We start from the raw sequence: 72089 nt of genomic DNA on the forward strand, positions 1-72089 counted from the left end.
TATATATATTTTTTAATTTTAATTAATTAATTTATTTGAGAGCGACAGACACAGAGAGAAAGACAGATAGAGGGAGAGAGAGAGAATGGGCGCACCAGGGCTTCCAGCCTCTGCAAACGAACTCCAGACGCGTGCGCCCCCTTGTGCATCTGGCTAACGTGGGTCCTGGGGAACCGAGCCTCGAACCGGGGTCCTCAGGCTTCACAGGCAAGCGCTTAACCGCTAAGCCATCTCTCCAGCCCTCAAAATTTAAAGGGTTAGCATTTGTCACAACTTGGACCTTCATGGTATGTAAGTCAAATAACAAACAACATGGTAGAGGAAGGGTCGCAAACCCCACTCGTGCTGTTCACGTCAAATTTGTTTATCTTCCCAACTTTTCTATAACTTCAGCTCTATCTTCAAAAGTAATAAAAGCTAAAACAGATTCAGGTTTAGCATGCCTGTGTTTATTTAGGTCTGAGGTTTTGGTGTTTTTTTTTTTTTTAATATTTTTTGTCCATTTTTTTATTTTATTTATTTGAGAGCGACAGACACAGAGAGAAAGACAGATAGAGGGAGAGAGAGAGAATGGGCGCGCCAGAGCTTCCAGCCTCTGCAAACGAACTCCAGACGCGTGCGCCCCCTTGTGCATCTGGCTAACGTGGGACCTGGGGAACCGAGCCTCTAACCGGGGTCCTTAGGCTTCACAGGCAAGCGCTTAACCGCTAAGCCATCTCCCCAGCCCAGGTTTTGGTGTTTTAAATGTGGTTACCCATAGGATGTTGTAACTTAACTCTTTAAGTTTTAGGAATCTCTGGGATTTAAGACTTAAGATTTAGTAAGACATTTTGACCCCTTTTTTTTTTTGAGGTAGGGTCTTACTCTGGTCCAGGCTGACCTGGAATTAACTCTGTCATCTCAGGGTAGCCTTGAATTCATGGCAATCCTCCTACCTCTGCCTCCCGAGTGCTGGGATTAAAGGTGTGCACCACCACGCCTGGCTTATTTTGACCCATTTTTGTTTTAAGCCTTCGCCATTGAATCTTGAAAGATACCCAACACCCAGTAAATATTTGGAATTTGTCATTGGCTATTCTTCTGCTAATACGTCAAGCAGTTAGCAAGTATAGACAGAATGATTAAAAGTATTTGTAGGGCTGGAAGGATGGCTTAGCAGTTAAGGAGCTTGCCTGCAAAGCCAGAGGACCCAGGTTCGATTCCCCAGATAGCCAGATGCACAAGGGGGCGCACGAGTCTGGGGTTCCTTCGCAGTGGCTGGAAGTCCTGGTGTGCTAATTCTCTCTGTCTCTCTCTCTCTCTCTCTCCCTGACTGTAATAAATAAATAAAAATTAAGGGCTGGAGAGATGGCTTAGCGGTTAAGCGCTTGCCTGTGAAGCCTAAGGACCCCGGTTCGAGGCTCAGTTCCCCAGGTCCCACGTTAGCCAGTTGCACAAGGGGGCGCACGCGTCTGGAGTTCATTTGCAGAGGCTGGAAGCCCTGGCGCGCCCATTCTCTCTCTCTCCCTCTATCTGTCTTTCTCTCTCTGTCTGTCACTCTCAAATAAATAAAAAATAAAAATAAAAAAAATTTAAAAAAAAATTAAAAAAAATTTAAAAAAGTTTAGTAACAACAAAAGAATAATCCTTGGACACACCTCCAAGAAAGTAGGACCCCCCTCAAAAAAAGAGGATTCCTGAGCTATTTTAATATTCTCAAGATTTGCTGAGTCAGAGAGAACACACTGCTTACTGTCTTGCAGGCACACGCTGGCTATGGGGTCGCTTCTGATCCCACATATCTTCAGCACAGCCGGGCTGTGGCCTAGGATTTACAGCCCTTCTGTTGCTTCCCTGATAGCCACCATCTGGACATGACCAGAGAAGCCAGGTGCAGAGCATATGATCTCCACCAGGACAAAGAGCCTTTCAAGAAAATTTGTCTTTCAAGTGCCTAAGAGTGTGGTAGTCAGTCTGAGGTCAGAGTATCAGGAGCAGGATAGAAGTAGGGTGTGTGTGTGTGTGTGTGTGTGTGTGTGTGTGTGTGTGTGTGTGTGTGCGCGCATACATACGGTCATGATTTGAATCTTAAAAATGTCCCCTGTAGGCTCATGTGTTAAAGGTCTGCTTGCCAGCTGGTGGGCTTTTGAGAACTGAGTGGATCTTGAAGGCTTTATCTTCATCAGTGGATTAATTCATTGAACTCATAGCTGAACAGGTTATCAGGTGGGGCCTGATAGGAAATAGATCACTGGGGGAAAGCCCTTAAAGGGTGTGTTTTGTTTCCAGTCCCCTTTTCACTCTCTGATCACTGTCTGTCATGATGTTAAGACACTAAGACACTTCACCCCTCCACACGCTCCCACCGTGACGTTTTGCTTCACCGTGGGCCCAGGAGCCATGGAAACAAGAAACTATTACATGAAAAGTGAAGCAAGATCTCTGACCTGGCTCAATAGAGAGGTGTTGATACAGATTTCAGGCAAAATATCCTTTATTACTGCCAACCACCTGCAGCAGGAGATGCTGAGAGCTGATGTTCAATGGCAAGGCTCCTTTAGAGAAGGAAATTCCTTACTTTAAAAAAATTTATTTTTATTTATTTATTTGAGAGAGAGAGAGGCAGGTAGAGAGAGAGAGAGAATGGGTGTGCCAGGGCCTCCAGCCACTGCACACAAACTCCAGATGTGTGTGCCACCATGTGCATCTGGCTTATGTGGGACCTAGAGAATTGAACCTGGGTCTTTAGGCTTCACAGACATGTGCCTTAACCGCTAAGCCATCTCTCCAGTCCCCAAGCCCTATTTTACTGACGATAGCACTGAGAATCAAGGAGGTAACTTGCCCAAATTCTACTCCTAGCAGGGGAGCAATTTACCCATTGACCCAGACTTTTTCTGCAAGCAAGCAAGCACCTCAGCCTCAGAGCCATCTCTCCATCCCGCACCTGTCCGTTCTTATTTGAGCCACAGTCTCTTACTGATACCAATTTTTTAAATTTTTATTTATTTATTTTTTGCCAGCAGGTAATTCCCTGGTCTCTTTGCGGGTCTGGAGTTACAGGTGCATGTGGCCATGCCAAACCGTTTATGTGGCATCTGCAGATTCAAACTTCGGTGCTTTTAGGTCCCCTCAGATCCGCTGATAACACTGAGCCATCTCTCCAGCCCGCTATTTTTTTTTTTTTTTTTCCTTAACAGGAAAATAAGAACGATGGAGGGATGTGCACGCCTTTAATCCCAGCATCTGGGAGGCAGAGGTAGGATCACCATGAGTTCGAGGTCACCCTGAGATTACTCTGAATTCCAGGTCAGCCTGGGCTACAGTTGAGATCCTACCTTGAAAACCTAAAAAAATTTTAAAAAGTGACTCAAATTGAAGAATTCTCAGTTCAGGGACTCTATTTTTTTTTTTTTTTTTTTCTTCCTTCAAGTCTTACCCAGAAGGAAGTGAGTATGAGGTGAATTGCATTAACTTAACCACAGAGATGCTACTTGAATCAGGAAGCAGCATATTATCAATGTACTGAAGGGGAGCACATCTATGTCATGCGAACAGCCATGGCCAAAACAGCCTTCCTTAAGTTACTGGTGGCCATAGTGATCACATTCACTTTAGTTTTGCCAGCATATTTCCAGATACCAAAAGGTAAGCATGTGCTTTGTACTCTCACTTTCCTTTCTTACCTTTTTTTTTTTTTTTTTTCGAGGTAGGGTCTCACTGTAGCTCAGGCTGACCTGGAATTCACTATGGAGTCTCAGGGTGGCCTCGAACTCACAGCGATCCTCCTACCTCTGTCTCCCGAGTGCTGGGATCAAAGGCGTGCGCCGCCATGCCCGGTTCCTTTCTTACTTTTAAAAAAAATTGTCAGCTACGAGTGATAGAAAAAAGTTCTCTTTGGAATTATCCTGCATGAGCTAAAGTTCAGTATCTGAACAACTAAGAAAATAAAATGAGGCTGCTGAACAACTAAGAAAATAAAATGAGGCTGCTGCTGAGTTGACTGTTACACAGCAGAGCGATCTTATTCATAGTACTTAATTATTGTTACGTACATAAACATGAAAAGGAATATTTTAAATTTGTAATCTAGAGTTCAAGCATTGAGTTTACGACAATCTTGGCACATGATTTTGCTTTTTGAATCAGTTTTCTTTCTTCAAAACAGTTAACTACATGTATGCCTTTGCATTCTGGAAGTATAATAAAGGCAGTGATATTTATTGCTAAAAATCATAGAATTCCTTCTGTCATGACAATGTTAGGCAAATTTTCACTACAGGTTTTTTTTTTTTTTTTTGAAAAGAGCAATTTAGATATTTTAAAACTACAATGAAAATGAGTCCAAATGTAAGTTAGGTGACTAGCAAAACTTGGATAAACTCTTTGAGCATTTCAGAGAATTGCTACGTGATTGTTGAAACTTCAGGTAAGGAAATTAAAGACAAATATTTTTAAGTTACTCTTCTGTATTGTGAAAAGATTTGAACCTAGGCTACAGAGATGGCTTAGTGGTTAAAGTGCTTGCCTGTGAAGCCTAAGGACCCAGGTTTGATTCTCCAGTACCCACATAAGCCAGATGCACAAAGTGGCGCATGCATCTGGAGTTTGTTTGCAGTGGCTGGAGGTGTTGGCATGCCCTTTCTCTCTCTCCCCCTCTCTCAAGTAAATAAATAATTAAAAAAAAAAAAAAGATTTGAGCCGGGTGTGGTGGCACACACTATTAATCCCAGAATTTGAGAGGCAGAGATTGGAGGATTATCGTGAGCTGGAGGCCACTTTAGAACTACAAACTGAGTTCCAGTCAGCCTGGACTAGAATGAGACTCTACTTTGAAAAAATAAAGGTAAAAAAGATTTGAAATTATGTTAATGTGGATGTTTGGATAATAGCTGTGCTCTTTAGATTTAATAAGAAAAAAAAGTAAAAAGGAAATTCTGTGTTCTGTCATTCAATATATACCAAATGAATTTATTAAAATCTGAGAAAAAATTAGACTTGATAAATTGCTACAATGAATATTTATTGTTGCATATATGTAATGCTAAGTAGACAGATGAAAATATTTTTGCTGATTATATTTGATGACATATTGCAATGATTATTTAATGTTGCATATTAAAAGATGTGAAGTAGCCAGATAAAAATAGTTTTTGCTAAATCAACACTATAACTGAATTAAAAAAATTTTTTTAGCTTGCTTTTAATATGTGTCTCAGATTAAGCAATCACAGCATATATTTTTTATTTATTTATTTATCTATTTGAGAGATAGAGATACAGAAATAGGCAGATAGAGAGAGAGAGAGAGAGAGAGAGAGAGAGAGAGAGAGAGAGAGAGAATGAGCACACCAGGGCCTCCAGCTACTGCAAATGAATTCCAGATGTTTGTGCCCCCTTCACAGCATATATTTTTAATGCTTGTTTTTGCTGGGTGAAAAGGTGTTATAAAGAAAATAGAGGGCTGGAGAGATGGCTTAGCGGTTAAGCACTTGCCTGTGAAGCCTGAGGACCCCTGTTCGAGGCTCCATTTCCCAGGACCCACATTAGCCAGATGCACAAGGGGGGTCCATGCATCTGGATTTCATTTGCAGTGGCTGGAGGCCCTGGTGCGCCCAATCTTTCTCTGTATCTGCCTCTTTCTCTCTCTGTCTGCTACTGTCAAATAAATAAATAAAAATAAAAAAGATATATCTAAAAAATATTTTTAAAAAAGATAATAGATTAAGAAAAAAAAAAAAACCTAGTTATAAGATAATGTGGGCTGAGTAGTTCAGTGGTTATCTAAGGTAGGCCCATTTTCTGTATGTATGTATGCATGTGTATATGTATATGGAATGATATATATCTAAATATATGTATATTTTTAATGATATATATGTAACATACATGCAAAATATGTATCCAAAAAAGGTTAGATCTAATAAAAGCCAGATAATTGCCCACAAAAGTTTTCATGAACTATTTGCAAATTATTGCTCAGTGTTTTGCGAGAACTGGTAACTTGGAGAGCTGCAAAGTTTGTGGGGGAGGGAGACAAATACGCTGTTCCTTAAGCTCTGGCTTTTCGAGTGTAACACCTGGGCCATGGATAGCAAAGTCAGATTCATCTTAGAGGACAGGTGGGCATTCAAATGGTCCCTGTATTGGTAAACAGAAGAGTTTTATAAAATCCACCTTTGCCAACCTTCCATGGCCTAATAGTAAAGTGCCAATTTTTTTGCTTTTTTTTTTTTTTTTTGGTTTTTCAAGGTAGGGGTTCACTCTAGCCCAGGCTAACCTGGAATTAACTATTTATTAGGGTGGCCTTGAACTCACTGTGATTCTTTTTGTTTTTGTTTTTTTGAGGTAGGGTGTCACTCTGGTCCAGGCTGACCTGGAATTAACTCTGTCATCTCAGGGTGGCCTTGACCTCATGGTGATCCTCCTACCTCTGCCTCCCGAGTGCTGGGATTAAAGGCGTGTGCCACCACACCTGGCTTGATATATATTATTTACAGTGTTTCTTCTCTTGGTTTCATGATTGACTACATAAGCTGCCAACACTACCTTTGTTCCCTTCCCAACCTGAAAAGAACTGTTTCTGTTCTCCGAGTCCAAGAACAGCATAGATAATTCTTCAAACTCTTTGGGATGAGGGATTTATTTGGGAATTTTACTCCCCTGCTCTGGGCCAACAAACAAAAATGTTTGAAAACTGTTGTCTTTTCCTGATATCATTTAATGGTAGAAGAAATTATGCATATAGCTACCAAAACAAAAAGTAGATTATTAGGTAAAATGCTTCCCACATGGCAATAGGGTAATAATAATGTTGAATATTTTCAATAGTTTGTGAATCCTAAGGACCATGATGATATCAGTAAATTTAGTCCTATACTCATTGAACTAGGGAGATTTGAATATAATTATTTTGCCTTACAAAATTACTTAAAAATTTTAGGTTCACATATTTAATTTTATTTTTTATTCATTTATGAGAGAAAAAGAGATAAAGAGAGGGAGAGAAGTGGTGGTGGGGCAGAAAGAACAGCATGCCAGGGCCCGCAGCCACTGCCAACGAACTCCAGACGCATGTGCCACCATGTGCATCTGGCTCACGTGGGTTCTGGAGAATCAAACCTGGGTCCTTAGGCTTTACAGGCAAGCTCCTTAACTACTAAGTCATCCCTCTAGCCCAAAATTACTTTTTCATTTGAAATTAGTGTGTCTTATAAAGAATGTGTTAAAATATTCAGGTGTGGTGGCGCATGCCTTTCATTCCAGCACTCAGGAGGCAGAGGTAGGAGGATCACCGTGAGTTCGAGGCCACACTGAGACTACATAGTGAATTCCAGGTCAGCCTGAGCCAGAGTGAGACCCTACCTCAAAAAAAAAAAAAAAAAAAAAAAAAAAAAAAAAGAAGGAAAGAAAGAATGTGGTAAAAGTATTTAGATGATAAAGTCAGAGTGTATTTCAAGTGCAAATATTGACCTTGAGATTCTCATAGTAAGTCTTTATCCTGTCAGTTATTTGTATCTTTTTTTTTTTTTTTTTTTTGAGGTAGGGTCTCACTCTAGCTCAGGCTAGCCTGGAATTCACTATGTAGTCTCAGGGTGGCCTTGAACTCACGGTGATCCTCCTACCTCTGCCTCCTGAGTGCTGGGATTAAAGGCGTGCGCCACCACACCCAGCTGTATTTATTCTTTTTTTTATGCTTTTTAAATTTCTTTTCAAGGTAGGGTCTCACTCTAGCTCAGGCTGACCTGGAATTCACTATGTAGTCTCAGGGTGGCCTCAAACTCATAGCAATCCTCCTACCTCTGCCTCCCTAGTGCTGGGATTAAAGGGGTGTGCCACCTCACCCAGCTAGGATTTAAAATATATATATATTAGTGACAACTTCTATACTTACAGACAATACACCATGATATTTTCCTCCCCTCCCCCACTCTTTTTATTCTTTTTTTTAATTTGAGAGTGACAGAGAGAGAGGGAGAGAGAGATAGAATGGGCACGCCAGGGCTTCCAGCCACTGCAAATGAACTCCAGATGTGTGCACCCCTTTGTGCATCTGGCTAACGTGGGTCCTGGGGAATCGAGCCTTGAACCGGCGTCCCTAGGCTTCACAGGCAAGTGCTGAACCACTAAGCCCTCTTTTCATTCTGTATTTTACATTCTGCTATTCACTTCTAAGATAAATAATGTAAAATGACTTAACTTATAAACTATTCACTGTTACCTTGTATTTAACTGGTCAAATGAATTTAAAAGAAAGTTTCCTTAATGCGGAATAGTGTATCTATGAAATTTAAGAGATTTCACTTCAAAATAGTAAACTTGGGGCTGGAGAGATGGCTCAGCAGTTAAACACACTTGCTTGGAAAGCCTTATGGTCCAGGTTCGATTCTCCCATTCCCATGTAAAGCCAGACGCACAAAGCGGCACATGTATCTGGAGTTTGTTTACAGTGGCAGGAAGCTCTGGAATACCCATTCTCTCTCATAAATAAATATTTATTATTATTAAAGATATTAAATATTAAAGATAACAATAAACTTTCTGACATCTTCAATTAAATAGATAGCTCCGTGTTTGATTATATTTCATCAAGAATGTATCAGAGTCTCCAAATGATCAGTAGAAATATTTGACTATCACAATTCTACAGTCTAAGATTTTAGTCTAACCTTAAGAAGGGGAACTTCTTAAACATTGCTTATCTTTAGATAAGTTTGCACTAAGGGTGCACTGCAGATAACCTGTTTTACAGCAGTGCTTTTATGCTTCTAGTTTGTTTAAAATGTAAGAAAAAAAATTGAGGTAGAATTCACTCTAGACCAGGTTGACTTGGAATTCACTATGTAGTCTCAGGCTGGCCTTGAACTCACAGCAATCCTCCTACCTCTGCCTCCCGAGTGCTGGGATTTAAAGGTGTGCACCACCACACCTGGCTAAAATGTAAAACTTTGATATATTTACATTGCATATGCATAATGAAGATACAAATGGTTCCTTCCAGTTAAAACCTCACTAATTTCCTTCCCTTATCCTTTAGTTATTCTTCCACTTACCTATAGCATTTCCCTGACTAGGAGAGTGAGAGTGCAAAAAGGAAGACAAGCGTATATCCCCTCTGTGAGATCTCTCTTATAAAGACCAGTGTATCAAGAGTGTCACTTCAGTAAATGAAAATGTTACCTTGGGGCTGGAGAGATGGCTTAGTGGTTAAGCGCTTGCCTGTGAAGCCTAAGGACCCCGGTTCGAGGCTCGTTTCTCCAGGACCCACGTTAGCCAGATGCACAAGGGGGCGCATGCATCTGGAGTTCATTGCAGAGGCTGGAAGCCCTGGCGCATCCATTCTCTCTCTCTCTCTCTATCTGCCTCTTTCTCTCTCTGTCTGTTGCTCTCAAATAAATAAATAAAAATAAACAAACAAAAATTAAAAAAAAGAAAAAAGTTACCTTGCTTTCAAAATGGAAATTTTATTTTTTTCTTTTTTATATAATTGTATAAACATTTATTTAGTTATTGCCAGTAATGACTACATTTCTTTTTTCTTTTTTGCTGTGTTTTCTAGGTTGCTCTCAGACTTTTAGGCTCTAGTGATTCTCCCATCTCAGCATCCCAAGTCCTGGGACTATTGGCGCTCACTACTGCACCTGGCTCATACATTTTAAAACTTTTAATAAATACGTATATTTTCATGAATCAGACACCAGACCCAGTGCTCTTACCCATAACTCATTCTGCCGTGTTAAACATTTCATCGCCAGGACTGGGGCCACAGTTCAGTAGGATGGTACACGCTTTGCGTCTGTGAAGTGCTAGGTTCCATGCCCAGGCCAAAGAAAGAAAGGCAGTCTGCAGAGATGGCTTAGTGGTTAAGGCACTTGCCTGTGAAGCCTAAGGACCTAGGATTGATTCCCCACTACCCATGTCAGCCAGATGTACAAGGTGGTGCATGCGTCTGGAGTTCATTTGCAGCGGCTAGAGGCCCTGGTATGCCCATTCTCTTTCTCTATCTGCCTATCTATTTCTCTCAAATAGATAAATAAATAAATGATTTTTTTAATTGTGAAAAAAGGAAGTAAAAAAAAATCTCACTCATGGTGGTAAGGCAATAAATGTTTTTTAAGTATGCCTTTTTCAAAAAGCTGTATAGAAAATCCTGCTGTGGTGGCGCACACTTTTAATCCCAGCACTCGAGAGGCAGAGGTAGGAGGATCGCCGTGAGTTCGAGGCCACCCTGAGACTCCATAGTGAATTCCAGGTCAGCCTGGGCTAGAGTGAGGCCCTACCTCAAAAAAAAAAAACGAAACAAAACAACAGCAACAAAAAGTTTTATAGAAAAAAAGTTGATATTTTGGGCTGGAGACATGGCTTAGCAGTTAAGGTGTGTGTCTGTGAAGCCAAAGAAACCAGACTTGATTCCCCAGGACCCATGTAAGCCCGATGCACACGGTGGCGCATGAGTCTGGAGTTCATATGCAGGGGCTAGAGGCCTTGGCATGCCAGTTCTCTTTCTCGTCTCTCTCTCTTTTTGTTTTTTTATTTTTTTATTTTGAGAGAGCGAGAGAGAGAGAGAGAGAGAGAGAGAGAGAGAGAGAGAGAGAGGGAGAATGGGTGTGTCAGAACCTTCAGCCTGCTGTGAATGAACTCTAGATGCATGCACCACCTTGTGCGCTGGCATCCCTGTGTTTCTGGCTGTGGGGGACCTGGAGATTTGAACATGAGTTCTTAGGCTGTGCAGGCAAAAACATCTCTCCATCCCTCTATTTCATAAATAAATAAAAATAAAATATAAAAAGGGAAAAGGTGACTTTTCCTGTTCATTTTTTAAAAAAACGTATATACATATAAATCATTCTACTTTGCTTATATCCTTTTGCCACTTGTTTCTGTCCCTGTTTTGGCAAGTTAAACAAGCAATGCCATTTTTATATCTCAAAGATGCTTCACAAATATTATTGCAGGAAGTTAAAACTTACCCAAAACTTCTACCCTGTCCCCAACATCTAGTTATTGGAGAGTATATAAATCATTATTGTTGTCATTGTTGTTATTCTTTTTTAAAAATTCTTTTTAAATTTTTTTGTTTTATTTTTATTTATTTTTTTAAGAGCGACAGAGAAAGAGGCAGAGAGAAGGAGAGATTGAGAGAGAGAGAGAGAGATTGAGAGAGAGGGAGAGAATGAGCGCCAGGGCCTCCAGCCACTGCAAAAGGATTCCAGCTGTGTGCACCCCCTGGTGCATCTGGCTAACGTGGGTCCTGGGGAATCGAGCCTCGAACCGGGGTCCTTAGGCTTCACAGGCAAGCGCTTAACCGCTAAGCCATCTCTCCAGCCCGTTGTTGTTATTCTTCTTCTTCTTGTTGTTATCATTATCTGTAGTCACTCTCCAGTGCCATAGAACACAAACAAGACTCTTTTCTCCTAACTACAACTTCAGTATGTGTTGATTAGATTATTTTTGTTTTTTAAACAGGCAGAATTTGCACACAATAAAATGGAAAGATTTTAGGGTTCATATTGTGGGTTAAGCCCACAGTGTCCCCACAGGCTCCTGTTGGCTCATTCCCCAGCTGCCGCTGTTATTTTGGGAGGCTGTGGAGCCTTGGGGAGGTGGAGCCTGGCTGCAGAAATGGGTCACTGGGGGTGGGGGAGGCTGGGCCAGCCACGATCTGTCTTTGCTACTATGTGAACAGTCTCTGCCGCACTTTCCTGTGGTCACAGAATAAGCCACTCTGCCGCTCCTTGCCCCCGCTATGATGGACTGAGAGTCTCTGAAGCCAGGAGCCAAACGAATCTTTCCAGCCTTGTGTTGGCAGATATTTTGGTTACAGCAAAGCAAGTGTAACTACTGACATTCAAGCTTGTGAACTTTTTTTGTTTGTTTGTTTGTTTTTGCTTTTGTTTTTGTTTTTCGAAGTAGGGTCTCGCTCTAGCCCAGGCTGACCTGAAATTCACTGTCATCTCAGGGTGGCCTCGAACTCACAACGATCCTCCTACCTCTGCCTCCTGAGTGCTGGGATTAAAGGCGTGCGCCACCATGCCCGGCCAGGCTTGTGAATTTTAACATCTGTAGGCATCAATGTAAGCCCTTCCCCATAAAAGGCAGGTTGTCATCACCCCCAGGAAGATTCTTCCTGTCATTTCTTGTCATATCTCTTGCCACTTTACAAACAAATGTTTAGATCTTTGTCACCATCATTACTTTGTACCTTGTATTTCAAATACCAATTTTTAGTCTGACTTTTCTTTTCTTTTTTTTTTTTTTTTCCGGTTTTTCAAGGTAGGGTCTAGCTCAGGCTGACCTGGAATTCACTATGTAGTCTCAGGGTGGCCTTGAAAGAACTCACAGCGATCCTCCTTCCTCTGCCTCCCAAGTGCTGGGATTAAAGGCGTGCGCCACCACGCCTGGCTTAGTCTGATTTTTTAAGCTTAGCATGTTTTTCAGATTCCTCTTTGTTAATAAGAGTATCACTGGCTTTTACTTCCCTCCATTCTTCCTTCCTTTTTTCCTTTTGTGTGTTATTGGGGATTGAACCCAGAACCTTATACATGCTGGGCAAGTGTCTGACCTCTGTACACTCAATCATCATTTTTAATTTTTTTATCTTTATTTGTTATTATTATTTTTGTTGTTGTTCATTTTTATTTATTTATTTGACAGTGACAGGGAGAGAGAAAGAGGGAGAGAGAGAATGGGCGCCCCAGGGCCTCCAACCACTGCAAACGAACTCCAGACGCGTGCGCCCCCTTGTGCATCTGGCTAACGTGGGTCCTGGGGAATCGAGCCTCAAACCGGGGTCCTTAAGCTTCACAGGCAAGCGCTTAACTGCTAAGCCACCTCTCCAGCCCTATTATTAGTATTATTATTATTATTTTTGATGTATGGTTTCACTCTAGTCCAGGCTGATCTGAAATTCACTATGTACACTCAGAGTGGCCTCAAACTCCTACCTCTGCCTCCTGAGTGTTGGGATCAAAGGCATGCACCACCATACCTGGCCTTCATTTATTTTTAATTTAATTATTTGTGTGTGGGTGAATGTCTGGCTGCTGCGATCTGTCTGGCTTTACGTGAGAGGCTGAAGAAATGAACCGGGACCAGCAGACTTTGCACGCAAGCGCCTTCAATCACTGAGCCATCTTCCAAGCCACCAGTCGGCATTGCACTCTTCGTTTTCAGATAGGGTCCCACTAAGTTTCCAGGGTTGGTGTTGAACTTACTCTGCAACACAGTCAGGCCTTGAGCTAGTGAGCCCCCTGCCTCAGCTTCCTGAGTAGCCGGGATTCTCGACTTGTACTATTGGGCCAACCAGCTCCTTTGTTTTTATTGCTAAGTCGTCTGTTAAATGCATAGATCATATTTGTCATTTACCCATTTTAGTTGTCGGCTCTTACAAACATGCTCTGGTGAACATTATTATACAGGCGTTTATGTGAACCTGCTTCATTTATTTCTTTAATTATTTATTTATTTGAGAGAAAGTGGCAGATGGGTGGGTGGGGGGAGAATGGGCATGCCAGGGACTCGGGCCACTGAAAATAAACTCCAGACACGTGCGCCACCATGTGCATCTGACTTATGTGGGTTCTGTGTAGTTGAACCTGGGTCCTTAGGCTTTGCAGGCAAGCAGCTTAACTGCTTAGCCATCTCTCCAGCACCAATGTATGGTTTTTTTTATAAACATTTAAAAAAAATTTTTTTTAATTATTTATTTATTTGAGAGCGACAGACACAGAGAGAAAGACAGATAGAGGGAGAGAGAGAGAATGGGCACGCCAGGGCTTCCAGCCTCTGCAAACGAACTCCAGACACGTGTGCCCCTTGTGCATCTGGCTAACGTGGGACCTGGGGAACCGAGCCTCGAACCGGGGTCCTTAGGCTTCACAGGCAAGCGCTTAACCGCTAAGCCATCTCTCCAGCCCCCAATGTATGTTTTATTTCTACTGGGTAACTATTTAGTGATGGACTAGCTGGCTTTTTTGCGTGGGTTGCTATAAAAATTACCATAGGTTGAGTGAGCATGTCTGGAGTTCATTTGCCATGGCAGAAGGCCCTGGTGCACTCATTCTCTCTTTCTCTCAAATAAATAAATATTGGAAAAAGGGCTGGGCGTGGTAGTGCACCCCTTTAATCCCAGCACTCAGGAGGCAGAGGTAGGAGGATCACTGTGGGTTCCAGGCCACCCTGAGACTACATGGTGAATTCCAGTTCAGCCTGGGCCAGAGTGAAACCCTACCTTGAAAAACAAACAAACAAACAAAAGACTTAAATGTTGACAAAAATGTAGAGAAAGGGAATAATTTTACACAGTGGGCAAGCCTTTAATTCTAGCACGGGGGGGGGGGGTTGAGAAAGGAAAATCTTGAGTTCAGAGCCAGTCTGAACTACGTAAGGGGACTTTTTTCTCAAAAAAAAAAAAAAATCAACAAAAGAAAACAAATAAAAAACCCTTTGAGGGCTGAAGATATGGTTTAGCGGTTACGGTGCTTGCCTGCAAAGCCTAAGGACCCCCCCGTTTCAATTCCCCAGTACCCAGGAAAGCCAGATGCACAAGGTGGCTCATGTGTCTGGAGTTCAGTTACAGTGGGTGGAGGCCCTGGTGTGCCCATTCTCTCACTCTCTTTCTTAGATAAATAAATAAAATATTTTGTTTTGTTTTGGTTTTTCGAGGTAGGGTCTGACTCTGGTCTCTGGCTCAGGCTGACCTGGAATTCAGGAGGGTGGCCTTGAACTCATGGCGATCCTGATCCTCCTACCTCTGCCTCCCGATTAGGATTAAAGGAATGTGCCACCACTCCCGGCTTGAAGATTTTTTTTTTTTTTTTTTTTTTTTTTTTTTTTTAACTCTTTAAATTAGAAATGCAGAGCCATGCAGAAGGATAAGGAATTCAAGGTCATCTTCCGCTACATAGCAAATACTCGGTCTCAAAAACAAACAAGCCAGCAAACAAAAGCTATAAATGCATGATTAGACGGATTAGATGCAAATGAGTAATGAATTAATGAGCACGTAGATGTGAAGAAATTACCTACAGCATGGCACAGAGAAGCAATGAAGCAGAAGTTAAAAGGTGTGAAGATGGGCTGGAGAGACCGCTTAGCGGTTAAGCGCTTGCATGTGAAGCCTAAGGACCCCGGTTCGAGGCTCGGTTCCCCAGGTCCCACGTTAGCCAGATGCACAAGGGGGTGCACGCGTCTCTCTCCCTCTATTTGTCTTTCTCTCTGTGTCTGTCTCTCTCAAGAAAAAGGAAAACATGTCTTTAAAAAAAATATTTTATTTTTATTTATTTAACAGAAAAAGAGAGAGTGAGCGAGAGAGAGAGAATGTGTGTGTGTGTGTGTGAGAGAGAGAGAGAGAGAGAGAGAGAGAGAGAGAGAGAGAGTGAGAGAATGGGCACTTCAGGGCCTCCAGCCACTGCAAACAAACTCCAGATACATGAGCCCCCTTGTGCATCTGGATTACATGGGTCCTGGGGAATCGATCCAGGGTCCTTTGGCTTTGCAGGCAAACGCCTTAACCGCTAAGCCATCTCTCCAACCCAAGGAAAACATTTCTAATCAAAGCTGAAAGGAGACGAATATATCAAATATATATACATGTACATATATATGATCAAATATATCAAATCCGAAAGGCAAAAAAAAAAATACATTTACTACAATGAGATACTAGTTATTACTCACCAAACTGGGAAAACTTGCAAAGCAATGGACAGATGTGTCAACGAAAATTTTGTCCTGGGGGCTGGAGAGATGGCTCAGCAATTAAGGTACTTGCTTGCAAAGTGTAAGGACCCAGGTTCGATTCCCCAGTACCCATATAAAGCCAGATGTACAAGGTAGCTCATACATGTGGAGTCCATTGCATTGGCTGGAGGCACTGGTGTAATACCCATTCTCTCTATATCTGTCTTTATTTGCCTATCTCCCTCTCTCTCTCACACACTCATAAATACATAAATAAATGCAATTTTTAAAGGAGATCTGTCCTACCAGAAGTAGTGGCACACACCTTTAATCCCAGAATTCAGGAGGCAGACGTAGGAGGAGCGCTATGACTTTGAGGCCAGCCTGGAACTGCAGAGTGAATTCTAGGCCAGCCTGGGCTAGACTGAGACCCTACACCCCCTCAACAAAAAGAAAAAAAAAAAGAAAGAACTTTGTCCACCTGTAAGTAGTATATGTTGATATAAACACTTTGTAGAATGATTTGGCATTTTCTAGTAGTAATAAAATTGAAAATACACATACTAAATGCCCAGAAATTTTACCCTTAGTGTTCATGAATATTCACAGTACCAGTTTTAAAATTTTAAAATTGTTTATTTTTTTATTTATTGGGGGGGGGCAGATAGAGAGAGAATGTCACGCCAAACGAACTCCAGATGCATGTACCACCTTGTGCATCTGGCTTAGGTGGATCCTGGGGAATTGAACCTGGGGTCCTTAGGCTTGGCAGGCAAGTACCTTTACTGCTAAACCATCTCTCCAGCCCCCACAGTAGCATTTTTTTGTATGTGTGCACAGGCGTGTGTTGTAGCATATATGGTGCCCTCATATGTGTGTGGTTTGGTGGGTGTGTGGCAGATGCATTTGTGTGTACAGATTCCCATGTCCCTCCCATGGGCATGCGTGCAGAGACCAGAAAGAATGCTGGGCATCCTCTATCACGAGCCCCAGTAATTCTCTAGTCTCCACTCCCCTCCTGATGGGGGTTTCAGGCATGCATGGCAATGCCCAGCTATTTATGTGAGTGCTGGGGAATCGAACTTGGGTAAATCAGGACTCCTCAGGCCTTCATGTTTGCTCAACAGGCACTTTTACCCACAGAGCCATCTCCTAAGCTCCTATAGTACCATTAAAAATAAATAAATAAAAAGAAGGGTGCAACTGTAGCCCAGACTAGAATCCATTCTGTGGCCCCAGGCTGGCCTTGAACTCATGGCGATCTTCCTATCTCAGCCTCCTGAACCCTAAGACTAAAGGTGTGTGCCATCACATTTGGCCATAGAAACATTTTTATTTTTAGTCTTTTCTTTCTTTTTAAAAACATCATAATAGGAGGAAAAGATGACATCAAAATAAAAGAGAGACTGATTGAGGGGGGAGGGGATATGATGGAGAGTGGAGTTTCAAAGGGGAAAGTGGGGCGGGGCGGGGGGAGGGAATTACCATGGGATATTGTTTACAATCATGGAAGTTGTCAATAAAAAAAAAATAATAAAAATAAATAAAAAATATATTTATAAGGAGAGAGAGAGAGATTGAGAGAGAGAGAGAGAGAGAGAGAGAGAGAGAGAGAGAGAGAGAGGGAGAGGGAGAGGGAGAGGGAGAGGGAGAGGGAGAGGGAGAGAGAATGAATGAATGGGCATGCCAGGGCCTCCAGCAGCTGCAAATGAACTCCAGATGCATGTGTCACTTTTATGGGTTCTGGGAAATCGGACCTGGGTCCTTAGGTTATGCAGGCAAGCTCCTTAACTGCTGAGCCATCTTTCCAGCTCCACAGTAGCATTTTAAAATCTTTACTGAGAAATATTATTACTGTTGTTAAGCTTTTGAGACGGGGGTCACTGTATAGCCCAGGACAGCCTTGAACTCATGATCCTTCTGTATAGTTTTTTTTTTTTTTTTTAAGTTTTTATTAGCATTTTCCATGATTATAAAAAAATCCCTTGGTAATTCCCTCCCTTGCCCTCACACTTTCCCCTTTGAAATTCCATTCTCCATCATATTAGCTCCCCATCTCAATCATTGTACTTACATATATACAATATCAACCTATTAAGTACCCTCCTTTTGTGTGTGTGTGTGTGTGTGTGTGTGTGTGTGTGAGAGAGAGAGAGAGAGAGAGAGAGAGAGAGAGAGAGAATGAATGAATGAATGAATTAGTGTGCACCAGGGCCTCAGCCCGGACAATTGAACAACTCCAGACACTTGCGCCACCTAGTGGGCATGTGAGACTTGTGCTTGCGTCGCCTCGTGCGTCTGGTTTACTTGGACCTGGAAAGTCAAACGTTGGTTCTTAGCCTTCGAAAGCAAGCGCCTTAACCACTAAGCTACCTCTCCAGCCTTGTTGGCAGGTTTTTGGAGCCAGAGTCTCATGCAGCCCAGGATAGCCTCAGTGATCCTATTGCCTCAGCCTTCCAAGAACTGGGATTACGAGCTGTAAACCAGCATGCCGGACGTTACCTGTGGTAGACTTTACAGTGAAAGGCTTTCATTTTTAAACGTACAGCTTGACATATGTATACATTGGTGTAACTATTGCCCTAAGTGACAAAGCTTTCCATCACTTCTAAAATATTCTGTTACTCCATCCTATAAGAGCTGTTCTATCAATGCATTTTGTACATTTTTCAAAGTGTCATGTGGAGTTTTACATGGTCACTTGTATCTAGTTTATTTGACATGGTGTAATGCTGTGAAGAATCATCCACGTTGTACCTTATATCAGGAGGTTTTTTTCTTTAAAAATATTTTTTTTGTTTATTTTTACTTACTTATTTGAGAGTGACAAACAGAGAGAGAGAGAATGGACATGCCAGGGCCTCCAGCCACTGCAAATGATCTCCAGATGCATGTGCCACCTTGTGCATCTGGATTACATTGGTCCTGGGGAATCAAGCTTCAAACTGGGGTCCTTAGGCTTCACAGGCAAGCGCTTTAACAGCTAAGCCATCTCTCCAGACTTTTTTTTTTTTTTTTTTGAGGTAGGGTCTCGCTCTAGTCCAGGCTGACCTGGAATGCACTATGTAGTTTCAGGCTGTCCTCAGACTCACAGTGATCCTCCTCCCTCTGCCTCCCAAGTGCTGGGATTAAAGGTGTGGACCACCATGCCCCACAGGAGTTGTTTTGATATTCACTGTTAGAAATTTGTGTTGTTTCCAGTTCTTGGCTATGATAAATTTTAAAAACTTCCATAAAAATTTGTGTGCAAGTAAAATAGAAACATCTTATTGTGTGGATACATGTTTTTATTTCTCTTGTGTAAGTTTCTAGGAGTGAAATTTTGGGGCCATATGGTAAGTAATATATAGATAAGAAAATGAATATCTTTATTTATTTATTTATTTATTTATTTATTTATTTATTTATTTATTTATTTATTGTTTATTTATTTGAGAGTGGCAAACACAGAAAGATGGGGGAAAGAGAGAGAGAGAGAGGGAGAGAGAGAGAATGGGCACGCCAGGGCTTCCCGCCACTGCAAACAAACTCCAGACGTGTGCGCCCCCTTGTGCATCTGGCTAACGCTGGGAACCAGGGTCCTTAGGCTTCACAGGCAAGCGCTTAACTGCTAAGTCATCTCTCCAGCCCAGGAAATGAATATCTGTTCCCCAATGTGGTTACACTGTTTTACATTCCACCAGCAATGTATGAGAGTCACAGCTCACAGCAGCATGACTTAGAATGGCAAAAAATGGAAACAACTCAAATGTTCAGTCAGAAGAATAAATAAATTATGAGATATTCATTCATAAGAACACCACAGAATTACAGCTGAAGTCAATAGGGCTCAAACATATTAATAGCAGAAAAGTGAACCTCAAGAGGACACATACTGTAGATTTTACATATGTATATAGTTTGTTTATCTAGTTATTCATTCATGTATGTATTTTGAGGCAAGCGTAACAGATTGACCTTTTTAAAAAATATATATATATTTTTTATTAACAACTTCTATACTTACAGACAATAAACCATGGTATTGTATATATGTAAGTAGAAGAACAGATTACAGGGAAGGGAAAGGCCTCCCCTCCCCTCCCCCACTTTCTCCTTCATAACTCTGCTCCCTGTCATATCCCCTCCCTCTCTCCATTAGTCTTTCTTTAATTTGATGTCATCATCTCTTTCTCCTATTATGAGGGTCTTGTGTGGGTATTGATAGGCACTGCAAGGTCTTAGATATCAAGGCCAAATTCTGTCTGGACAGTTGTATGTAAGGAGTGGTACCCTGCCTTTGGCTCTTACATTCTTTCCACCACCTCTTCTGCAATGGACCCTGAGCCTTGGAGGGTGTGAGATGTTTCAGTGCTGGACACGCCTCCGTCCCTTCTTCTGAGCACTGTGTTGCCATTTGGGTCATCCCGGTGGTCATCACCATCTGAAAAGAGAAGCTTCTCCAACCAGAAGTGAGAGTAGCATTAATATATGAGTATGAACATTAAGTGTAGTGATTTCAGGGCAATTTGGTGAGAGTAATATATGCATTTATCCAGACAAGAGCAGGTTTTATACCCTTAAGACTCATGACCTCCCCTGCCATAGGCTTTTGATTAGGTTTTCAGTACCAGGCATGTATTCCCTCCCATAGAATGGGCCTCTGTCCAATTAGAGAGCAGTTGGTTTCCCCCAGAGCAGACATGCCACTATTGCACTCATTCAGTCATTTGGCCTGTCTGAGGCTTCCAGTGCCCACTGTTTTCACCACTGAAGACTTCCCTCTCCCATAAGACTGCGCACAGTGCAGCTTTTTCCAGATTTCAATTGGCTGGGCTACAGGGAGAAGTTTTTCTGCTCAGCCCCAACTTGATTTCTCAGTGACTTTGCTTCTCAGGCATGTGAAGTCTTCAGCAATAGGATCTTACCATCTCTTTCTCACTGGGAACTAAGGACCTTGGCAATAGCCTGTAATGTTTTGGAGGCAACAGGGACCTCCCTGGCCAATGACTCATTGGGAGGTATTCCATCCCAGGCACTGAAAATTTCCTGGTAACAATCTATGGCTTCTAGAGGTGCCATTGTTTAAGAAAGTCGATTTTCATATGTCTTATTCAGAATATCATGAATTTTGATTGACCCTCACCCCCTGCCCTTTTATATAATCTCTTCCCCTGACCAAGTTTAGGCCTTTCCCCTCCCTGTAATCTGTTCTTCTACTTACATATATACAATACCATCCCCTTAAGACTCTCTCTTTCCTCCCTTCCTTATAGCCTTTTTTTCTAGCTTATGGGCCTCTGCTACTGATTTTTGGTTCCAGATCACACACAAGTCTATACATTTGTAGCTAGGATCCACATATAAGAGAGAACATGTGACGTTTGGCTTTCTGGGCCTGGGTTACCTCACTTAGTATAATCCTTTCCAGATCCATCCATTTCCCTGCAAATTTCATATTTTCATTTTTCTTTACCACTGAATAGAAGTCCATTGTGTAGATGTACCACATCTTTATTATCCATTCGTCTGTGGATGGACATCTAGACTGGTTCTATTTCCTAGCTATTGTGAGTAGAGAAGCAATAAACATGGTTGGGCAAGTATCTACAAGGTAGTGAAAAGAGTCGTTATGATATATGCCTAGGAGTGCTATAGCTGGATCATATGGCAAATCTATTTTAAGCTGTCTCAAGAACCTCCACACTGATTTCCACAATGGCTGTACCAGATTACATTCCCACCAACAGTGCAGAAGGGTTCCCCTTTTACCACATCCTTGCCAATATTTATTGTCATTTGTTTTCTTGATGGTAGCCATTCTGACAGGAGAAAGAAGGATCTCAAGGTAGTTTTAATTTGCATTTCTCTGATGGCTAAGGATGTAGAGCACTTTTTTAGATGTTTATATGCCATCTGTATTTCTTCTGGTGAGAACTCTCTATTTAGTTCCATAGCCCATTTTTTGATTGAGTCGTTTGATTTCTTATTGTTCTGGTTTATGAGTTCTTTGTATATTCTGGCTGTTAATCCTCTGTCAGATATGTAGCTGGCAAAGATTTTCTCCCATTCTGTAGGTTGTCTCTTTGTTCTATTCACAGTGTTCTTTGCTGTACAAAAGCTTTGTAATTTCATAGGATCCCAGTGGTTGATGGGCAGTTTTATTTGCTGAGCAATTGGGGTTATATTCAGAAAGTCATTTCCTATGCCAGTATGTTGAAGGGTTTTGCCTACCTTTTCCTCTAGCAATTTCAGAGTTTCAGGTCTGATATTAAGGTCTCTGATCCACTTGGATTTGATTCTTTTTTTTTCTAAATTAAAAAATTTTTTTTATTAACAACTTCCAGGATTATAAAAAATACCCCATGGTAATACAGACTGACCTTTTTATGGGGGCGGGGGGAGAAAGATAACTTGTGTGCCAGGGCCTCCAGACATTGCAACCCCATTTCAGATGTGTGAATGTGCGACATTGCATGTTAGCATCACTGTGCATCTGCCTTACGTGGGACCTGGAGAGTTGAACATGAGTCCTTAGACTTTGCAGGCAAGTGCCTTAACCGCTAAGCCATCTCTCCAGCCCTGTATCTATTTCTAAACTATGCTACAGTTAGAGGGGTGATGATATAACACTTCAAAAAATCTTGTTTCTTGGGCTGGAGAGATGGTTTAGTCATTAAGGCACTTACCTGCAACACCAAAGGACCCAGATTCACCTCCCCAGGACCCACATAAGCCAGATGCACAAGGGGGCACATGCGTCTGGAGTTTGTTTGCAGAGGCTGGAGGCCCTGGCACACCCATATTCTCTCTCTCTCTCAAATAAATAAATAACAATGCAATAGTTTGTTTATTTATTTTAATTTTTTGTTTATTTATTTGAGAGCGACGCAGAGAGAGAAAGAGACTGATAGGGAGAGAGAATGGGTGAGCCAGGGCCTCCAACCACTGAAAATGAACTCCAGACACATGCGCCCCCTTGTGCATCTGGCTAACGTGGGTCTTGGGGAATCAAACCTCGAACCAGGGTCCTTAGGCTTCACAGGCAGGTGCTTAACCGCTAAGCCACCTCTCCAGATCTTCTTATTTATTTTTAATCTTGTTTCTTAACATGGAGTGTGTTGCACTTACCTTCTCATTGCTGGGACAAAGCACCTGACCAGAGTCAGTTTAAGGAAGGAAAGGCATTATTTCAGGCTTACGGTTTTTTGTTTGTTTGCTTAATTTTGTTTTTCAAGGTAGGGTCTCGCTCTAGCCCAGGCTGACCTGAAATTCACTATGTAGTCTCAGGGTGGCCTCGAACTCATGGTGATCCTCCTACCTCTGCCTCCGGAGTGCTGGGATTAAAGGCGTGTGCCACCACGCCCCGCCTATTGCAGGCTTACAGTTTTGAGAGGAAGTTTCATTATGGTGAGGAAGGCATGTATGAGTGGGAAGCTGGCTCACATCCTGCCATGTATCTGGGTGGAAGAAATGCTGACTCTGACAAGTGGAGCTTGGGTCGTAACAGCCTAAGGCCTGCCCCAAGTGCCATACGTCCTCCAGCAAGGTGCCACCTCCCAAAATGCCACCAGCTGGGGCTTGAATGTTGTGTGTGCTTAATCATAAACACATGAGTCTATGGGGGGCATTCCACTTTTAAACTACCACATGGTGCTAGATGGATTATTTATTTCAATTATTCTTCAGTTGGCGCACAATACATTTTGTGTGTACATATGCATGGCATAGCCTTATAATAAAAGTTAGGGAATAAAATGTAGTTTATGATTTTGTTTTTAGTGGTTTTTTTTTTTTTAAAAGAAAATAACCTACTTGGACATTTGTCCTTCACTGTCGTGTATTTTCCTGTCTTTTTAGTATTCTGTGTACTTCCTCTACAGGGTTATAGGCTTAGTGGTGAAGTAATTCTGGAATGCATTTCCATTTCTGAGAGAGAACACTTAGATGTCTGGCTGCCTGGAATATTAATAGAGGTAGTTAAATTCATAAATCCTTGTTTATGAAGCCAACCTGATGACAAAAATGATTGGGTAGAATTGTTTATTTCTGAAAATTGTATCGAAGAAGGCTATGTCCTCTATTTATTTCTTTTCCAGTTGAATTATTTAAAACTGAGGTTTGAAACCACCATAAAATGACCTGATGGCCAAATATAAAAGCTATGTCATCAATTCTAGAGAGCCCAGCTGGTCACGGAGTAGGATGAAGGCAATATTGACAGCAAAATTCTCTCTACCGCCCTTCTAGGCCCTCTCATAGCAATATAAATTCTATCATTGAAAATTTCATAAGAGGAAAGTGCCAGTGAAGAAAATGGAAAGATGGTACGAAGTAAATTCCTCATATGTTTCAGTAATATTTTAAAAGCTATAAATTATAGAGTTCCATCTGATGGTGCATTTCCATTTCCTTCCTTTGACATGATTACTGGAGGCAATATTTTTTACAGTTATAATTTGATTACAACTTTGATGACAAATGTATTAGACACAATGAAGTTGTATATTTGAGTACAATTTTATTTCCCCTGCAAACTTTTCTTGCAACTCAATTTTTATTTTTTAATTTTTTTTGGTTTTTCGAGGTAGGGTCTCACTCTAGCCCAGGCTGACCTGGAACCCACTATGGAGTCTCAGGGTGTCCTTGAACTCATGGTGATCCTCCTACCTCTGCCTCCCTAGTGCTGGGATTAAAGGCGTGTGCCACCACGCCCGGCACAACTCAATTTTTAAAGGTATGTATATTTGGGAATTATATGTGAATTCCCTAAATAATTTTCAAAGTTAGAAGGCCAGGAAATGTATATTTAAGTTATTAAATAATATAAAAAATTCACTAGTAATTAAACATTTAGGGAATAACTGTCGAGATACAAATGGCATCAATTAAAAGTGCTTTAATATCAGTCATTAGTTTGACTTTGTTTTAGTATGAATAAACATGTTTGATTAGAAGTAATGATCTTGACAAACGAAGCAATTCTTGCATTGTATTCCATGTTGTTTACACACCCCAAATTATATTTCACTGCCTGTGGTTATGAGGAAGACCTTGCTCCTGCCTCGCCTTTGTGCGTCTGGCTAACGTGGGGTCTGGAGAGTAGAACATGGGTCCTTAGGCTTTGCAGGCAAGTGCGCCTTAACTGCTAAGCCATCCCTCCAGCCTAGGACATGTGAGTTCTAACCCCTTAGTCAGTTAGCAAATTTCATCTTTAGAGTTTCTGATGGGCTAAATAATAGATGATAGGTGCTAATTCCAATGTTACCTAGAAAGAAAAGGGTGTGTATAGATGGGATTAAGTTAATGACTTTAAACGTGACTATCCTGAATTATTCTTAAATTCAAGCACAAATATTCTTCTGGGCAAGAGGCAGAGATTTGACAGAGCCAGAAAAGTCCAAAGCAGAGGAGAAGGCACTGTCACTGCAGGGACGGAGGTGACGGGCTCTAACCCTAGGAATGCCAGCACTTGTCAGAGCAAGGAATAGATTCTTCATGAGAACACTACCTTGACTTTGGACTGTTGACATGGATAGTGAACTTCTGGCCTTCAGAATGTGGGAGAATGACATTCTCTTGTTTTTATTTTTATTTTTATTTTGTTCATTTTTATTTATTTATTTGAGAGAGAGAGAGAGAGAGAGAGAGAGAGAGAGAGAGAGAGAGAGAGAATGCGCGTGCCAGGGCCTCAAGCCACTGCAAACGAACTCCAGACGCGTGCGCCCCCTTGTGCATCTGGCTAACGTGGGTCCTGTAGAATCGAGCTTCAAACTGGGGTCCTTAGGCTTCATAGGCAAGTGCTTAACCGCTAAGCCATCTCTCCAGCCCCAACATTCTCTTGTTTTAAACTGCCAATGTTGTGGTAATTTGTTGTAGTAGCTCTCAGGATATGAACACAGAAATACTGTCCAATTAAAAAATATATATATATTTATGCTGGGCATGGTGGCGCACATCTTTAATCCCAGCACTTGGGAAGCAGAGGTAGGAGGATCACCGTGAGTTTAAGGCCACCCTGAGAATACAAAAGTGAATTCCAGGTCAGCCTGGGCTAGAGAGAGACCCTACCTTGAAAAACAAAACAAAATAAAACAAAAAGTAAAAAATTATTATTTGCAAGGAGAGAGAGATAGAGAGAGAGGGAGAGAGAGAGTGAATGGGCATGCCAGGGCCTCTAGCTGCTGCAAATGAACTCCAGATGCATGCACCACTTTGTGCATCATGCTTTATGTGGGTAGTGGGGAATTGAACCTGGGTCATTAGACTTTGCAGGCAAAGTCTGAGCCATCTCTCCAGCCCAGATTTAAAAAATATATATTTTATTTATTTATTTATTTACAAGCAGAGAGAGAGAGAGAGGTATGGAGAAGGAGTGAGAGAATGAAAGAGAGGGAATGGGCACACCAGGGCATCTTGCCACTGCAAACAAACTCCAGATGCATGAACCACCTTGTGCATCTGGCTTACATAGGTAGTGGGGAATTGAACTCGGGCTGTCAGGCTTTGTAAGCAAGTGCCTTTAACTGTTGAGCCATTTCCCCATCCCTTGTCCACTTTTTAAAAAATTCGTTGTTCAAATTGTACAGTTGACTATTTTAGGGTGGATTGATTCAAAAGAACCTAGATTTATTTTAAAAAATTTCTAGATTAGAGACAGGCTAAAACGTTAGAGTTTCTAACCTCTTCCTTACATGAATATCTATTCTCTGAAAATTAATATTGAATGCTGACATGTTTAAAAAGGAAATGCTTAAATGGAATATATATATTCCATATATATATATACACATATAAATATATATATATGTATATATATATTTGTGTAAAAACAAAGTCTTGACAATGATAACTAAAATTTGCTCAAGAAATAAATGGAGAGCTTATTTTGTATTTAAGTAAATGCTAAAAACTCAAAGATTCACAGGGGAAGTGGTTTTTTTTTTTTCATATTTTGTAGGAAGAATATTGGAACTCTCCTGTCTGGAAGTATGTTTGCAGCCTGATTTCACCTCTTCACCCTCTTCCTTACATTTTCCTTTTGTGACTTTTCTGCAAACAGCAGCAAAAACCCGGACGACTATGGGAATCCTTCCAACTCACTCCAATTTCCAGAGCTTCACTGAGATTTGCCAAGGTACCGCAAGTGAATTGGAAACGTGCTCTGTGTGTTTGGCTTGCGAGTCCAAAGGAGACATGGATTTCATTTCTCAGAAGCAAATATCAAAGGGTAACCGACAATGGGGCAGAATAAAATTTCCCAAGTATGAATTAACTCGTTCTGTTCAAACAGGACATTCTGTTTTACAGTTCGGTGACCCTGGGACACTCAGTGGTGTGGCTGTTGATGGGCGGTGACACGGGGCTTTGTAATGTTACTGAGCTTTTGTTTGGTTTGTTAAAAACAAAATATTTGTTAATAAAATTCATTAAGATGCCAGCGTAATTCACATTCATTTGGTAACTAAAAGATTAGCTGGTATGATCTCTTCAAAGATAGCGAATGCTTAAAAAATAATCTTAGCTAACTCATAGTTGCTTATGATAAAACCAAACTTTGGTTCTCAAAGGAGTCATTGAACCCTAAATACTTTTGACTCTACATTTATCCACTGAGCAGGGATTGTCTTTTTATCTATTTGGCTCTTCAGTGAGCCTCTTGAGAGCAGAGTTTATTCGCTGCTGTATCTCTAGCTTTTTGCACAATGCCTGAAGTAATACATAATCAGCCTGCAATACATATTTAATGTTAGATCAATGAATGAATGAACAAACAGAAGAATAACCATATGCTCTCTGCAGTGACCAACTGAGCACTGAATTTATCAAACTCAATCGGTATTATTTAGCTAAATTGCAGTTAATCAAATTGAATCATTGAGACATCAAGTAATTTATTCACAGTCATAAAATGCATCGGTGGCCTCAAGCCATCACGACTGCCTCATGTATCACTAGACATTGGAATATTCTCCATTGTTTGAGAATAGGAGCAAGGCACTGACGTGTAGCAAGACTCAAGTGGTGTATAACCATTCTAGGATTCTACACTAAATCCACAGAAAGCAAATCAAGGGAATGCTTTTATAAAAGATGGTATATGACAAAGAAATATTTTTTTTTTCAAGGTAGGGTCTCACTCTAGCCCAGGCTGACCTGGAATTCACTCTGTAGTCTCAGGCTAGCCTCAAACGCACAGCAATTCTTCCACCTCAGCCTCCCAAGTGCTGGGATTAAAGGCGTCTATCACCATGCCTGGGGAAGGAGGAAAGGAGAGCGAGGAAGAGAGACGAAGAGAGAGAGAAAGAGAGGGAGAGAGAGAATGGGCACACCAGGGCCTTTAGCTGCTGCAAATGAACTCCAGACACACGTGCCACTTTGTGTACCTGGCTTTCCATGGATAGTGGGGAATGGAACTCTGGTCGTTAGGCTTTACAGGTAAACCTCTTAACAGCTGAGCCATCTCTCCAGCCCGACTAGGGGGGATTTTAAGGGCAGGGGGTTGACAGATGTTACTTCCCTGCCTTCTTGGAATGTGAGAACAGTACTTTGCTAAGTTGCCGCAGTTGCTGTGTGCTATGGCTGTGTAACAAATCACCCCTCACAGTGGCATCAAACAACAGTAATCACTTCTCTCTCTCTTTTTCAAAAAGATATTTTATTTTTATTTATTCAACAGAGAAATAGGGAGAGAGAGCGAGAATGGGCGCTCAGGGACTCCAGCCACTGCAAAAGAACTCCAGATGCGTGTGCCCCCTTGTGCATCTGGCTTACATGGGTCCTGGGGAATCAAACCTAGATCCTTTGGTGTTACAGGCAAATACCTTAACCACTAAGCCATCTCTCCAGGCCTGCACCATTTTAATCTTTTTAAAAATATTTTTATTTATTTGACAGAGAGAGAGAGGGAGAGAATGGGCACTCCAAGGCCTCCAACCACTGCAAACGAACTCCAGACGCGTGCGCCCCCTTGTGCATCTGGCTAATGTGGGTCCTGGGGAATTGAACCTGGGTCCTTTGGCTTTGCAGGCAAAGTGCCTTAACTGCTAAGCCAGCCTTCCAGCCCTCTCTCTCTTCAAGTCAGAAACTCAGGATGGGCATGGGTGAATTATTTCTGGTTGGGGTGTTTCATGCTACTGGAGTTAGTGACTGGATCTGAAAAAGGGGAATCAGAGCAGCTGGGGATACCTGGGCACCGCTCTCTTCACATAGCCTCAGCATTTTTTTTTTCCTGTATGATCTTTTGACTCTGGTGAGATCCTTCAATATGAGCTCTACCTTCATAAAAGTTTTAATGTTCAATACCACATTGTTCAATGCAAGTGCAATGTTGGACGGCAGAGCTCCCAGAACTTGCTTATTTTCGCAGCTGAAATTTAATAAACATTACACAGCAGCTCCTTGTTTCCTCAGGCAACCACAATTAATTTTGTGTCTAATAGTCTGATGATTTTAAGGTAGGATGACAGGTCAGTCTGATGTATTCCACTCTGCCCGATGTCCTCTAGGTGCGTCCATGTTGCGACAAGTGACAAGTTTTCCTTCTTTTCCAAGGCTGAAGAATGTTCTAGCATGTGCATGCGTCACTCTGTGTTGTGCATTCGTGTGTGTGTGTGTGTTGTGCAATCTTCTTTCTGGGGACATCTGCCCAACCTTGGCTATTGTGGATAATATTGCAATGAATATGAGACTGTAGACACGTCTTTTTGGATCCTGATTTTGGCTCTTTTGGAAGTGGGATGGCTACAGCATATGGCAGTTATATTTTAATTATTAACTTCTTTTGTTGACAACTTCCATAATTATAGACAATAAACCATGATAATTTCCTCTCCTCCCCCACCCCCTCTTCCACAAATCCACTCTCCATCATATCCCCTTCCCCTCTCAATTAGTCTCTCTTTTATTTGATGTCATCATCTTTTCCTCCTCTTATGAGGGTCCTGTGTGGGTAGTATTACCCACTGTGAGGTCATAGATACCCAGTCCAATTTGTGTCTGGGAGAGTGCATTGTAAGCAGCCCTACCCTTCTTTTGGCTCTTACATTCTTTCGGCCACCTCTTCCACAATGGACCCTGAGCCTTGGAAACTGTGATAGGGATATTTCAGTGCTGAGCACTCCTCTCTAGATCCCACATAAGCCAGACGCATATGGTGATGCAAGCATACAAGGTTGCAATGTACATATGATGGCACATGTGTCTGGAGTTCAGTTGCAGTGGCTGGAGGCCTTGGCACACCATTTCTCTCTCACACTCTCTCTCATTAAAAACAAACAAACAAAACTGCTTTAATAATTATCTTCAGCATAGCTAACTTCTTTTTTTTTTTTTTTAGTAGCAAAGGAGGAGATTTAGGGCTTTTTGTTTTTGTTTTTGTTTGGTTTTTCGGGGTAGGGTCTCACTCTACCCCAGGCTAACCTGGAATTCATTATGTAGTCTCAGAGTGGCCTTGAACTCACAGAGATCCTCCTACCTCTGCCTCCCAAGTGCTGGGATTAAAGGCGTGCGCCACCACACCTGGCTCTGGCTTTTGATTTTTGAGATAGGTTGGCCTGGTGTTGGTACTTGCTGTGTATCCTGTCTCACTCTCTTTAAGTTTGTGATCATCCTCCAGACTCAGCCTCAGTGCTGGTATTATAGGCATGAGCCATGTGATGCTTGGTAAGACTGAGTTTTGAATTGTTTTCTTATTATATATTACATCTCTGAAATAAATTTTTCTTTTAAAAATATCTTATTTATTTGCAAGGAGAGAGAGAGAAGGAGAGAGAGAGAGAGAGGAGAGAATGGGCATTCTAGGGTTTCTAGCCACTGCAAAAGAATTTCAGATGCATGTGCCACTTTGTGCATCTGGCTTTATGTGGGTACTGGGGAATTGAACTCAGGTCATTAGGCTTTGTAGGCAAACGTCTTAACTGTGGAACTATCTCTCCAATCCTAAATTTTTCTTTCTTTTTTTTTTTTTTTGTTGGATCTTACTCTAGCCCAGGTTGACCTGGAATTCAGTATATACTCTCAGGCTGGCCTTGAACTCATGGTGACCCTCCTGAGTGTTAGGATTAAAGGCAGGTGCCACCATGCCTGGCTAATTTTTTCATAATCTCTTTCTAGGTTTTCTCATGAGAGGATCAATAGAAATGAAAACAAGTGAATTTGATTCACCTTGTAAACATTTGAACACTGTAAGTCCTGTAGTTGAGCCCTTGGAGGAATACAACACTACCTGTACTTTAAAAATCCACCTGCACTAATCAATAATGCCAGACAAAGACCTAGCTGAGGAAAAGTCCGTGAGCTCTTCCTGTAGAATTGTGGAAAACTCAAACAATTGTACTCACGTTTCTTTGCACCTAGAAATTGACGTAAAAGGTAGGTTTGGGTGCTGGGAAGATGGCTCAGTGGTTAAAGGCACTTGCTTGCAAAGCCTGCCAGCCCAGGTTCAATTCCTAAGCCTTCCATGTAAGCCACATACAAAAAGTGGCACAAGCACCTGGCATTTATTTGCAGGGACAGGAGGCCCCGATGTGCCCATATACACACACACATACATGTCAATAAATAATCCGTACGTACATACATACATGTAAATAAACAAATAAGGCTTGACGAAAAAGGAGAAATCAGAGACAGGCACATAAAATTAAGAAAGAACTATCACATTCATTGCAAGTTGAAGAATTTTATTGATGATGGCCTGAAGGAATGTTGGTCTCTTCATCTGTTTACTTTTCTCTCAAAATATGCTTCTTTTAGAAAATATTTTATTTTTATTTATTTATTTGAGAGAGAGAAGAAGGAAAGAGAAAGAGAGAATGGGCTCTCTAGAGCCTCCAGCCACTGCAAATGAACTCCAGATGCATGTGCCATTTTGTGCATCTGGTTTGTGTGGGTCCTGGGGAATCGAGCCTCGGTCATCAGGCTTTGCAGGAAAGCGCCTTACCTTCTAAGCCATTTCTATAGCCCTCAAAATATGCTTTATATGACTCCAGTTATAACTTGAGGCAGAGGAGTTGTCTATGGATCATGAATTGAGGGGCACTAGAAAGACCCTGTGTCCCAGAGTAACTCTGGACATATCTATTATCCGTGTGTGAAGTGAACTCATCATGTTTGGGTACTGCAAGGGGAGATGTCTTTCAAAAGGTTAAGTATCAATGAATGAAACAAAAATCTCTGTATGTCAGCTAAATTTTCTTTTAAAATCTACATGCATGCTATTAAAACTGTTTTGAAACGATTTAACACATTTTCTCTTAGAGCTGAGAAGCGGTCCTGGGTAAATGAGCCTTTTGATGTAATGCTGTGCAAATTAGGTACTTGGGGTCACCAGATCACTCTGAGAGAAAAGTAGGACAAAAGGTGATCTAACACATATCTAAATTCTCTTTAAGACTGATTAGCATTCTACTCACCCTATTCTATTTGGAAGGCCCTAATTAATTCGTTCTGTTAAATAATGTGCCTCTATTTCAGCCATAAAAGCTACTCCTAGAGAACATTTTTTTTTTTTAATCCACGGTTTGTTATATACATTAATTTAATGAGTGCTGTCTGTGTGTCAGGCAGTATGCCGGGATGGGGGACACAGAATGAGATGAACATAAACTAATCTAGAAGGTGAGGGAGTTAGCTCAGTTGGTAAACTCCTTCCTCACAAGCATGAGGACCTAATTTGATCTCCAGAATTCACTTAAAAGTGGTTAAGTGTAGCTGGGCGGTGGTGGGGGATGCCTTTAATCCCAGCACTCGGGAGGCAGAGGTAGGAGGATCGCCATGAGTTTGAGGCCACCCTGAGACTACATAGTGAATTCCAGGTCAGTCTGGGCTAGAACGAGACCTTACCTTGAAAAACAAAACAGAAAAAAGAAGAAAAAGAAAAAAATAGTGGTGTGTGACATATGTTTGTAACCGGGGAGATGGAGATAGGAGGATCTAGGCCAGCCAATCTAGTTAGTGAGCTCCGGGCCAATGCGAGATCCTGTCTTCTAAAAGGTAGGAGGTGTTCCTGAGAAATAGCAGCTGAGGCTGTCTTGTGGCCTCCACATGCATGTGCACACACCTGCACATGTGTACCTGTATACACACACACACAAAATCTAGATGAGCAAGTCATCATAGGTAAACAAGTGAGAGTGCGTTCCTAAACTATAGGTGCTATGACAGAGAAATTTGCAGAGCTTCCAGACACACCAAGCACATAGACACTTTTCAAATTGCTTTATAATGCTTTACCAAAGCTGGCTTATTTGAAAGATAGCCATTTTTTAAAACCCACTATGTTTAAAGTAAACATACATATGTAATGCATAAGCCTTTTCCTTATTTAATTTTTTATTTATTTGCGGTGGGGGGGGGGCGCACACCAGGGCCTCTAGCTGCTGAAATGAGCTCCAGATGCATGGGCCACTTTGTGCATCTGGCTTTACACAGGAACTGGGGACTCAAACCTAGACCCTTAGGCTTTGCGGGCAAGTGCCTTAACCTTTAGGCCATCTCTCCAGTCCACATAAGTGTTTTCTAAGGTAAAATATGACTTCAAAAAAAATTCTCATGCAAGTTACTTTGCCCAGGGCCCTATAGCTTCTGTAATGGGGTTAATTTCCCGTGAGTGTATTGAATTTACTTCCAGAAGAATGGATGAGGGGTTACTTACAGAAGCATGGGTGAGAGATGACTTGTAGAAGTGTGGGTGATTACTCATGAAAGCTGTGTCACTGAAGTTCTCTGTGCAACTTGCAGGTAGAATCAAACCAAAGAATCTCTTCTCCCTCACCAAGTATAATACTGCTTATCTAACTCCAGACAGGGTCCTCATGAGTCTTGTAACTCTTCTATCAGGAGGAGACAGGTATAAAATAATTCATTTAGTTTCAAAGAGCTACTAATTAAATTTTTTTTTTTTTTTCAGAGAGAGAGAGACAGAGAAAGAGGGAGAGAGAATTGGTATGCCAGGGCCTCAGCCACTGCAATAGAACTCCAGATGATTGCGCCACCTAGTGGGCATGTGTGACCTGGCGCTTGCCTCACCTTTGTGCACCTGGCTTACGTGGAATCTGGAGAGTCAAACATGGGTCCTTAGGGTTTGCAGACAAGCGCCTTAACCTCTAGGCCATCTCCCCACCACCTATTGTGTGTGAATGATGATTCTAGATAAGCTAAGGACTAAAGGCATGAGGAAGATGTACACCAGCATTCATGCGCCTTTCTCCTACTCTGACAGGTTCATGAGAATGGAAGAAAGGCTGGGTGCAAAGGAAGGAGCTGGGGACTGGAGGTTGAGTGGGGCAGACTGAAGGGGAGGGCAGGGAGATGCAGAGGAGCAAAGAAGTGGGGACATGTGCAGAGTTTGAGATCTTGAGCAGAGTGGCTCCAGGTGATAAGCATGACTTAAATATTTTTTATTTAGTTATTTGAGAAAGAAGGAGAGAGAGAGAGAGAGAGAGAGAGAGGGAGAGAGAGAGAGAGAGAAGAGAGAGAGAGGGAGGATGGGAGCGCCAGGGCCTCCAGCCACTGCAAATGAACTCCAGATGCATGTGCCACCTTAAGAACCTGGCTTACATGGGTCCTGGGTAATTGACCCTGGGTCCTTTGGCTTTCTTTACAGGCAAGCACCTTAATCACTAAGCCATCTATGGAGTCTCATTAGATTATTGGTGGGGCAAAACTAAAAAGGTATAATTGAAAGTCAGTCACATAGGTATTTAACAATGAGTATGACACACTCACATATCAAAATGGATTATAAGTTAGTGTCACGGAGCTACTGTGTCCATGTGCATCGACTGGCTGATATCAAGCTCATGGATGGTTCATTTAGAAGTACTTGATCCTTTATTTTTTTTAAATTATTTATTTATTTATTTGAGAGCGACAGACACAGAGAGAAAGACAGATAGAGGGAGAGAGAGAGAGAATGGGCGTGCCAGGGCTTCCAGCCTCTGCAAATGAACTCCAGACGCGTGCGCCTCCTTGTGCATCTGGCTAACGTGGGACCTGGGGAACTGAGCCTCGAACCAGGGTCCTTAGGCTTCACAGGCAAGTGCTTAACCGCTAAGCCATCTCTCCAGCCCTAGAAGTACTTGATCCTTTAATGACAGCATCCAACACCTCACCATGAGAATAAGCTCTTGAGACATGCAGACTTAGGTTTGAGTCCTTATACTACCATTTGCTAGTGATGTGACTTTGAACAAGGCTTTCCTCTTCTATCATACAGGACGACTTGCCAGCACCACACAGTGTTTAGATAAGGATGGCAATAAGAAGTTCAGAGTTCAGAGGTACTTCTCAGTAAAGGATAGTAATACTGTGCGGGTTGTTTCCAAGGCTCTTGTGTTCCTTGTCAGGCAAGGCTGTCAGTCACTTCAGTAGTGTTCACCTCTAATTTCAGCAAGGGTACCGTTGGTTCTTTTCTGTATGTTCGTTTCAGGCAGGGTCTCACTCTAGCCCAGGCTGACCTGGAACCCACTCTGTAGCCCCAGACTGTCCTCAGACTCATGGCAATCCTCCTACCTCTGCCTTCCGAGTGCTGAGATTAAAGATGTGCACTACTATAATCTGGCTTCATTAATCTTTTTTAAATATTCTATTTTTATTTATTTAGTTGAGGGAGGGAAAGAGGGAGAGAGAGAGATATTGAGAGAGAGAGAAAGGTTTCCAGCCACTGCAAATAAACTCCAGACACATGCGCCACCTTGTGCATCTGGCTTATGTGGGTCCCGGGAAATCGAACCAAGGTCCTTTGGCTTTGCAGGCAAGTGCCTTAACCACTAGGCAATCTCTCCAGCCCACCCCCCCCAGTAAGTCTTTTTAAAAACTTATTTATTTACAAGAGAGGAGGGGGAGGGAGGGAGAATTGGCAAGTCAGGGCTTGTTGCTGCTGCAAATGAACTCCAGCTGCCACTTTGTGCATCTGGCTTTATGTGGATAGTGGGAATTGCACTTGGGCCATCAGGCTTTGCAAGCAAGTGCCTTTAACTGCTGAACCATCACTCCAGGAGTCTTCCACCATTAAGTCTTTCAGTAAGTACTTTTTGCAGGTATATATTTTTAAATATTTTATTTATTTATTTATTTGGCAGAGAGAGAGAGAGAGAGAGAGAGAGAGAGAGAGAGAGAGAGATAGAATGGGCACACCAGGGCCTCCAGCCATTGCAAATGAACTCCAGACACATGCACCCCCTTATGCATCAGGCTAACGTGGGTCCTGAGGAATCGAACCTGGGTCCTTTGGCTTTGCAGGAAAATGCCTTAACTGCTAAGCCATCCCTCCGGCCCTGCAGATATTTTTAAGGATCGTTTCATGTCAACTCTTGTCTCTGATACCTTTACCAATAAAGACCAGTAAAGCCATGGTTTATGACATCAGTGCTGTATATTTGTGGAATAACCATCTTCAGAGCATTTTCATTAGATTCTCAAAGTGTGTAAACACTATATGCTATTTTCATTTTGCAAATGAAAAAAATTCCTGAAACTCAGAGAAGTTAAATGTTTTGTCCAAAGCTATACAATTACTAAAAATGTGAGAACTAAGACCTGTTTTCTTTATAGTTTCGAGGTTTTTGTTACTTTAAACAAATGTGCATTATTTATGATGCATAGTTCTGAATTTATTTATTTTTTTAAATTAATTAATTTATTTGAGAGGGAGAAAGAAGCAGAAGGAGAGAGAGAGAGAATGGACACGCCAGGGCCTCTAGCCACTGCAAACGAACTCCAGACGTGTGCTTCCCCTTGTGCATCTGGCTTACGTGGGTCCTGGAGAGTTGAACCGAGATCCTCTGGCTTTTCAGGCAAATGCCTTAACTGCTAAGCCATCTCTCCAGCCCATAGTTCTCAACTTATTGATCCATTTTCCTATATGAATACAGATGAGGAAAGAAAGACATAAGAAAATAGAAAAATGTCTAGAAAGAGAACAGTAGTGAAGGTCACTAGTTAATATCTAAACCAGTACTCTTCTGACTGAGCTATATCTCCAGGCTATGGATCCACCCAGCTGACAAACTTGGTGGTTTTTAAAGGCTTTAAAAATAAACTAACAAACAAAAAGAAAACAAGACCAAATATATAAAGCAATGCAATGTCACACTGCTTATGACATTAAATATAACTAATATAAAACATACCATAAACATTCTGTATATCATGCTTATGTAGATAATAAAACAAATAACACACCATTTTGTACACAAGAACTGGTGCTCTTCAACAGGGAAAGTGGCCCAGTGGTATTTAGAGAAGCCATTGATTTTAGAAAGAACCAGTGCTTTTATTATTATTATTTATTTTATTTTATTTTTAGAGAAAGCAAGTGAGAGAGAGAGGGAGGCCGAGACACACACAAAGAGAATTGGTGTGCCAGGGCCTCAGCCACTGTAATTGAATTCCAGATGTGTGCGCCACCTAGTGGTCATATGTGACCTTGCGCTTGCCTCACCTTTGTGTGTTGGGCTAACTGGGATCTGGAGAGTAGAACATAGAACCTTAGGCTTCACAGGCAAATGCCTTAATCACGAAGCCATCTCTCCAGCCCAAAAACCAGTATTTGTTAATGGAGCAGAACTTAACAGTGAAAAGCTCTTGATATCTTACTGTGCATGGTTCTTTCTCCTTGGTAATCCTCTGAACCATCATAGGAAGTATGTAGCAAGAATGTGATTGTTTTTTGCTGCGTTTTGAGATAATATCTCACTGTGTAGGCCAGGCTGGTCTCAAGCTCACATCCTCCTGCCTCGGCCCCCCAAGTGCTGGAATTACAGCTGTGGGCCGCCACTACTGGAAGAAAATGCTCGTTTATCGTCTCAATGTTTCATTTCTTTTCTTGGAATACGTCATCAATACAAACCTACACCTGTTCTCCTAAGAGGAGGTGATTCTGAGAAGCCCAGAGCATTGAATGTGCGGGTTATTCCAGGTGAGTCCTGTGGCGTACAATCAGAGCACAGCACAAGGAACCCCTGGCGCCGTACCATCTTGCCACAGAGCAAACTCGAGATCTGAGCCCTGATCTCATTTACGTGAGCCTTATACGTGGAATAAAGGAACTGTGGGCAAGGGAAACCCAGCTCAATATGTCTTATTATCAGGGGACAGTTACGATCAAAACTGCCTCTTTAAATAATGGAAAGTTTGCTTAATTGGCAAGAAGAGACTCGTGTGAGTAGGTGGGGTGAGGAGAAAGCAATAGGGAATAAAGCCGCTGGTTTATTTTTAAATGAGACAAGATACCATTATTTCTCAGAATGGCAAGAAGTAATTGTAGAGTGGGCAGAGCTTCTGCTGGAGCCTGCACTTCTCAGAGGGTGCCATTGTGCAACGAGAACTTCTAATAGCCCCAATTAAAAAGCCCCCTGTCCTCTCCCTCTCCCAAGAAGCAGAAATGGAAGAAGGGGACCCTAATTAGAGCAGCTGAGGGGGACATTAGTGCCAAGGCTCTGGTTCCAACTCTTTCTAATTGTAAAGCTCCCTGTGAGTTCATGCTGTCAGAGCACATTAAAAGAGAGATGAGGAGGCTGTGACATGGACAAGGTCCTTTTTTTTTTTTTTCCACCAAAGAGAAGGAATTTGGGGAGGGAGGTATTAGAGATTTAGCCTGGAGTCTTTTATGCAAATACTCTACCATTGTTATATTCTTGGCCCTCATTTTATTTTGAGGCAGGGTCTTACTAAATTGCCCAGGCTGGCCTTGAATTTACTCTATTATCCAGGCAGGCATTGAACTTGAGATCCTCCTGCCTCAGCCTTTCAAGTATTTGAAATTACAGGTCTGCTCCACTTGGTCTGGTTTGCATTTAGTTTTCTTCCCCCTCCAAGCCCCTCCCTTCCCCAAGGTAGGGTCTTGCTCTAGGCTGACCTAGAATTCACTATGTAGTCTCAGGCTGTCCTCAAACTCACAGTGATCCTCCTACCTCTGCCTCCAAAGTGCTAGGATTAAAGATCTTTCCTAAAATGCCTGGCTTTGCATTTAGTTTTCATTTCAGTCTGTATGAAAGTTCTCTCTGCTGCCCCCTCTCTCTCTCTTTTTCTTCTCTCTCTCTCTCAACATGGTCCCACCTTGTATACCAATCTCAGACTCATTCCTTTTGCTTCAGCCTCCTAAGTGCTAGGATTACAAGAGTGTGTCATCATGCTCGGCAAGAAGATTACTGACTCTTTGACACATCACAAATTTGGGCTGGGGTGATGGTTGAGTGGTTAAAGGCACTTGCTTGCAAACCTGCCAGCCTGAGTTCAACTCCCCAGTACCCACATAAAGCTGGATGCAAAGTGACACATATGTCTGTCATCCCAGACTGCCTATAGATATGGGAGGCAGGCTGGCTGGAGAGATGGTTTAGCCCTTAAGGCACTTGCCTGTGAAGCCTAAGGACCCAGGTTCAACTCCCCAGTACCCACATAAGCTAGCTGTGCAAGGGGCACATGCATCTGGAGTCCATTTCCAGTGGCTGGAGGCCCTGGTGCACCCATTCTCTCTTTCTATCTGCCTTTCTCTCTTAAGTAGATAAATGAAATATTTAAAAAGAAATGGGAGGCAGAGTCGGAAGAATCTGGAAGCTTTCACACCAATTAGACTGGCACACAGGAAGCAGAGTGGCAAAAACAAACACCACCACATGCATGCTGCATGGCACATACTTCTTACACATCCACACAAACGTGTACACACACCACACCCACAGCTCCCTCCACACCCACACAAATGATCAGGGATGTTATGAGCCCTCAGTCCACAGCTGGAGAGCAGGCCCTTTTATACTTGGTGAGATGAGAGAAAAGGATGTTCCACCTCTGGTGTGTAAGCATTTAAAAATAACAACAACAACAACAACAAAAACAACCAAGAGGAAACCAGACAACACCCCCAGTCCTTCCTTGCAGCTGCATCCACCGAGATCCAGAGATCTGCCCAGCATTTCACTGAGACCCTGTGCCTCGGGCTTGTTAGTTGCTAAAATTAGCAGTCACTCAGACCCCTGGCCTGGAAAAAAATTAGATGGGGGTATACCTAAAATAGCTCAAAAAATTTTTTTTAAAAATTAGACTGTCTATTCAGTGTTAGCAGTCAAATGATGGCGCTCCAGCTGGGTGGTGAGCATTAGCGAACATATCATTTGACTCCAGCTGCCTATGAGACAAGTTAATGGAAATTTGGAGAGATCAATGAAAATTTTGTTTAATTCATAAGATAAGAGCCACAGAATTGTTTTAAGTGGAGAAATTGATTTTTGAAACGAGGAAATGACAGTTCCCCTGCTCCATTCTCTTATCTAGTCTACCTGCTCATACACCATGAATGGTTCAACCCAGTTCTCCTGAGCTTTCAGGTGGTTCCAGGAAGCCTTGTCACTTCTGGTTTCCAGTCATCATTTTGAGCACTACAGCCTTGTCCAAGAAGAAGTCAATTGTTTCTCTGTTAACCCAGAGAATTGGGGGGAATCGCACATTTTAAGACCTGGCTAGCCACAAGACAAACCTCACAAGTTATATTTATGAGCCCGACTTTCATTCCCCCACAAAACCTGTCTCAACCTTGCTTTCCCTTTAATAGCTCTCACTAAAAATCCTCTGGCTTTATTGCCAGGTATATAATATTAATGTTCAGTGTGGGCCAAGGGCAATGGTCTTTTTTATTTTTTTAAACCAAAAATCCTTTTGGGGCTTAGCATCTTAAAATGAAAAACAAGTAGATTCCTTCTTATTTATATTCCTTTAACCTGAATGCATTTTTTTTCCCCTTCCCCAGTCTAAGTTGCCCTTTCTGAAAGAGAAATGGAAAAGAAGTAATGTCTCCCTTGAGTGCCATTTTTAAGGCTGCTCTTTCTTGTGATGGATTATGGGCAGGACTGCGAATATAAGGGAAAAAATGTGCCAGTGTGAGTCTCTGGAACTAGAGAGAACAAAACTGTGCAGTTCAAAGAAGCAGTGAGTGTGTGCTATTTTCAACAGGGCCTGTTGTCCATTCCAGTGATTCATTCCAGAATGTTCTTCCAGTGGTTCATGGACCACCAAGTCAGTGTTGTCCCACACATCCCCACAGAGGTACAGTTAGGCCCAGAACTTCCAAAAGCAGTTTATCCATCTGTTGTAGTCAGCTCCACATTGCTGAGATGAACATCCAACCGGACACAGTTTATGGGAGGAAGGGATTTATTTCAGCTCAGAAATGCAGAGGAAATCCATCCATCCATCAAGGGTGGAAGAAGCTGGCTCCCTTTCACAGATCCAAGCAGAGAGATACCACCGTAGCAAGCAGAACACCAATGCCAACAGACATAAACTGCCAGAGCTCAGACTGCTCTCTCCATACCTTGAGGCTGAACTCTTAAGATCTGCCCCCAGTGACATGCTCCCCTCCTCACCCCCATAGCAGAAATCTGCCTGCTAGGGGCTGAAGCTATCAACTCAGTTTTTTTTTTTTTAAATATTTATTTATTTGAGAGAGCGAAAGAGGCAGATAGAGAGAAAGAGAGAATGGGCACACCAGAGCCTCTAGCCATTGCAAATGGAACTCCAGACACATGCACCCCTTGTGCATCTAGCTTACGTGGGTCCTGAGGAATCGAACCAAGGTCCTTAGGCTTCTCAGGCAAATGCCTTAACTGCTAAGCCATTTACTCAGCCCTCAACTCAGTTTTAATAAAACACCTGAGGCTATGGGGCCACCCTTTTACATGATCACATTCAAACTACCACACCACCCTACAAGAGAGAGTAAGGTGAGATTCCCAGGATACTGACATACACAGTGCCCAATGCATACTAGAGGCACAGATGGACTAACGTGAGTCTCATGACTGGGAAGAGCCACCACATACCAAACCTCAGCCCTTCAAACCGAGCTGACCTTTTCCTCCTTGCGGGAGCAACATGATGGCTTATGCTCCTGTCTTGCCATTAACCCACTTAACCTCTTACTCATTTAATTATTATCTCCCCATGGGTGATGACCTTGTCTTTCTCATCTTTGTATCCTTGACCCTAACATAGTATCTGGCTTATAGTTCATGGAAGAAAAAAGCTTAAGGAACAGCCCTAAGGGAAAATGAGTATAGAAATGAGAAAGTGAGCCAGAAGTGAATCTTAAGGATGAGAAAGATGAAAACAAGTGCAAGAGTAATTAGAGAGAACTGGGCTGGAGAGATGGCTTAGTGGTTAAGGCGTTTGCCTACAGAGCCAAAGGACCCAGGTTTGATTCCCCAGGACCCACATAAGCCAGATGCATAAGGTGGCACATGCGTCTGGAGTTCGTTTGCAGTGGATAGAGGTTCTGGTGTGCTCGTTCTTTTTCTCTCCCTTAAACTAAGTAAATAAAATATTTTAAAAAAGAGAAATTAGAGGGAATCTATATGCCATTGAAAAATGAGCAGTGCATTTCATAGTGTTGCTAAGGAAAACACCATCTTGAGGAAGGCATTTTGGAAACTATATAAAAGTAGCCTTAAAAAGTATCTCTAAGGGCTGCGGATGTATCTCAATGCTACAGCTACTTGCTTGGCATGAGAAAGGTCCTGGGCTCAATCTCTAGCACTGAAAAAAAAAAGAGCCTCTAGAAACAAGAAACAATGTGTGATGGTTGGCCACATAGAGAAACCAAGACCATGGGCTGGCGAGATGGCTCAGCAGTTAAGGCACTTGCTTGCAAAGCCTAACAACCCAGGTTTGAATCCCCAATATTCACGTCAGTCAGTGGCACATTCATCTGGAGTTCATTTGCAGTGGCTAGAGGCCCTGGCACACCCATTCTTTCCCTTACTCTCAAATAAATAAATTAAATATTTAAAAAGAGAGAGAGAAACCGTGGCCAGGTGGAGTGGCCTAGGCTCTCCATCACTGGATGCAAACACTAGAAATGCCCTTAACTGACAGCAGAAAGAAACTGAAGAACCAGTAGATTGGTTGTGGAAGCAATAGAACAGTTAGGGAATCTGAGCTTGGAAAATAAATAATAGCTAGCCTTCTAGGAGAAAAAAAAAAAACCCCATATATCCTAAGTTGCACCCTGGGCATGAGAAAGACCTTGCTGATCTCCCCTCCACTGGGTGCTTCCTTTGGCCCACTTGCTTGCAGCTTTGCATTGTAAGGGTCTGAGAAGCGCTGAAGAAAGACTCCAGACTCAAATAGTATGTAAAAACAAAGAGCGTTTATTCAGCAGAATCAGCCAGCATGCGGGGGTCAACCATTCATACAAAATGGCCAGGAGGCGAGGAGCATGCTTTTTAAGCACAACTAGGGGAATTCCAGGTGGGTTAGGTAATCTTTAACCTGATTGGCTAGGCAAGCAGCAGTGATAGTTGTACGTCTCTGATTGGTTGGGGCGAAAGGCGCGCAAGGCTTGCGAAAGGCATGAATGGGACATGCCTGGGAGTGTTTGGACATGTCTCCAGGAACTGACTCAGCCCCCAGAGCCCACCACCTTGGGCATGCCCTTTTTGGTCACAGTCCAGAGGTATTGCAGGAACTGACTCAGGCCCCTGGGCATCTATCTTCCCTGGCCATCTATCTTCCCTGGCCACATGTCAGAGTCACGTTGATTAATAGCCCTTTGTTCCTGGTTTTTTTCCCAGAAGTCTTGCCTGCCTTTCCAGGAAACTGAAACTTAGACCTAGTTAGGGCGGCACCTCGTTGAAGCCTGTCATGGTGTGTCGCGAGCACTCTCAAAGATGATTGGTTGAGAGGATTCCGCCCACGAAGGTCAATAATACTCAGACGCTGGTGTACTCGCAAAGGAGTTTACTGGGATGAAAGTCACACACAAGCAAGTCCAAACTATCACAACTAATATTATAGCTAATATAATATATATCCAAATTATATTCATCACTACTAACACAAGAATATTTCTAACGAGTCTAACATGTATACAACCTGATATCGCGAGACTTGGGACGCAGTATCGCGAGACTCGGTCTCAACGCGAGACTCGGTCTGCAAGATTTCTGATGTTTTACAACCTGGTGGCGCGGGTCCGTGCTCCGACTTTTCTCTCGGTTCGCGGTGTTTCAAGGCCAGTCTCGGTCGTCTCGGTCGTTCGGACAGCGTGTCAGGCAGATGAATTCGGATCGGTGATGTGTCTCGCGGAGGTCTCAGTCCGGACTGCTGAGCAGCCGTTCAGTCAGTCATAGTGTCGGGAGGACTGGGACAATGGCTGCTGAGCAGCTGGGGTTTTTGTATTTTCCACTACTTATCTAGGGTTCCACACACACCTTCTGCTAATCTCTTACTATGTCACTGTACTCATCTTACTCTTAGATTTTTGCTTACAAAGGTTGACTTTGCAATTTTACTCTCACACACAAAGAAAAACAAACTTATTTATCTAAACTGTCCCTGGACCATATGCTGGTCCTTACATGCTCATAACATGGCGTCAGTTTGGTCCCTTCAGCATCTCCCTGGCATAGCAAGCTCCCCAAGGAGAAGCATCTGATCAACTGCGTGACTAGGCATTGGTAGGTACCTAGGGTGCCAGGGCAGGGAGAAAAGTTCTATTGTCCTGTGGGTTTCTGTGTAACTTCACATGACTTTTGAGCTGTCCGCAGGATTGCTGTATAAAGCCGGTATACAAGCATACGCAACGGGGGCTGGGGAGGTAGCTCAGCGAATAAAGTGCTTATTATGCAAGCCTGGGGACTTGAGTTCAGATCCTCAGCACCCCCACAAAAGCCTGGTGCAGTGCTGTGTGCTTGTTATCCCAGTCCTGGGGATATAGACATTGGAGGCACTCGAGGGCTTGTTGGCTGGCTAGTCTAGCCCAGTGGGTAATCTTTAGGTTCAGTGGGAGACTCTGTCTCAAAAAAATGAGGGGGAGAGGGACGGAGGCAGACCCCTGATGCCAACCTCTAAACATATAGCAACATAAAGCATAGGACACGCATATCCAAACACACATATATGCATGTATGCACACCACATGCACGCACACAAAAATAAAAATAAATACCTATATCAGGTTTCTAGAATTTATGTGTCCACTCACTCCAGCCGTATGAATCTGGAGAAGGGTTGTATCATATCTCTCCCCAAATGGTGAAATCTTTCAAACTTGAAAAAAAAAATTATTTACTTATTTATTTAAGAAAGAGAGAGAGAGGCAGACATGGACAGAGTGAGCATGGGCGAGCCAGGGCTTCCTGCCATGGCAAATGAACTCCAGGTGCATGCACCACTTAGTGCAGCTGGCTTACATGGGTACTGGGGAATCGAACTTAGGTCCTTAGGCTTTGCAGACAAGTGCCTTAACCACTCAGTCATCTCTCCAGCACTTTTAAACTTAATACATCAACAAAACTTTATCTTCCCCCCACCAGGCTGATCTGGAACTCATTCTGAAGCCTCAGGTTGGACCTGAACTCACAACAACACTCCTACCCCTGCCTCCCAAGCACTAGGATTAAAAGCGTGTGCCACCATGCCTGGCTAACAAAACCGTCTTGAATCCTGACCGTGTGCTGAGCCATTACGGTCAGCGTGGATACTCCAGTGGCACACACCATGGGCACCGTCTTGCCTTCTTCACAGGACTTCCAGCATAATTAGGGAGTTTCGGACAGGAGGTGCTCATGTCTCATTAAACACCTTCCATATCCACTGTGGTTTACTCCACACCATTTCATTTCATCCCCCTAAGAATTTCAGTTTCCTTCTGGGGAGAAAACTGCATCTAAGAGAGTTTAAGCAACTGGCTTACTGGTTCAAATAACAAATGTGTATGTGAGGTCTAAGGCGACATGAAGCAAAGAAAAGGGAATGTTGTAGCTGGGTGTGGTGGCGCACATCTTTAATCCCAGCACTCAGGAGGCAGAGGTAGGAGGATCGCCATAAGTTCGAGGCCACTCTGAGAACTCAGAGTGAATTCCAGGTCAGCCCAGACTAGAGTAAAACCCTACCTCAAAAAAAAAAAAAAAAAAAAAGAAAGGAAAGAAATAAAGAAAATAGAATGTTGTAAAAGCACTTGGTTTAAGTTATTTGTTTACAGCAAGTTGCTGGCTTAGCCAGGGTTCAGTTATTCTGTCTAAACACTGCACTTTCTAGCACAACACTGATGGGCAGTGGTGACTCTTCTTGGGGGCTGGGGAGGTGGCCCAGTAAAGTGCTTGCTGTGCAAGCATGGGGAGCTGAGTTTGACCCCCCACCACCCATGTGAAAATCAGCACCAGGGAGGCAGAGGTAGGAGGATCCCTTGGGCTTTCTGGCTAACTAGTCTAGCTCAATTGGTGAGTTCTAGGTTCAGTGACAGACCCCATCTGAAAAAAATAAGGTAGAAGGGCTGGAGAGATGGCTTGGTGGTTAAGGTGCTTGCCTGCAAAGCTCAAGGACCCACATTCAATTCCCTAGGACCCATGTAAGCCAGATGCACAAGGTAATGCATGTGTCTGGAGTTCGTTTGCCGTGGCTGGAGGCCCTGGTGCACCCATTCTCATTCTCTCTTTCTTTGCCTCTCTCTCTCAAGTGAATAATAATATTTTTTAAAAAATAAACAAAAATAAGGTAGACTGACTAGGGATGACATTTGACATCTATGTCTGGCTTTCACATGCATACACACACATATGCCCACACACATGTATACACACACACACACACGCAAAAATCTCAAAATCAGAGCCAGGCGTGCTGGCACATGCCTTTAATCCCAGCACTTGGGAGGCAGAGCTTAGGAGGATCATTGTGAGTTCGAGGCCACCCTGAGACTACAGAGTGAATTCCAGGTCAGCCTGGGCGAGAGCAGGACCCTACCTTGAAAAAACCAAACCAACCAACCAAACAAACAAAAATCTCAAAATCAAAAACCCTTTCTCTTTTTCCCATTTAACACTAGAAACGGAGATGAAACATTTTCTCTACATAAAGTTATAGCAGCTTGTGTGATGACATGAGTCATTTTCTGAGGCATTTCAGCTTTGGCTGAAGTTTTTGTAGCTACTGTGTAGAGGGTTCTAAAGGAACATGAAACAAAGGACAAAAGATTGTATTGTGAAAGAGAAATAGTAAATGTCAAAAGTAAGTGGATAACCCAATTTATATTACCCCAAATAAAACCGGTGGCGATGTAAAATTAAAAATTGCAACATGTTTATGGCCAGTATTGTAAAGACTAAAGCAGCTTTCAACTTCCTGCAGAAGAAAAGATGGATTACTGGTTCCAGATGTTTTCCAACTAAGCAAGATCACATGAAAATTTAATTTTCACTTGCTTAACTGTAATATTTATGATTCTTAAAATACAGGTCGGGTTCATAAAACAGGAAACGTTATAGCTATCTGCTTGGTTACAGAATAGATTAAAATAAAAGGGTGACTCTAGGCAGGAAGAAATTCACAACTGTAAAGTCTATCAGTGAAATAGAATGATTTATTCCATCTATTCACCGAATACCTTTATGTGCCAGCCATTGACACCAGCTTCGGAAGAATTGATGTGTAAACATATGCATACAAACATCTCCTCCATGTCTGTACAGATGGTTCCTGCCTGAACCGCCTATATCCTTCCTCTACACACACACACACCCCACAGACAATTGCATGCATGTGCTTTCTCCTCTTCTCCTGGCTTTGTCTAGTTCACCCCATCCCTTGCTGCGTGTTCTGGGCTTAACTGACACTGTATCAGGAAAGTATCATGGGACTTTCTGTGCTAGATAATTTCCTTTATTACGCACCCTTAAAACACCACAATCTCTGGGCTGGAAAGATGGGTTAGCGGTTCAGGCATTTGTCTGAAAAGCCAAAGGATCATGGTTCGACTCTCTAGGACCCACGTAAGCCAGATGCACAAGGGGATGCACGTGTCTGGAGTTCGTTTGCAGTGGCTGGAGGCCCTGGCACAACCATTCTCTCTCTCTCTCTCTCTCTCTCTCTCTGCCTCTTTCTCTCTCTCTCCTTCTCTCTGCCTCTTTCTCTCTCAAATAAATAAATAAAAATAAAATATATTCTTAAAAAAACCCACCACAATCTCTTTGTAGCATTTGTCACTACTGCTATTTTATATTTTATGTTAGTACTTGAATGATATCTCTTCCATGATCTACTTAACTTGCTGAAAGCAGAGACACTATCTGATATTCATCACTGTGTTCCTGATTCACCATAATGGTAGGTACCCAATACACATATATCAAGTCAGTACTCCCCATTGAGTATGCTAGTAGGAAGCTGGTATCTTGGTTTATTTATTTATTTATTTGAGAGAGAGAGAGAGAGAGAGAGAATGGGTGCGCCAGGGCTTCCAGCCACTACAAATGAACTCCAGATGCAAGTGCTACCTTGTGCATCTGGCTTACATGGGTCCTGGGGAATTGAACCAAAGTCCTTTGGCTTTGCAGGCAAGTGCCTTAACCTCTAAGCTATCTCTCCAGCCCAGATATCTTGTTTTTTTTTTTTTCAGATATCTTGTTTTTTTGAAGTACTTAAAAATATTTATTCAAAAGAAAGCTGGGTGTGGTGGCGCATGCCTTTAATCCCAGCACTTGGGAGGCAGAGGTAGGAGGATCACTGTGAGTTTGAGACCACCCTGAGAATACACAGTGAATGCCAGGTTAGCCTGAGCTAGAGTGAGACCCTACCTCAAAACAAAACAAAAAACAATTATTCAAAAGAAAGAGAGAAAGCATGCAAGGGATTCTTCTAAATAAGAACTCCAGATGCATGAGCCACTTTGTGATTCCGGCATTACATGGTTACTGGGGAATCAAACCAGGGCTGTCAGGCTTTGCAAGAGTAACCCTTTTATGTGTGTGCATGTTCATGTGAGTGTGGGTGCACGTGTGTGCATGTGCACAGAGACCAGATGTTGATGTTGGCTGTCTTCCTCAATCACCCTCACTTTATTTATTTTTATTTAACTTTTTTCAGTTGATAGCTTCCATATTTACAGACAATAAACTATGATATTTCCCTCCCCTCTCCCACTTTCCCCTTCACAAATCCACACTCCATCTTAACCCCTCCCTCTCTCCATTAATCTCTCTTTCATTGTGATGTCATCATCTTTTCCTCCTATTATGAGGGTCTTGTGAAGGTATTGTTGGGCACTGCAAGGTTATGGATGTCCAGACCAATTTCTGTCTGGACAGTTGCATTGTAAGGAGTCCTACCCTTCCATTGGCTCTTACGTTTTTTCCGCCACCTCTTCTGCAATGGGCCCTGAGCCTCAGAGGGTGTGATGGAGAAGTTTCAGTGCTGGACACTCCTCCACCCCTTCTCAGCACTATGGTGCCTCATCCCAGAGGTCTGAAAAGAGAACCTTCTCTAATCAAAAGTGAGAGTAGGGCTGGAGAGATGGCCTAGCGGTTAAGCGCTTGCCTGTGAAGCCTAAGGACCCCGGTTCGAGGCTCGGTTCCCCAGGTCCCACGTTAGCCAGATGCACAAGGGGGCGCATGCGTCTGGAGTTCCTTTGCAGAGGCTGGAAGCCCTGGCGCGCCCATTCTCTCTCTCCCTCTATCTGTCTTTCTCTCTGTGTCTGTCGCTGTCAAATAAATAAATAAATAAAAAATTTAAAAAACAGTGAGAGTAGCATTAATGTATGGATATGAATTAAGTAAAGTGCTTATAGAGTAGTTTGCTCACCTTATTTTAGAGACAGTCTCTGAACCCAGAGGTCACCAATTCAGTTATGCTAGTTGGGCAGGAGGCGCCCGGGATCTTCCTACCTCTGCCTCCCCAACACTACAGATGCACAGCCCCATGCCTGGCATTTGACGTGGTTGATGGGGGAAATCTAAAGTCAAGTCATGCTTGTGTGGCGAGCACTTTCCCCACTGAGACATCGCCCCAGCCCCCACCTTTTGCTAATGCCTATGTAGACCATTGAAAAGAAAATGAGGAAGCACTCCGTCAGTTCTGTCTCGTGGAGCCCCTAGGCTCTCTGCAGTATAAAATAACCTGCAACTGGAGCCAGGTGTGGTGGCGCACGCCTGTAATCCCAGCACCTAGGAGGCTGAGGTAGGAGGAGCGCTGTGAGTTCGAGGTCAGCCTGGGCTAGAGTGAAACCCTACCTTGTGGGGGAAAAAAATATTCCAGAACTGAGTCAGAAGTTCAGCATATTGGCAGCTGTCAGTTGTAGGAAGGGTTTTTGTTTTTCTCTTGTTGGTTATAAATTCTAGACCATTTTGCCCTTGTTTTTGCACCCTTGTTTGTTTTCCACACTGACCAGATTTGGAGTGGAGTAGCTTTAAGATTATTCTTAATAACAGATGAAGCAGGCAGAGGTAGGAGGATCACCGTGAGCTCGAGGCCACCCTGAGACTACAGAGTGAATTCCAGGTCAGTCTGGACTAGAGCGAGACCCTACCTCGAAAAACCAAAATAAATAAATAAATAAATAAATAAATAAATAAATAAATAAATAAATAAAATAACAGATGAAGCTTTGGGGTAGTAGGTCGTTGGCACCCTGAGTGACGGGAATTTATTTGAAGTTGTCATAATTGGCGCTGTCAATCCTAAAAGGCTACTAGCTATCTTGGGCTTTGCATAAGAAGTACCACGGCTTTCGTGTGATGACAAGGCCACATGATGCTTAGCAATGTCAACATTCTGCATTCCGGTAGCAGTCAGAGATCATTAAGACTAAAGAGTTTCTGAAGCCTGATTTGAGAACTGATTAAGAATCCCTAAACTTGCTGAAATTGCCCACAGCTGTTACGATAACATCATCAGGGAAGGTTAGCCAGAATTCTTGCATTTGGGGAGTCAGCCACTTTAAGGAAACCAAATATTCTGTAATGATTTAGAAGGGTTTTTGCTTTTGTTTTTGAGGTAGGGTTTCACTCTAGCTCAGGCTGGCCTCGAACTCACAGTGATCCTCCTACCTCTGCCTTCTGAGTGCTGGGATTAAACGCATGTGCCACCACGCTGGGCTAGAAGTTTTTTGTTTTTGTTTTTTCTATTTCTTTTAACCATTGACTTTGTAAAGAGTCATGGCCAAGCTCTCTGAGCACGAAGGAGAGGAAGAACTGGGGGATATTATTTCAGGGTGAGTTACCCACAGACCTCCCTGCCAAGCTTCTGTGTGGGTCCTGTGGGGTCTGAGCAGAACCCCCGAGAAGGTTTAAGCAGATGCTTAATAAAATCAGTTGCCTACTTGGTAGGGCTTTCTCTTGCTGACAGTACGTCAAAATGTGCTTTCTTTTTTTGTCTTAGCATTTTTTTTTAAATTTAATTTTTATTAACATTTTCCATGATTATAAAAAATATCCCATGGTAATACCCTCCCTCCCCCCCCCCTTTCCCCTTTGACATTCCATTCTCCATCATATTCAAAATGTACTTTCAAAGCACAGCTTCTTTCTTTTTGTTGTTGTTTTTTTTTGGGGGGGGGGTTGAAGTAGGGTCTCACCGTAGCCCAGGCTGACCTGGAATTCACTATGTAGTCTCAGGGTGGCCTCGAACTCACGGCGATCCTCCTACCTCTGTCTTCCGAGTGCTGGGATTAAAGGTGTGCACCACCATGCCTGGCCTTCAAAGCAGTTTTATTGTCTCATTTTATCCTGACCTTTCTTTTCCCCCTTTTAGCCTCTCAGCAGCCACATGAGGTATGCCAAAGCCACAGGGAAAGGGCTGTGGGAGGCACGTGTCAGCACTCACTGCTGGCCCTTTGAGCAGAATGTGTGGGTGAGGGGAAGGCCCCGGCAGCCCGTAAGGCCTGGTTTAGGGCCTTTCTTCTAGCTATAGGGTTCAGGTACCGTGCAGTGCTACTCAGTAAGAAGGACCGTTGTGTAATCCAGCTCATATCAAGAGATGTATCAAGTTTGGGTTGGGGAGATGGCTCACAAAGCCTGAGGACCTTAGTTCGATTCCCCAGGGCCCGTGTAAAGCCATGCGCTCAAGGGGGCACATGCGTCAGGAGTTTGTTTGCAGTGGCTAGAGGCCCTGGTGTGCCCATTCTCTATCTGCCTCTTTCTCTCTTTCACTCTCTTAAATAAATAAATATAAAGAAGACATAAAGAGATCTATCAAATTTGGAAGGCAATGTAGCCAGGTGTGGTGGCGCACGCATTTAAACCCAGCACTCGGAAGGCAGAGGTAGGAGGATCGCCTTGAGTTCCAGGCCAGCCTGAGACTACATAGCCAGTCTAGGCTAGAGTTAGATCCTACATCGAACAACAACAACAACAAAAAAGAAAGGCAATGTATTAATTCACAAGGAGTGATATAACTGAGAGAAACAAAGACCAAAGCACTAAAATAGTGTGTGTTCATGCACAAACACACACACACACACACACACACACACACACACACACACACACACACACAGAGGCATGTGGGGGCCAGAGGTCAACATCAGGTATATTCCTTGGCCACTCTCCACCTTAACTTTATTTTATTTTTATTTTTATTTATTTATTTATTGGTATTTTTGAGGTAGGGTCTCACTCTAGCTCAGGCTGACCTGGAATTAATTATGTAGTCTCAGGGTGGCCTCGAACTCACAGCGATCCTCCTACCTCTGCCTCCCGAGTGCTGGGATTAAAGGTGTGCGCCGCCACATCCGGCATATTTTTAAACTTTATTATTTATTGCCCGTGTCTGTGGTGTCTGTGCGTGTGTGTACAGATGTGCACGCCCCGTGTGCATGCACGTGGAGGCCAGTGAAGGAAGGGTGTCTGCCTCTGTATTGCTCATGTGCGTGTTTCTTTGAGATAGGGTCTCACTGAACCTGGAGCTACCATTTGTTTTTTGTTGTTCCGATTGGCTGACCGCAGAGCCCCAGTAATTCTCTGGTATCTGCTCCCCACAGGCCTGAGGATACAGGATTGTGTGTGGCCACACCCAGCTGTTTATGTGGCTGATGGGGACTTAAACTTAGAGAAAATTAAGCCCTCATGCTTACATGGCAAAGGCAAGTGTGCTTAATCATTGAGCTGTCTCCCCAGCTCCCCTCACTATATATATATATATATATATATATATATATATATATATATATATATATATATATATGTGTGTGTGTGTGTGTGTGTATATATATATATATGTGTATATATATATATATTATATAATATTATATACATATATACATTATATATAATATATATAATATTATATAATATATATAATATATACATATACATACATACATTCATATATATTTTATTTATTTATTTGCAAGTGATAGAGAGAGAATGGGCACATCAGGGCCTCCAGCTGCAAATGAACTCCAGCTGCATGCACCTCTTTGTGCATCTGGCTTCCGTGGGTCCTGGGAATCGAACCTCGAACCAGGATCCTTAGGTTTCACTGGCAAGTGCTTAACCACTAAGCCATCTTTCCAGCCCCCCTTTTTTTTTTTTTTTGTTTTTCAAGGTAGGGTCTCACTCTAGCCCAGGCTGACCTGGTATTCACTATGTAGTTTCAGGGTGGCCTCGAACTCACAGCAATCCTCCTGCCTCTGCCTCCTGAGTGCTGGGATTAAAGCTGTGTGCCACCACGCCCAGCCCAAAACATTTTTGACAGCAAGCATGTGTGCTGTCTCTCAGAGCCATGTGGAAAGGAAAGCAACAGTCAAGGAAAGGTTGTTTAGAGAGGTTTAAATGTATTCCTCAGCCAGACAGCCTGAGACTTTCTTCTGGTCTTCAGGGGAAACCCAACTGGCTCATTTAACATACCCCCCCTTTTTTGGGGGGGGTTTCGAGGTAGGGTCTCACTCTAGCCCAGATTGTCCTGGAATTCACTGTAGTTTCAGGTTGGCCTGGAACTCTCAGAGATCCTCCTACCTCTGCCTCCCAAGTGCTGGGATTAAAGGCATGTGCCACCACGCCTGGCTTAACATAGCACTTTTAATATTTAACTGGTCTTGGCTTGGACATATACATATACATATACATATACATATACATATACATATACATATACATATACATATACATATACATATACATATACATATACATATACAGCAGGGGCTTTCTGTGTAGCCCAGGCTAGCTTGGAACTCACTACATAGTCCAGGCTATCTTTGAATTCACGAATCTTCTGCATCTGGCTCCCAAATGCTGGGATTACAGGCGGGTGCTCCACTCAGCTGGGAATCGTATAGTTCAAGATGACTGTATGTCTGAACTCTGATGATAGATTGAGTTTCTAGATAATGCTCAGAGGACAATATAATCCCCCTTACTTCCAAATTCCTGCAAAGCTGTCCCTTTTGTTTTGCTTGGATTGATGCTCTTTGGTGGTGGGGGGGCGGGGTGGAATGAGCTACAAAGTAGGTAAATAAAATTCCACACAGAGTGACTGAGTGCCTGGCATTTGCCTTGTTTTAAAGAAGGTTGTAGGAGATTAAAAGAATGCATGATATGCAATGTTTAACTCAAAAAGTCAGACAAATGGACCGAGGGAGACGGTGCAGTAGATAAAGCACTTGTTATACAACCATAAGTACCCGAGTTCAGATCCCCAAAAAGTATATAATAGCTGGATGCTGGGGCTGGAGAGATGTCTTAATGGTTAAGGTTCTTGCCTGCAAAGCCAAAGGATCCAGGTTTGATTCCCCAGGACCCACGTAAAGCCAGATGCACAAGGTGGTGAATGCACCTGGAGTTCGTTTGCTGTGGCTGGAGACCCTGGCTTGCCCATTTTTCCTCTCTCTCTTTCAAATAAAATAAATAAATAAGAAAATTTATTTGAGAGTGACAGAGATAGAACGAGGCAGAGAGAGAGAGAGAACGGGCGCCCCAGGGCCTCCAGCCTCTGCAAACGAACTCCAGACGCGTGCGCCCCCTTGTGCATCTGGCTAACGTGGGTCCTGGGGAACCGAGCCTCGAACTGGGGTCCTTAGGCTTCACAGGCAAGCGCTTAACCGCTAAGCTATTTCTCCAGCCCAGAATTTTTTTTTTCTTAAAAGTTGGATGCTGTAGTGTGATCATCTGTAATCTCAGTGTGTTTATGGCAAAATGAGAGGCAGAGACAAGAGAATGCTCCAGAAGCTTGTGGGACGCGTGTGATGAACATTGGGGTGAGCAATGACAGACTCTGTCTCAAGTAAGGTGGAAGGTGAGGATGGACCCCTGAAACCATACACCAGCCTCCACACACGCAGCGTATCATGCTTGTACCCACACTTACACATGAAGGTGCACACAAACACACTCACACACACACACCATAACCCCCATACACACCAAAATAGTCAGACAAATGAATAATTACAGCACAATTAAAGTATGCTATTGGGAAATTTTACGGCAAGGGGATGGGGGGCTCATAGAGTGCATGGCTTCTTTTACCCTATTTATCTATTTCTTTCTTTCTTGATTTTAGCTGGTTTTGGTGTTTCAATGTAACAATCAGGTGAAGTGTAACCGAACAAGTTAGTTTGGGAGGTAAGAAGGAAAAACATGTGATGGGGCAAACAGCCTTTCCAGCCAAGAGAAGAAGGCTTAGATATGCTGTCCTGATGGGAAATGTGTCTGGTCTTTGACAGGAAAACCACCCGGGACAAAGCGATGAAAACACCTCCACGGTACACAGTGGAAATCCGAAATCACTTCAGAAGGGTGAGTTGAGGTGAGATGCCAGATGTCATAGATATAAAGCACCTTTGAAAGGTGACAGGAATCTTTTGGAAAAAAAAAAGAGGCAGAAAGGAATAGCATCCCAGGGCAGCCTGGAGAGTGTCGTGTGCAGTATGATGAGGCCTCTATTCATGGAATTTTATATTGAATCAGAGTTCCTGCTGCTAGACGTCCATTCTGCCTGCTAGATTCAGCCAGGTCAAAATCCACACTGAGGCTCTTTTTGCATTTTTAAAATTTTTATTTATTTATTAGAAAGTGACAGACAGAGAAAGAGGAAAAGAGAGAGAGAGAGAGAATGGGCGCGCCAGGGCTTCCAGCCTCTGCAAACGAACTCCAGACGTATGCGCCCCCTTGTGCATCTGGCTAACGTGGGACCTGGGGAACTGAGCCTCGAACCGGGGTCCTTAGGCTTCACAGGCAAGCACTTAGCCGCTAAGCCATCTCTCCAGCCCTAATTTTTTTTTTTTTAAAGCTTTTCTCGGGCTGGAGTTCGTTTGCAGAGGCTGGAAGCCCTGGCGCGCCCATTCTCTCTCTCTCCCTCTCTCTGTCTTTCTCTCTCTGTCTGTCACTCTCAAATAAATAAATAAAAATAAACCAAAATTAAAAAAAAAAAAAGCTTTTCTGATGTTCCCGAACAAAGTCAAACGTTTGGGTGAACGAATTGACAAATTCATGAAAAGACATCTGTGCCGTTTTTCAAATATTCCTGACAGTATTGTTTTTAACTGGTATTGGTGAATTCACAGCATTTGAAAGAAACTCTATTTTCCAGCATAGCAAAGAGAAAATTTCCAGCTGTCTTAGCTATTCTGAAGATGGTATTAAAATGACACATATCTTAACTCTGTTTTTTTTTTTTAAAATCAATTGTTAGAAGTGTTGCCATTAGCATATAAGCTACATGACTTTGGGTGCCAGGAAAAACTGAAGCTAAGCTACTGCTGGAGATTTATTCTAGAGTAGTCATGATTCTGACAGGTAACGACTTTCTATAATAAATTCTGGTTATATTGGGCTATAAAACATCAGTGAACGGAATGAATAAGTGGTGACGAGCCGCGTGGCTTTTCACTCTAAAGAACGCTGTTAATTTTCTTTGATAATCGTTTCATTTTATGAATAAGCCTGTTGAATAGTATAACCTTTAAAAAGAACAGTCTCCAAATCTCAGATTTGTCGAATGTGCTTTGTCCAAGATTACCTGAGCAATTATTTTCCCAGTAAATTCATTCTGAGGTCTTAATGTGCATCCGAGTCAATTTGGAAGTCTGTAAAATCCAGGCTCCCGTGCTTCTAGGAAAGGCAGATTCTAATTAGGTAGATTTGGGACAGAGCCCCAGAATCTATTTTAAATGGCCATGTCTGGTGATTTCTAATCCAAGAAGATCTTGGTCACTATATTAGTTTCTACCATGTAACCAATTGCCATCAACATAGTGACTGAAAACCATAGGTATTATCCGCTTTTCGGTGGGTCAGAGGTTTGAGCCTTCCTTTGCTTGGCATGGCTTAGCTCAGGGCTTCCCAAGGCTGAAATCAAGACTTGACAGCCACACTGTATTCTCATCTGGAGATGCTGCCCCCTACATCATGAAGGGCACTGGCAGAGTTCATTTCTGTGTCACTATGTACTGGGGACCTTAGCTTCTAACTGGCCATCTCCTGGAGGCCACCCACCTTTCCTAGAAATCACCATAAGGTGATTGTCCACATGGCATTTTGTTTCCTTAAATCAATAAGAGCCTCTCTGACCTCAGGGAAGACCCATGTTCTCTTTGGAGGGCTTCAGGCTTACAAAGTCAGACCTACCTAGAATAATGTCTCATTTCATTGGCTGAAGATCAACTGCTATGGAGTGCAATACATCTGTAAAGTCCCTTTGTCTTTGCCTAGTACCCTAACCTAATCATAGTTTCTAGGAACTTTTGGGGTGAGATTGGGTTGACAGAGGTAGTGTCATAGATGTTGTTAAGGATGATGAAATAAAAGTAAAGGATGGCTTAGTGGTTAAGTGCTCGCCTGTGAAGCCTAAGGACCCCGATTCAAGGCTTGACTCCCCAGGACCCACGTTAACCAGATGCACAAAGGGGCACACGCATCTGGAGCTCGTCTGCAGTGGCTGGAGGCCCTGGGGCGCCCATTCTGTATCTCTCCCTCTCTCTCTGCCTTTCTCTGTCACTCTCAAATAAATAAATGAAAATAAAATCTTTAAAAAAATAAAAGTAAAGGATGCTTAGGGACTCAAGGACAAGGGTTCTGTGAGAACAGGAGAAGGGAGTTTGGAGCTCTGGGCACAAGTAGACTGAGGTTCAGGTCTCATTTTCCTAGGAAGGGGACAATTATTTCCAAGTATGCTCCATACTTCCTTTTTCTACTTTACCACAGACAAATGGAAGTTACTCATTTTTGTGCACCAGTGTGTATATAATGAAGGATGTATATGCATATATGATGCTATAAATATATATATACGTGTGTGTGTATGTCCAATTTTGTCTTTTTAAACAGCACTGGTGTCATACTATATACATAGAAATACTTAATGATAGATCTTGGAAAGTATTTCTACATAAGAACAACCCTGCAGTTTTTACAAATTCCCTGCTATTCCACAGCAAGGATGTATCATCAAGTATTTAAACAGCCTCCTCTTAGATTGGATCTAACCTTGTTTTAGAAAAAGATAATATTTGTTTGTTTGTTTACTTGAGAGAGAGAGAAAGAGGCAGACAGAGAGTGAGTCTGGGCATGCCAGGGCCTCCTGCAATTGCAAATAACTACAGACACAGGCACCATTTTGTGCTTCTGGCTTTACGTGGGAACTGGGAAATCAAACCCAGACTGTCAGGCTTTTAGGCTTTACAAGCAAGCGCCTTTAACCAGCTCAGGTCTAATCTTTTTTTTTTTTTTTTTTTTTTTTTGGTTTTTCGAGGTAGGGTCTCATTCTAGTCCAGGCTGACCTGGAAAAATCACTCTATAGTTTCAGGGTGGCCTTGAACTCACCATGATCCTCCTACCTCTGCCTCCCGAATGCTGGGATGAAAGGCGTGCCCCACCACACCCGGCTAGGCTTTCTTTTTAAAACTTTTTTTTTTAGCTTGACATGTTTCACATGTGCATACGTGTATGGGGTGTGTGTATGGTATGTGTGTCTGTGTGTAGTTAAAGCCCTCCAAAGAGAGCTAACGTGGGTCTTCCCTGAGGCCAGAGAGACTCTTGTTGATTTAAGGAAGCACAATTCCATGTGGAGAATTGCCTTATGGTGACTTCTAGGAAAGGTGGGTGGCCTCCAGGAGATGGCCAGTTAGAAGCCAAGGTCCTCAGGATATAGTGACATGTGTCTGTGTATGGGAATAAAAGCCAGAGAACAGCCTTGCGCTGTGATCCTCAAGTATGCCATCCTCGCCTTTTATTTATTTTTGTTTGTGTTTTTTTGTTTTTTGTTTTTTGCTTGTTTGTTTTTGAGGTAGGGTCTCGCTGTAGCCCAGGCTGACCTGGAACTCACTGTGTAGTCTCAGGGTGGCCTCAAACTCACGGTGATCCTCCTACCTCTGCCTCCCGAGTGCTGGGATCCTGTTCTTAACCACTAAACCATTTCTCCAGCCCAAGCATCATGTTCTTTTTTAAAAAATATAGACTTAATTATTTAATTAATTTATTTATTTAAGAAAGAGAGGGAAGGAGAGAGAAAGAGAGAAAGAGGCAGAGAGAGAGAGAATGGGCACATTAGGGCCTCCAGCCATTGCAAATGAACTCCACACGCATGTGCCACTGTGCATCTGGCTTACATGGGTCCCAGGGAGTTGAACCTGGGTCCTTTGGCTTTGCAGGCAAGTGCCTTAACCACTAAGCCATCTCTCCAGCCCAAGCATCATGTTCTTGAATGCCTTACATTCTTCCTTTTGGCTTCTCTTCCTAAGTAGCAACTACCCAAACTTCTCTTTAAGTTGTTGTCACCTCTGATGTGCTCATGTTTAAGAGGGTTGCACGGCGGGATATCCACGAGGGGCTGGGCAAATGGCTCAGTGAGCTACTCTCCTTGTTACTTTCTGAGGGAGGACTGACACATTTTTTTTCATTTCTCCTATGATTATTGGCTTGTCCACACTTACTGTTCCTTCTGGTGTCGGGTTTTGTAAATTTCCCTGGAAGGTTATTCATTTTAGCTAAATATTTTCTCACCCTTCCTTTCCTTCCTTCCCTTCCCTTCTTCCTTCCTTCCCTTCCTTCCTTCCTTTCTTCCTTCCCTTCCCTTCTTCCTTCCTTCCCTTCCCTTCTTCCTTCCTTCCCTTCCCTCCCCTCCCCTCCCCTTTCCTTCCTTCCCTTCCCTTATTCCTTCCTTCCTTCCTTCCTTCCCTTCCCTATTCCTTCCTTCCTTCCCTTCCCTTATCCCTTCCTTCCCTTCCCTTCCCTTCCCTTATTCCTTCCTTCCTTCCCTTCCCTTATTCCTTCCTTCCCTTCCCTTCCCTTCCCTTCCCTTATTCCTTCCTTCCTTCCCTTCCCTTATTCCTTCCCTTCCCTTCCCTTCCCTTCCCTTCCCTTCCCTTCCCTTCCCTTCCCTTCCCTTCCCTTCCCTTCCCTTCCCTTATTCCTTCCTTCCTTCCCTTCCCTTATTCCTTCCTTCCTTCCCTTCCCTTATTCCTTCCTTCCCTTCCCTTCCCTTCCCTTCCCTTCCCTTCCCTTCCCTTCCCTTCCCTTCCCTTCCCTTCCCTTCCCTTCCCTTCCCTTCCCTTATTCCTTCCTTCCTTCCCTTCCCTTATTCCTTCCCTTCCCTTCCCTTCCCTTCCCTTCCCTTATTCCTTCCTTCCTTCCCTTCCCTTATTCCTTCCCTTCCCTTCCCTTCCCTTCCCTTCCCTTCCCTTCCCTTCCCTTCCCTTCCCTTCCCTTCCCTTCCCTTCCCTTCCCTTCCCTTATTCCTTCCTTCCTTCCCTTCCCTTATTCCTTCCCTTCCCTTCCCTTCCCTTCCCTTCCCTTATTCCTTCCTTCCTTCCCTTCCCTTATTCCTTCCCTTCCCTTCCCTTCCCTTCCCTTCCCTTCCCTTCCCTTATTCCTTCCTTCCTTCCCTTCCCTTATTCCTTCCCTTCCCTTCCCTTCCCTTCCCTTCCCTTCCCTTCCCTTCCCTTCCCTTATTCCTTCCCTTCCCTTCCCTTCCCTTCCCTTCCCTTCCCTTCCCTTCCCTTCCCTTCCCTTCCCTTCCCTTCCCTTATTCCTTCCTTCCTTCCCTTCCCTTATTCCTTCCCTTCCCTTCCCTTCCCTTCCCTTCCCTTCCCTTCCCTTCCCTTCCCTTCCCTTCCCTTCCCTTCCCTTCCCTTCCCTTCCCTTCCCTTCCCTTCCCTTCCCTTCCCTTCCCTTATTCCTTCCTTCCTTCCCTTCCCTTATTCCTTCCCTTCCCTTCCCTTCCCTTCCCTTCCCTTCCCTTCCCTTCCCTTCCCTTCCCTTCCCTTCCCTTATTCCTTCCTTCCTTCCCTTCCCTTATTCCTTCCCTTCCCTTCCCTTCCCTTCCCTTCCCTTCCCTTCCCTTCCCTTCCCTTCCCTTCCCTTCCCTTCCCTTCCCTTCCCTTATTCCTTCCTTCCTTCCCTTCCCTTATTCCTTCCCTTCCCTTCCCTTCCCTTCCCTTCCCTTCCCTTCCCTTCCCTTCCCTTCCCTTCCCTTCCCTTATTCCTTCCTTCCTTCCCTTCCCTTATTCCTTCCCTTCCCTTCCCTTCCCTTCCCTTCCCTTCCCTTCCCTTCCCTTCCCTTATTCCTTCCTTCCCTTCCCTTCCCTTCCCTTCCCTTCCCTTCCCTTCCCTTCCCTTCCCTTCCCTTCCCTTATTCCTTCCTTCCTTCCCTTCCCTTATTCCTTCCTTCCCTTCCCTTCCCTTCCCTTCCCTTCCCTTCCCTTCCCTTCCCTTCCCTTCCCTTCCCTTCCCTTCCCTTCCCTTCCCTTCCCTTCCCTTATTCCTTCCTTCCTTCCCTTCCCTTATTCCTTCCCTTCCCTTCCCTTCCCTTCCCTTCCCTTCCCTTATTCCTTCCTTCCTTCCCTTCCCTTATTCCTTCCCTTCCCTTCCCTCCCCTCCCCTCCCCTCCCCTCCCCTCCCCTTCCCTTCCTTTCCTTCCTTTCATTCCCTTCCCTTTCCTTCTCTTCCTTCCCCTCCCCTCCCCTTCCCTCCCCTCCCCTTCCTCCCCTCTCCTTCCTTTCCTTCCCTTCCCTTCCTTCCCTCCCCTTCCCTCCCCTCCCCTCCCCTCCCCTCCCCTTCTCTTCCCTTCCCTTCCCTCCCTTTCCTTTTCCTCCCCTCCCTCCCTCCCTCCCTCCCTCCCTCCCTCCCTCCCTCCCTCCCTCCCTCCCTTCCTCCCTCCCTCCCTCCCTCCCTTCCTTTTTCAAAGTAGGGTTTCACTCTAGCCCAGGCTGACCTGGAATTCACTATGTAGTTTCAGGGTAGCCTTGAACTCACGGTGATCCTCCTACCTCTGCCTCCCAAGTGCTGGGATTAAAGGCGTGCACCACCACATTAGCTAATTTTTTTCAAAATTGAGCTAGTAACCACTTTTAATAAACAGCAACCTGAGTTTGAGCCTCAGTACCCACAAAAAAAATAAATCTAGGGATGGCCACAGGTGCCTGTAGTCCCAGTGCTGAGGGCAGAAGTTTGGGGGACAGAGAATGAGGGGGCTGTCGGTCAGCTAGCCTGACTGAAAAATGGCGAGCTCCAGGTTCAGTCAGACACTGGGTCTCAAGGAAATAAAATGGAAGAGTGATAGAAAGGGGACACCCACTGTTCTCGTCTAGCGTCCACATGTGTGCACATGGGACATGCTCGCGGGGCATGCACGCACACGCACCATACACACACCACAGACACACACGTACACATAATAATAACACTGAAACAAAACCCTCATGTGGAGCCGGGGAGACGACTCCGTGGATAAAGGCGCTTGCTTGCGAAGCTTGCTGGTCTGGGTTCATATCCTTAGTACGCAAGTATCCCCAGATGTGAAAATTGATGCATGCATCTGGTGTTCATTTATAACGGCAAGAGGTCCTGGTGCTCCCCCCCCCCAACACACACACAAATAAACTTTTTCTTTTTTGGTTTTTCGAGGTAGGGTCTCACTCTAGCTCTCAGGTTGACCTGGAACTCACTATGTAGTCTCAGGGTGGCCTCGAACTCACGGCGATCCTCCTACCTCTGCCTCTCGAGTGCTGGGATTAAAGGCGTGCGCCACCACGCCCGGCAACAAACATAATTTTTAGCAGCCCACGTGTGTTCTGAAGAACTCCAAAGAGCTAGAAAAGCAGGGCCTCGGTGCTTAGGACAAGGAGTTTCATTTCTCTGGTGGTCTGAAGGTAATGTCCCTGTTGTCTCAGGTATTTTGGCAAAGTGGAAAGTTTAGCAAGCAGAGCCCCTGCTGGAGGTGGTGGGTCACTGGGGGAAGCTCAGGGGTGCACCAGCTGGCTTAAACTGGCTATTTGCTCTCTCTCTCTCCCGCCCCCCTGTGGATGCATGCTGCAGTGAGCCTGATTCTTCCACCATGAAGCGTCCCCTGTAATCTGCAAGTCTTGAAAGAAACCCTTTCCTCCCATCAACTGCTCCTGATTGAGTGTTTGTCCCAGCAATGAGAAGGTCACTGCAGCCATCTCCCACCTTGAATTCAGCTGAAGATAGAAAAAGAATTTTAAAAAATATATTTTGTTTTTATTTATTTATTTGAGAGACAGAGGGAGAGAGAATGGGCACGCCAGGGCCTCCATCCACTGCAAACGAACTCCAGACGTGTGTGCCACCTTGTGCATCTGGCTTATGTGGGCCCTGGGAAATTGAACCTGGGTCCTTTGACTTTGCAGGTCTTGCAGTCAGGTCCACATTGCTGGTAGAAATCACCCAACCAAGAGAAGCTTGTGGGAACAAAGAGGTTTATTTTGGCTTATAGGCTTGGGGGTTGGGGAAGCTCCACGATGGCAGGGGAAGTGATGGCATGAGCAGAGGGTGGACATCACCCCCTGGCCAACATAAGGTGGACAATAACAACGGGAGAGTGTGCCAAACACTGGCATGGGGAAACTGGCTATAACACCCATGAGCCCTCCCCCAACAATACACTCCCTCCAGGAGGCTTTAATTTCCAATTGCCATCAGCTGGGAACCTAGCATTCAGAAACCTAAGTTTATGGGGGACACCTGAATCAAACCACCACATTCCACCCCTGGACCCCATAAACTGATATCCATACATGATGTAAAATACAATGCATTCAGTCTGACTTTAAAAGTCCCCATAGTTTTTATCAATTCTAATGATGTTCATACATCCCCATAGTCCAAGATCTTTTAACTGAGCCACAATACCAAAAATTCCCCAGAAAACCCATAATGGCACAGAATAAACATTCACACTGCAAAAGATGGCACTGGGCATAGCAAAGAAATATTCAAGAAATACATGATTTAAAAAGCAAACACCAAACTCTGCAGCTCCAAGTCTAACAACTCTAGCCAGTGACAAATCTCCAAGTCCACTAATTCTAACCAGCAACAAGTCTCTGGCATTCCAGTTCCACCCCTCCAGCTAGGCTACTCACAGTCCTGGGAAACTTCATCGGGGCCGGCAGCTTTCCTCAGCAGCCATCTGATGGTCCCAGCACCACCACCACACCACACCACCCCCCCCCCCATTCTCCACTGCAAGCCACTGTTGCAAACTCAGTGACCCTCTTTCCTGCATTTCTTATACTCCACAATACCAGGAAGGGTGCCAATTTGTTAATCTGGGGGGGGGGGAATAAAGCAGACTTTGAAGAAAAGGACACTCCTTGAGTACTCAGGCCCCTTCAAAAGAGTCTACATTCTTCCTGTTGCCCCAATGCAGGTCAGGTGACCCAATCTCAAAGGTTGTAATCCCTCACTTGCAGCTGAACAGGCAGCAGTTCACCCAAAGATTTTTTTTTTCTTTCTGTGCCATATCCCTCTGCTCACACCAGTTCATTTCTACGCAAAGCATCCCTGCACAACTTCTCAGGACACGGGCACAAGAGCAAGCTTCTCACATAAACTGCTAGCCCAGTCCAGGCAAAAGTTCTTTCTCACCCCCATAAGCCAAACCTCACAGTCCATAGTTCTTACTGCCTTCAGGTCTTGCAGCTCAAACCAGAATAGTCCATCAAGCTGTACTTAACAGCACTGCAAGGCATCTCTTAGGCCAGGGTTTCAAATCCTTCCACATTCCTCTTGAAAATCAGCTCCAAAAGACCAAAACCACACAGTCAGGTGTCCAGCAGCAATCCCACTCCTGGTACCACTTTACTGTTGCAGTCAGGTCTGCATTGCTGGTAGAAATCACCCAACCAAGAGCATCTTGTGGGAAAAAAGAGGTTTATAGGCTTGGGGGTAGGGGAAGCTCCACGATGGCAGGAAAAATGATGGCATGAGCAGAGGGTGGACATCACCCCCTGGCCAACATAAGGTGGACAATAGCAACAGGAGAGTGTGCCAAACACTGTCAAGGGGAAACTGGCTATAACACCCATAAACCCACCCCCAACAATACACTGCCTGCAGGAGGCATTAATTCCCAAATCTCCATCAGCTGTGAACCTAGCATTCAGAACACCTAAGTTTATAGGGGACACCTGAATCAAACCACCACAGCAAGCAAGCGCTTTAACTTCTAAGCCATCTCTCCAGCCCCAAGAAGAAAGAATTTTATACAGTCACTTCGCCATAGAACACAGAACAAAGAAGATAGATTAGGAGCCATCGAATGTGTAACTTTTTTTCTTGGTAAAATTAAACCTGAAATTGAAAAAATCCTTAATGTTCTCCTTAGGGAGATAGTTCAGCAAAATATAGAAGGGAATGTTTGCAGTTGGTTCCCAATGAACATTCTTTTTTAAAAAAAATTTTAGAAATTTTTATTTATTTATTTGAGAATGACAGACAGAGAAAGAGGAAGAGAGAGAGAGAGGGAGAGAGAGAGAGAGAGAGAGAGAGAGAGAGAGAGAGAGAATGGGTGTGCCAGGGCCTCCAGCCATTGCAAACGAACTCCAGATGCATGCGTACCCCTTATGCATCTAGTTTACCTGGGTTCTGGGGAATCGAGCCCCGAACCAGGGTCCTTAGGCTTCACAGGCAAGCGTTTAACCGCTAAGCTATCTCTCCAGCCCTGAGCATTCTTTTTAGTACTTAACATGCTTTCAATTCTTGTTTCTATACTCCTCCTTAAGCGTGCGTCAGTCCATATGCCCAGAGCATAGGGTCACAAGGTGAGGGAAGGGACAAGTGGACAGAAACAGGGGTGACAGAAGTGGGTTAAAGGTGATGGGAACTGCCCAAATCTTTTTAGATTTAGTGTAGGGTTCTCTGCCACCCAACACCAGAATCTCTTTTTGCCTAACACTGCTCGCCTTTAAAAAATAGTAGAGTCCCCCAGGGGCTGCCCTTGGCTCCAGTCCAGGAAGGGCCCCCCCACTCCAATACCAGACCTAGAAATGACTTCTACAGTGCATGAGCAAGATCAATACACACGGTGAGGGATGAGAAACTTTATTGACTATGTGACTTGTCATTATAAGCATGAATAGATTCCAGGAGGTACAGTTGACCCCAGACTATATTGCACTCTGACTGGAGGAGAGAGAAAAAAAATGACAAACTTGCAAAGTCAGCCATATGAATCAGATGACAAGAGCTAAAGTCACTATTTCCTCCAAGCTTTTTTAAAAAATTGATTTTTAAAAATGTCTTATTTTGTTTTATTTATTAGAGAGAGAGAGAGGCGGATAGAGAGACAGAATGAACAGGCATGCCAGGGCCTCTAGCCACTGCCAACAAACCCCAGATGCATGTGCCATTTTGTATACCTGGCTTTATGTGGGTCCTAGGGAATCAAACCTGGGTACTTTGGCTTTGCAGGCAAGCACCTTAATTGCTAAGCCATTTCTCCAGCCCAATTAAAAAAAATATTTATTTATTTGAGAGAAAGAGAAGCAGGGAGAGAGAGAGAGAGAATGGGTATGCCAGGACCTCTAGACACTGCAAACGAACTCCAGACACATGTGCTACCTGAGGAATTGAGCCTGGGTCCTTTGGCTTTTTAGGCAAGCACCTTAACCACTAAGCTGTATCTCCAGCCCCAAGATTTCTTTTTTTTCCTGTGAGAAGAAAGAGAAAGAGAGAATGATAAAGAATGGGAATGTCAGAACCTCCCGCTGCTATAATTGAACTCCAGATGTATATGCCACTTTGTGCATCTGGCTTTATGTGGGGACTGGGGAATTGAACCTGGGCCAACAGGCTTTGCAAGCAAACACCTTTAACTGCTGATCCATCTCCCCAGCTCAATTTCCCCCAAGATCTAGGAAAGTTCAGCGAACTAATCTTTTAGTCTGTTCAGCTGCCCCTGAAATATCAGCTTGTCCCTTGACACTGCTTGTCCTGGACTTGAGCCATAATCAGTCACAGCATGAGAAAGGAAAGAAAATTTGTAAAGCAGAACTCCTCTTCCAACTCAATTATTGGAATAAAACCTTCAAATTTAACATCTGAAGCTAAGCATGGTGGCACATGCCTTTAATCCCAGCACTCGGGAGGCAGAGGTAGGAGGATCACAGTGACTTCGAGGCCACCCTGAGACTCCATAGTGAATTCCAGGTCAGCCTGGGCTGGAGCGAGACCCTACCGAGAAAAACAAAAACAAAAAAATTAACATCTGATAAGCAAGATGAAAGCACCTTGACTTCATATGTTTGAATCTAAAATGATGGCTAGAAGTACCTTTGGAATATTTTTTATTCATCCAGCAAACATATATTAAATAGCTACTATGTTAAAGGTATTCCACAGTCATTGTACAGTGAGTAAGAATTGTAAGAGGAAAGAGGAGAGAATGGAGCATTTCTTGTGCCTCGTGCTAATGGCTGTATCACGCGCTCATTGTTATATGTGAGATGTTAGTGAGGTTCAAGCAGGAAACTGGTGTTTTACTCATATTGGATATATCAAGGTGAGTTTAACAAAGGGTCTCTTGAGCTAGGATGTGGAAATGCCAAAAGGGAGAGTGTAGCACCCATGAAGTAGTATCCCTGAGGTGCGATTACTCCTTAAGATTAAAGAAACAAGGAAGCCAGGCGTGGTGGCGCACACCTTTAATCCCAGCATTCAGGAGGCAGAGGTAGGAGGATCCCTGTAAGTTCAAGGCCAGTTTGAGACTACAGAGTCAATTCCAGCTCAGCCTGAGCAACAGTGAGACCCTACCTTAGAAAAAAAAAAGAAGAAGAAGAAGTAAGGAAACTTGAGAGAGCAGGCAGACACACACACGCCCCAGTTTACAAGGGAGGGGCTATCTGACAGGAGATTTGACCTCTGTCTCCTGAAAAGAGGAAAAATAAACTCCGGTTCTGCCATTGTCCTTTTCTCAGAGCCATTAGTATCCTTCATTGGCCAAGGTCAACCACATACTGATACCCTGGGCCCAGCGGAGGGTTTGGGTAGATGGCAGAGCAGGCCACCAGGCAAGTGGATGAAGGGGTGAGCGCATCTGCAGGATTCAGCACAGGTGACCAAGATGCCAACTGGAAACTAAGGCCCAGGAATCTGTTGTGTTCAGGATGAAAGAGAGGTGGAGCTCAGAGCTTAGACGTCCCCAAGTGGGATGTTAGGTAGTCACGGGGTTGTATCAAGGAAATACCGGGCTTGATGCCTGATACCTCTCATTGCTGATCCTAACCCCGGGCTGCTCAATCTCACAGATAAAGAGCTCCACTTTATTCATCCATTGGATGCCTGAATTCTACTCACTGGCAAAAAGCAGAAAGCAGGGATTGGAAAGATGGCTCAACGGTTAAGGCGCTTAACGACCTGGATTTGGCTACCTAGTACCCATGGAAAGCCGGATGCACAAAGTGGCGCATGCATCCAGAACTTGTTTGCAGTGGCCATAGGCCCTAGAGTGCCCATTCTGTGTGTGTGTGTGTGTGTGTGTGTGTGAGTGGGTGGGTGGGTGTGGGTGTGTCTGCTTACAAATAAATTAAATTTTTTTTTAATTTATTTATTTGAGAGTGACAGACACAGAGAGAAAGACAGATAGAGGGAGAGAGAGAGAATGGGTGCGCCAGGGCTTCCAGCCTCTGCAAACAAACTCCAGACGTGTGCGCCCCCTTGTGCATCTGGCTAACGTGGGACCTGGGGAACCGAGCCTTGAACCGGGGTCCTTTGGCTTCACAGGCAAGCGCTTAACCACTAAGCCATCTCTCCAGCCCCCCCCCAATTTTTTTTTTTTAATAAAAGAAGGTGGCACGTGGTTTGGTGGCGCACGCCTTTAATTCCAGCACTTGGGAGGCAGAGGTAGGAGGGTCACTGCAAGTTCAAGGTCAACCTGAGCCTACAATGTGAATCTCAGGTCAGCTGGAAAGAAGGAGGAAGAGGCGGCAGAGGCAGTTAGTGGAGACCTCAAAGCAGTGACCCTACAATCCCAGTGCATGAAGAAGGTCAAGTGACATGAGTCCTGGTAGAGCTTACTCCAGAGAAGCCATTCCCCAGACAAGATGACTGGCGTTGCCTAAATGCTCAGCGAAGCTGGGGAGCCAACTTCCGCCTGTACTAGCACCAGGGAACGTCACGCCTCAGGAGGCCCTGCATGAACACGCTTTCATTGAATAGATGCCCAATGGACTGTAAAAGCAGCGGCAAAGGCGTCCCTGACTTTCCTCCATCCTTGCCTTGAAATCTTTTGTTTTTCTTCTTCTAAATTTTTATTTATTTATTTGCGAGCAGAGAGCAAGAGAGATAGAGAGAAGAGAGACAAACACAAAGAGAATGGGCACACCAGGGCCTCTAGCCACTGCAAACAAATTCCAAACACATGTGCCCCTTACGCAGCTGGTTTACGTGAATCCTGGGGATTCGAACCTAGGTCCTTTGGCTTCACAGGCAAATGCCTTAACCGCTAAGCCATCTCTCCAGCCCTTGCCTTGAAATCTTGTTCTCGTACCCACGCTGTCTTTGGAGATATGCAATGAAGTGCCATTGTATGGCATAGGGGTGGAAGGAGTCCTCAATCAGTGATTTGAGGGGTGCTTTTCAGACTTCTTATAAGGTATGGTTTTTAAATAAATGACCTAAAATTGTTTTCTACCAATTCTTATTTAGGCAATAATTAAAAAAATTATGAAAGGGGGGAGGGTACTTACTAGGTTGGTATTGTATACATGTAAGTACAATGATTGTGTTGGGGAGGTAATATGATGGAGAATGGAATTTCAAAGGGGAAAGTGTGGGGAGGGGAGGGAGGGAATTACCATGGGATATTTTTTTATAATCATGGAAAATGCTAATAAAAATTTTTTAAAAAAATTATGACAATAATATTTGTTTGCTTTTCCTTTTTAAATTTCAGACTATCTCTGGGCAATCCGGACTGAAGTCTTTGAGGAACACTTAGAATTTTATTTATTTTATTTTTTTTTTAATTTATTTGAGAGTGACAGACACAGAGAGAAAGACAGATAGAGGGAGAGAGAGAGAATGGGCGCGCCAGGGCTTCCAGCCTCTGCAAACGAACTCCAGACGCGTGCGCCCCCTTGTGCATCTGGCTAACCTGGGACCTGGGGAACTGAACCTCGAACCGGGGTCCTTAGGCTTCACAGGCAAGCGCTTAACCGCTAAGCCATCTCTCCAGCCCAGAATTTTATTTATTTATTTTTTTAATTTTGTTTATTTTTATTTATTTATTTGAAAGCTACGGACACAGAGAGAGAGAGAGAGAGAGCAGATAGAGAGACAGAGAGAATGGGGGCGCCAGGGCCTCCAGCCACTGAAAACGAACTCCAAACGTGTGCACTTCCTTGTGCATCTGGCTAATGTGGGTCCTGGAGAATCAAGCCTCGAACCGGGGTCCTTAGGCTTCACAGGCAAGCGCTTAACCGCTAAGCCATCTCTCCAGCCCAGAATTTTATTTTTGGAATGAGTAGGCTGGCAAATGTTTGGGCCCAGCTGAGGGCACACAACAGGAAAGCAGCAGGAATGCTGACCAGCTGAGGAGAACCAACTCAAGCGTATTCATTTGACCATGAGACCGAGGGGTTGAGAGGGTTTCAAGGAGCTGATGAGTCACGGGAAGTGAATGGTGAGCCTCCTTATCCAGCCTAGAGTGGATGGAGCCAAGATTTTCATTCTGACGAACCAGGGACAGTGAGGGATGAAAATCCTTTCCCTCACTGGGTCGCATTTCAAATGCTGGTTGGATAATAATTCCTATACAGAGACATGGTGTCTGTTTGGTAAATTACTTAAGGAGACCTGCATTGCTTATTTATACTTTTATTTACATTTAAAAATCTTGCCTCCTTTTGGTAATTAGGCTGTTTTTTAAAAAAATTCTAAGTTAGCAAAATACAATGAATTTTAAATGAAATATTTTGAGTGTTTATATTGGAGAGCAAAATGTTTCCCTTTGATTTTTTTTTTTTTTTTGCTCTCATAGTTATTATAACTATCATAGGGATCAGAAATAAATATAGTCATTAGTTGCAGTAAAAACACACATTCACAGGATATAGCTTTTAACATTGTAAAAAAGCAAAAATAGTCTCCAAGAGTTAAGATGGAACGTGCTCTGCCATCATTATAGAACTCAAATTGCTTATCTGAATAGATCGCTACAGTTTAATTACAAGGTCAAAATTAACATCAAGTGGTGGGGTTCTGGACATGCTACCCTCAAAATAGGATGTCTTGGCACTTTGAATGTTTCCAGCTGAATAAATTTGATAAAGTGGCGGGCAGGGATGTCACCCTGATCTTTCCCTACACCTTCCCTGAAGCAGGTAATAAAACCTTTCCTATACTCTGCTGGTCCAGATACTAAGACCCCCGACTCCATGTGAGAGTCACCCCTCCCCCGTGCAGAAGCAAGGAGCACCCCTCGTCAGCAAAAGGTTCGGGGCACAGAAAAACCGGAGGAGTAAACAGGCCTTGCTAAGCTTCCCTGTTAATTATCATTAGAGTGTACAATTTTTTTTTTTTTTTTCGAGGTAGGGTCTCACTCTAGCCCAGGCTGATCAGAATTCACTCTGTAATCTCAGGATGGCCTGGAATTCAGGGTGATCCTCCTACCTCAGCCTCCCAAGTGCTGGATTAAAGGAGTGCGCCACCACGCCCGGCTACAGTGTACAAGTTTTGCCCTGTCATATTGCTCCAGGATTTCACCGCCCATGCTTTATTAAACCTACTTTAAAAACCACATGGGTGCTGGAAAGATGGTTTAGTGGTTAAGCACTTGCCTATGAAGCCTAAGGACCCCGGTTCAAGGCTTGATTCCCCAGGCCCCACGTTAGCCAGATGCACAAGGGGGCGCACATGTCTGGAGTTCGTTTGCAGTGGCTGGAGGCCCTGACGTACCCATTCTCTCTCTCTTTCTCTCTGCCTCTTTGTCACTTTCAAATGAATAAATAAACATAAAACAAAAAAAAAAATTAAAAAAACACAGCACATGGGGCTGGAGGGGTAATTCAGTGGTTAAAGACACTTTCTTACAAAACTTGACTGCCCGAGTTTGGTTCTCCAGTACCCAGATATGGCCAGCTACACAAAATAGCACATGCATCTGGAGTTGTTTTTTTTTTTTTTTAACTTATTGACAACTTTCATAAGAATAAACAATAAACCATGATAACACCCTCTAGTCACCCCTATTCTCCCCCTCCCAAATCTACATTCCATCAAGTCCCTTCTTTCCAATTCATCTTTCTTCTATTTTGATGTCATACTTTTTTCCCATTCTGTTATGCAGGTTTTGTATAGGTAGTGTTAGGCTTTCAGATTTTGTCAGCTTTTTTTTTTTTTTCCCCAGTGGCAATAGGCCCTGGCATACCCATTCTCTCTTTTTCTCTTATAAATAAATAAACTATTTTTTTTTCAATGACTCATGTTTAACACTTTGTGGGG

At 43.5% G+C, this 72089-nt stretch overlaps 1 protein-coding gene across 1 annotated transcript; it reads left to right on the forward strand.

Annotated features, from left to right (window-relative positions):
• The first annotated feature begins 3539 nt into the window (after positions 1 to 3539).
• Positions 3540 to 37647, forward strand: Tmem156 (transmembrane protein 156). The gene is given in 5 exon segments (XM_045161247.1): positions 3540 to 3627; positions 26600 to 26869; positions 30754 to 31011; positions 34859 to 34988; positions 37407 to 37647. Coding segments are annotated over 5 exon segments (987 nt in total).
• The last annotated feature ends 34442 nt before the right edge of the window (positions 37648 to 72089 follow it).

This window comes from Jaculus jaculus, chromosome 11 (genome assembly GCF_020740685.1).
Source record: "Jaculus jaculus isolate mJacJac1 chromosome 11, mJacJac1.mat.Y.cur, whole genome shotgun sequence".
In the NCBI taxonomy this organism is placed as follows: domain Eukaryota; kingdom Metazoa; phylum Chordata; class Mammalia; order Rodentia; family Dipodidae; genus Jaculus; species Jaculus jaculus.